The 72,089-nt window shown below is 47.2% G+C and overlaps 2 protein-coding genes across 2 annotated transcripts; one reads left to right on the top strand and one right to left on the bottom strand.

Moving 5' to 3' along the window:
• Window positions 1–13,492: 13,492 nt before the first annotated feature.
• Window positions 13,493–37,041, bottom strand: MALSU1 (mitochondrial assembly of ribosomal large subunit 1). Its single transcript, XM_082257985.1, has 4 exons — window positions 36,737–37,041; window positions 20,927–21,105; window positions 14,115–14,196; window positions 13,493–13,776 (listed from the first exon to the last, which is right to left on the bottom strand). The coding sequence occupies exons 1-4, from the start codon at window positions 36,951–36,953 to the stop codon at window positions 13,622–13,624; spliced, it is 633 nt and encodes a 210-aa protein (XP_082114111.1). The 5' UTR covers window positions 36,954–37,041; the 3' UTR covers window positions 13,493–13,621.
• Window positions 37,042–37,151: 110 nt separating this feature from the next.
• On the top strand, window positions 37,152–43,047 carry EXOSC6 (exosome component 6). The gene is made up of 2 exons (XM_082257475.1): window positions 37,152–37,774; window positions 42,791–43,047. Exons 1-2 carry the CDS (start codon window positions 37,184–37,186, stop codon window positions 42,950–42,952), a joined length of 753 nt encoding a protein of 250 aa, XP_082113601.1. The 5' UTR covers window positions 37,152–37,183; the 3' UTR covers window positions 42,953–43,047.
• The last annotated feature ends 29,042 nt before the right edge of the window (window positions 43,048–72,089 follow it).

Raw genomic sequence — 72,089 nt, 5'->3', positions numbered from 1 at the left:
CGCAACAATGCCAACACCGGGGCCAGTGCTTTGGTAAATACCCTGGAAGTCGAGGCAAAACCAAAGGGTAACGCAGCAAATTGATAATGTTCTTCTGCTACGGCAAAGCGTAGAAAGCGCTGGTGACCAGCATTGCTAGGGATGTGTAGATATGCGTCCTTGATATCGATGGAGGCCAAAAAGTTTCCCTGGTGTAGCGACGCCACTACCGTTCAAATGGATTCCATGCGAAACCCCTGTACCACCACAAAGTGGTTCAGAGCCTTGAGATTCAGAATTGGATGCACTTTGCCCTCTTTTCTGGGCACAGTAAACAGGTTTGAATAAAACCCTTGAAAGCGTTCCTTAGGAGGAACTGGCACAATCACCCCTTGCGACAGCAGATCTTGTACCGCCTCTCATAGATCCCCTAACAGGTCTGGAGAGAGGCGCAAGTTGGACAAGAATAATCTTTCCGATGGACGAGACCGGAATTCAATCTTGTACCCTGATTGGATCAGTTCGTGAACCCATTTGTCCTGAAATCAAGGAAGTCCAAGGTTCTGGAAAGAAGCGAAGACGTCCCCCCACCCCAGAAGCGAGTGAGGGCGCCCCTTCATGCAGACAAGGATTTGTCCGCGGATCAGGACTGGCCAGTCTGATTTACCTGACCATGGCTTCTTGACATTCCCAGAAGATCTAAACTGCTTCCCTTTTTCTTGCAACCCGAAGGTACGAAAAAGCCGCTTATGAGCAGTGAAGGAAGGCCCCCCGTCTATGTGGCACCTTGCCCTTAGAGGACTGAGGAAGAAGAGTACTCTTCCCCCTTTTGATCAACTCATCCAGAGGGGATCCAAACAACCTCTCCCCCAAATAGGGAAGATCTGTCAAAGCCTTTTTGGAAGCCTGGTCCGCAGACCAGCTTTTCAACCACACCATGCATCTAATCGGAATCTCCACTGCCGACACTCTGGCCACTAGGGGAGCCGGATCACACATGAACACCAGGGCTTGAGCCATCTGGTCCATTAGTTCCATGACCACTAGGGGGAGCTGTTCGGCTTCCAAGTTACCTCTGTAACTTCACCCATTCAGTAATTGTCTGTGACACCATGACACTCACAAATATTGGTTTCAATGTGGAACCCGCTAGCACGTGTGGATGGTGGGACAGAGACTCCACTCGCCTATCCACAAGGTCCGCAAAGGCTGGGGATTCTTCCACCGGAACCACAGTAGACTTATTCAGCCTGGAAACCGGGTGATCCACCTTAGGTGGCACGGTCCACCTAGTGGAAACTGCATCTGCAAAAGAATAACGGTGTTTAAAGCACTTAGGCACCACTAACATGTGCTTGATGCGCCGCCATTGTTAATTGACAATATCGTCAAAAAGTTCCAGACAAGGGAACACCTTGCCCAATTTTCGGGATTTGCGGTAGCCAAGAGACAACTGCGAACCCGACGCTGTAGATTCATCTGCCAATTTAAAAGTTTCCCACACTGAAACTATAAGTGCTTCCACTAATGCGCGTTCCCGCGCAGCAGTGGACAAGGACAGGTCCTCATCACCATCAGAATGCGACGACACTGACCCCTCAGGGTGTGGTGCGTCTGTGGCGGCCAAGTCTGCCTCAGAATCTGAGGAAACTACCGAGGGTGGCGAAGGCAGAGGGTGTTTGTGGCTAGCAATGCTTTTACATTTAAAATCCACCTTAGACACAAGGCTTTCAAAGACTGCCATAAACACAGTTATGAGCTGCGACCCAGAAGGCACAGCAGCCACTCCTAGGGGGTCTGTAGGTGAAATAGTACCCTGGGACTCCATATTACACTGATATGAAAAAAAATGCAGTATCACTTTAAAAATAGCTATATCGCGATCCCACCGCTAAAATAGCGATATACTTGAACCCAATCCTATATGAGCTGCTAGAGTGGGTGAGTAAAACCTACAGGGTACCCCAGAAAATGTTACCTGACCACTCAGGAGACTGCCAGCATGAACTTGTGAAAGTGAAAGTAAAATATGATTCTTCACAGGAAATGACAAGCCAGCCTTTTATAGATAGATTTCTCAAATTGCATGCCATTCGCCTGTCCAGCATTGTGGACTACAAGAAAATGGCCACCCCATGCATTCCTATCAGGGCCGGTACAATGGGTGGGCGGAAGGGGGAGATGCCCTGGGTGGTACCATTTACTAGAGAAGGGGGTGCGCAGGTGAAGTGCCAGAAGAGTACACTGTATGTGTGACTGTACACACCATCGGCTATATAGCTGCAACAATGTGCCGAGTGCGCTCCTGCACTCGGCACAAGCCTAGAACAGCAGAGTCCCTTCCCTGTCAGCGGAGATGCTCCCCCTGACAGGACCTTCACAGTGCTGGCTTTGCGTGAGGTCACTGAGACGCCGGTCGGAGGCAGGATGGGAGAGGAGAGGGCTGAAACCTAGAGAAGCCGAGGAGAACCCGAGTGTGTATCGCACAAGTAGGTTCAGATGCAAAAACCTTTTGGGGGGGGGGGGGGCTGAGGCTGTGGGGGGGTTAATTGTCAATGATTTGTTTATTTTCTCTGCATTGCACTCCCTCTGTTAAGAGCCCTGTATTGATTATCAGCCGATCAGCACGTCCAGGCCGTGAATCATTGGCTGAGATCTGCTGACAGTCTGCTGCTGTGTCAAATCACAGGGAAGTAGGTGGGTGGGAGCATGCGCCAGAAACTCTGAAACAGGCAGTGACGTACACCTGTAGCTACCATCCCATTTCAGTATATGTACTGCGACGGGTCGGCAAGTGGTTAATTGCCAATGATATTTGTATTATGCAGCATGAGGGGTTAATGCATTTCCACTGGTCATTACTGCCACTGATGCATTAGTGACTGACCAGTGGCAGTTAATTAACCCATATGTGCTGCATTAGTGGCCCCATAGTCAGTGTTAACGCTAACACTGGGGTCACTAATGCAGCACATAGGGGTTAATTAACAGCCACTGGTCAGTCACTAATGCATCAGTGACCAGTGGAAATACATTAACCCCTCATGCTGCATAATACAAATATCATTGGCAATTAACCACTTGCCGACCCGTCGCAGTACATATACTGCAATGGGATGGCAGCTACAGGCTTACGTCCCTGCCTTTTGCAGAGTTTCTGGCGGATGCTTCCACCCACCTACTTCCCTATGATTTGACACAGCAGGAGACCGTCAGCAGATCTAAGCCAATGATTAATGGTTGGGACCTGCTGATCGGCTGTGTCAAATCACAGCCCAGGGCTCTGTGTTGACAATAAATACAGGGCTCTTTACAGAGGGTGTTAGCTCAATTCTCGTCAGGAGGCAATCACGATGATATTACAGCCCTTCAGTTGCTAACCTCCCAATAGATAATGAATTTCCCCTCCATCCAGCTGGGAGTTATGACGACACACAGCACTCAAACTTAGTGCAGTCACAACTAATTTTATTGCACGTGAAGCTCATATTTAAGGCACATTTGTTGAGCAGGAAAGACTGCTCCCAACCGGTTTTACAATTCATCAGTCAAATTACATATCAGACAGAACAATACATGAAAGGGCCTTTGCTTTTGCCATGCATTTGTGTCAATGTGAGGTGTTCCCGTATAATAATTTGTGTCCTGTGACAGAGTCGCCCCGGCTGCATTCACTTGTCATGTGTTAATGTAAGCAAGTGTCAATTGTTTACGCAACATGTCTTGTAATCTAAATGCTAAGTATCCAACTGACAAGTGTTCGAATTAATGAATCAACAGGTGGTTTAACATGTCGTCTAAATGCAAAATACAGCTGGCTAGTCTGGCTTGTTAAATCTGTAATTGCAGGGGGCCACAGTCTATCGTAGAATGAGCCCTAACAAATGTAATATGAAATATAATTTTTGTAAGGCACGTTGATACACTCTTTCAGAGGGAATGATCGCTTTTTTTTTCTTTTCCCTGCAAAGCATAGAAAATAAACAAATCGATCTGTAGTAAAAAGCGGCACACATTACACATTGTTAGGTACACAATTAAAGCCTTGGTTGCCCCTAGATGTTAACCCCTTTTTAGCCAGTGTCATTTGTACAGTGACAGTGTATAGTATTATCACTGATCACTGTGTATTAGTATCACTGGTGATGAGGCAGCTAGTTAGTTCCCACAAAGTGTTCGTTAGTGTCACTATTACAGTCCCATTATAAGGCTGATCACCACCATTTCTAGCATATATATATATATATATATATATATATATATATATATAATATACACATACATACAGTGCCTTGCGAAAGTATTCAGCCCCCTTGAACTTTGCAACCTTTTGCCACATTTCAGGCTTCAAACATAAGGATATAAAACTGTAATTTTTTGTGAAGAATCAACAAGTGGGACACAATCATGAAGTGGAACAAAATTTATTGGATATTTCAAACTTTGTTAACAAATAAAAAACGGAAACATTGGGCGTGCAAAATTATTCAGCCCCCTTAAGTTAATACTTTGTAGAGACACCTTTTGCTGTGATTACAGCTGTAAGTCGCTTGGGGTATGCCTCTATCAGTTTTGCACATAGAGAGACTGAAATTTTTGCCCATTCCTCCTTGCAAAACAGCTTGAGCTCCGTGAGGTTGGATGGAGAGCGTTTGTGAACAGCAGTTTTCAGTTCTTTCCACAGATTCTAGATTGGATTCAGGTCTGGACTTTGACTTGGCCATTCTAACACCTGGATATGTTTATTTGTGAACCATTCCATTGTAGATTTTGCTTTATGTTTTGGATCATTGTCTTGTTGGAAGACAAATCTCCATCCCAGTCTCAGGTCTTTTGCAGATTCCATCAGGTTTTCTTCCAGAATGGTCCTGTATTTGGCTCCATCCATCTTCCCATCAATTTTAACCATCTTCCCTGTCCCTGCTGAAGAAAAGCAGGCCCAAACCATGATGCTGCCACCACCATGTTTGACAGTGGGGATGGTGTGTTCAGGGTGATTAGCTGTGTTGCTTTTACGCCAAACATAACGCATTGTTGCCAAAAAACTGAATTTTTGTAAAATCTTACCGTAAAATTCCTTTCTCTGAGTCCTACGACAGTCGCCGCCCCTTCCCAAGTCTTCACCAATGGGTATTGACCTTTGCTCCGCAGGAGTAGCTAGGCAACAAGATTTGTTAATAACAAAAGCTTTTAGCATAGACACACCCCTAGGGGCTGTCCCCTTAGTCAATACCTCCCTGCACCAGCATTCCCAACTCAGTTTGGTAGCATAGCAGTAAGAGTACACAAAAACCCCAAAAGAGGGGCGGGGGGGGCGGCGACTGTCGGAGGACTCAGAGAAAGGAATTTTACGGTAAGATTTTACAAAAATTCCGTTTTCTCTTACGTCCTCCGACAGTCGCCGCCCCTTCCCAAGTCTTCACCAATGGGACGTCCCAAAGCAGTGTAGACCTGAGGGGTGGGAGACGCAGCCGCAGAAAAGCAACGCAGTACCCACATCAGAGAAAGGAACCTTACACACAGTAAGAGAACCAACTGGGCAACAGGAAAAAACGTGCTCAACAGGAGCAACAACCCAGGAAAAAACAAGTAACCCAGAGGTAAAACACCCCAACAGCCAAAGACCCAAAAACAGGGGTCCCTAAGGCACTGCCGCACTGAGAACTTTACGGCCAAAAGAGGCATCAGCCGATGCCTGAACATCCACCTTATAGAACTTTGAGAAGGTGTGAACGGATGACCAAGTCGCCGCCTTACACACCTGGGCCACAGAAGCCTGATGCCGGAAAGCCCAAGACGTACTCAAAGACCTGGTAGAGTGCGCTTTCACAGGGAAGGGAGGGACCTTCCCCTTCAAGGCATAGGCCTGCACAATGGTTTGTCTAATCCATTTGGCGATAGTCGCAGCCAACGCCGCCATACCCTTCCGAGGTCCCTCAGGAAGGACAAAGAGGGAACCCGCCTTGCGAAAAGGCTTAGTGGGCGACAGGTAAACCCTGATAGCCCGGACAACATCCAATGAATGTAAGGCAACCTCCTTAGGATGCTTTGGCTTCGCGCAGAGCGAAGGCAAGACAATTTCCTCATTAAGGTGAAAATCCGAGATCACTTTCGGCCGAAAGGACGGGATAGGTCGCAGGACCACCTTATCCTTGTGGATCAAGTAGGGAGAGCTGCAGGACAAAGCCGCCAGCTCCGACACCCTGCGAGCCGAAGTGATCGCCACCAAAAAGGCCACCTTTTTGGACAACAGAGGCAACGAGATCTCCCTGATCTTTTCAAAGGGAGCATGTTGCAACGCGGACAGAACCAGGTTCAAGTCTCAAGTCCCACGGAGGCAAAGGCTCCCTCCGCGGAGGGGCCAAATGGCGCACCCCTTGAACAAAGGTGCGAATCAACGAGTTTGACGCCACAGGGCGCTGAAAAAGGACGGCCAGTGCAGAAATCTGGCCTTTAATCGTGGCCAACGCCAAACGCTGGTCCAGTTTGGAGGAAAGACAACACTCTGGACACCGAGTACGAGCGAGGGGAAAACCCCCTGGACTCACACCAGGCAAAGTATGCTTTCCAAGTACGGTAGTAAATCTTTCCCGACGAGGCTTTTCTAGCCTTGATCAAAGTGGGAATGACCTCAGGGGAGAGACCTCTGTCCTTCAGGACCTGGCTTTCAACAGCCAGGCCGTTAAAGCCAGCGACTGTAAAGCAGGATGGAATATCGGCCCTTGAGACAGGAGGTCTTCTCAAAGCAGCAGACGCCACGGAGCGTCGACTGCCAGATTTACGAGGTCTGCGTACCAAGACCGGCGAGGCCAGTCCGGTGCCACCAGAATCACCGTGTGCGGTTCCGAGGCTAACCTGCGAAGGAGCCTGGACAGCAGCTGAATCGGTGGAAAGGCATACATCAGACGATACTGATGCCAGGGCGCCACTAACGCGTCTGAGGCGTCTGCCTGAGGATCGCGCGTCCTTGCCACGAACCTTTCCACCTTGTTGTTTAGACGAGACGCGAACAGGTCCACATCTGGGGACCCCCACTTCGCGCACAACATCTGGAAGACATCCGGGTGAAGGGACCATTCTCCCTGGTCCAGGGTCTGGCGACTCAGATAATCCGCCTGCCAGTTCTCCACCCCCGGAATGTGAACTGCCGTTATCGCCGGGACGTGCGTCTCGGCCAAGACAGAATGTCGGCTACCTCCCGAGCCGCTCGGGCACTCCTGGTGCCCCCTTGGTGGTTGATGTAGGCCACCGCGGTGGCATTGTCCGTCTGAACCCGAACCGGACGGCCCTGAAGCCGTTCCGACCATTGCAGAAGGCAAAGCTTTATCGCTCGCAATTCCAGAATGTTGATCGGAAGGGAGGACTCCTCCTCCGGCCATGTCCCCTGGGCGGACAGATTGCCCAGGACACCACCCCAGCCCGTCAGGCTGGCATCCGTGGTGACCACCGTCCACAGCAAAGGACAAAAAGACTTGCCACCCGACACTGCCGGGGACTGGAGCCACCACAGAAGACTCTGTCTGGTGCGGTGGCTCAACGAGATCCGCAGATCCAAGGACTCCGGGCGCCCGTCCCACTTCGCCAGAATCTCCGCCTGGAGACCCCGCGTGTGGAACTGGGCAAAGGGGATCGCCTCGAAGGCTGAGACCATCAACCCCAGACATCTCATGCATGTCCGGAGGGATGAGCTGTGGTTGGCCCTGAGGGCCCCGATCTCATCCTGAAGCGTCCGGAGTTTGTCCTCCGGAAGGAAAACTTTCGCCTGTACAGAGTCCAGAATCATCCCCAGATAGGGAAGGCGAACCGAAGGACACAGAGTCGACTTCGGAAAGTTTATGGTCCAACCGAACTCTTGCAGAGTCTGCACCGTGGTGGACAGGTCGGCCATCAGGCTCTGGCTGGCAGTTGACCGTATGAGGAGATCGTCCAGATACCCCAAGACCGCAATACCCTGTGCCCGCAACAGGGCCAGGACCGGCGCCAGCACCTTGGTAAAAACCCGCGGAGCCGAAGCGAGACCGAAAGGTAACGCCACGAATTGGTAGTGTTCCTACGCAATGGCGAATCGAAGGTACCGTTGATGACCCTCGAAGATGGGGATGTGTAGGTACGCATCCTTCAGATCGATGGAGGCCATGAACTCCCCCGGACTCAGGGCAGCCACCACCGAGCGCAGGGATTCCATGCGGAACTTGCGCACCCGCACAAAGCGGTTCAGAGCTTTCAAATCCAGAATCAGACGCACCTTGCCCTCCTTTCTGGGCACAGTGAACAGATTGGAGTAGAACCCCCGAAACCTGTCCCGATGAGGCACCGGGACCACCACTCCTTGGGTCCGCAGGTCCCGCACCGCTAGGTGCAGATCCTGCAAACGCTCCGGAGACAGCTGAAGATTTGAGGGAAAAAATCTGCCCGCCGGCCGAGAGAGAAATTCGATCTTGTAACCAGATCGAACGATTTCCTGAACCCACCTGTCCTGAATGCGGATCAGCCAAGGTTGGAGGAAACCGCGCAGACGTCTCCCCACCCCAGAAACGGGTGAGGGCGTCCCTTCAGGCGGAACTAGCGTGGGTAGTGGAACCGGACTGACCGGATTTTTGCTTACCCGCCCACGGCTTCTTCTGGGAGCCCTGACCCTTGAAGGGCTTGCTCTTGGATTGTGACCGAAAGGCACGAAAGGACCCCTGGGAAGGCCTAAACGAGGGGTTCCGTTTGCCACGGAAAGACTTGTGCTTGGGATTCTGGGGTAAGAGAGTACTCTTGCCCCCAGTAACACCCTTAATCAGAGTATCCAAAGCCTCGCCGAAGAGGCGAGATCCCACGTAGGGAAAATCCGCCAACGTCTTGCGAGAAGATTGGTCCACAGACCTATTCTTCAGCCATATCAGGCGATGGTTGAGCACCGCCACGCCAGACAAACGTGCAGCCAAATTCAAGTCCGCATCACACAAGTACATGACGCCTTGATGGATTTGATCCACCATGGCCAATGTGGTGGGCGGAGCCGAAGCAGCCACCAGGGTGCGCCTGAGCACCTTCGTCCAATCCGCAACTGCCTGGGCCGACATAACCGAAGCAAAAATAGGTTTTAGCATAGAACCAGCAACCATGTAGGCATGACGGGCAAGAGACTCCAATCTCCTGTCCGTAGGGTCCCGGAAAACCGGGGTATCCTCAGAAGGAATCGCAGTAGCTTTGTTCAAAACGGCTACCGCGTGATCCACCTGAGGCGCCACACACCAACGCTCGTCAGTGGATGGCGCGAATGGATAAAGCAGTTTAAATTTATTCGGCACTGTAAAGGGCTTCTTTAAATTGCGCCACTGCTCATTAACCGTATGGTGAAATTCAGCAGGGAAGGGGAAAACCTGCGCAGATTTGCGGGTCCTTTGCGTCCCAAAGGAGGACACCCTAGTAGGAGGAGCTGGCTCATCCTCCAAGTGCAAAGTATCCTTAATGGAAGCGATCAGCTCATCCATGAGTGCAAGCTCTTCAGGCGAGCCAGGGGGAGAAGTATCAACCCCTTCCACCTCCGCCTCCCCCTCAGACCCCACGTGGTCCAGAGATGAGCGAGACCCTGAGAAGGGCACGCCAGCCCCAGCAGCCATATCGCCCTCTGAATCAGAGGAAATGGATAACCTGGCCCTTTTTGCGGATCGTTCAGCCATCAGCATCTGCACCTGAGACACCAAGGATGCCACTACAGTGGCCAGATCGGCCCCCTCGGGGGGTGCAGCAGCCCCCTGGTCCCCCACCAGGGCGGGGGGAAACTTGCTATCCTGAGAATCCATGCCCACAGTATTAAAATCAAATAGGGGTACTGTCCCTTTAACACCCGGCGAGCGCAGCCCACCGCACACTACTGCATGCACCAATCCCACAGGGATAGAGAACACTGAGCAAGGAATGACAGGACAAGAAGGAAAAAAACCTGGAGAGAGCACAAACAGGCTGCTGCCACCGATCGCTGTCCCAGAGAAAGAGGAAGTGATGCAATAACCGGCTGACTATTATAGCCTATGAAGGCTCCGCAAAAATGGCCGCTCAGGCTGAGGGATCGAGGCTACAAGAAAATGGCGCCGACATGTGCTCGAGCGAGCGCGGCCCGCCAAAATGGCGGCAATCAGCGTCAAAACACAGCGCTGTACAGGACAGGGCCATCCACAGTATATTCTTGCAAAAAGAAATGGCGGGCCGCATAGCGGTCGTCGCTCAGGCATGTCTGACTATTCAGTTCCACAGAAACTCACAGCAGAGCGGGAGGTCCCCCCCCCCCCGCTAGCAGCCCAAAAGGCATGCATCCATACAGGGATCTGACAGGGAGCCCGCACAGCACACAGACATGAGGGTACACACAGCCACAGACTGAACACCCATACAGATGGTCCCCAAACAGAAGGTGCTTACCGTACCGGATGGCGTGGGGAGCCTTCTCCAGCGACAAACCGCTATCAGGATGACAGGGAGTGCCGCAGCCAGGACGCAGTGGGCCGCAGCACAAGACCGCAGAATGGCGTCCAGTGAGGTAGCCACCTCACAGGCAGCATCCCTGCAGCGAACAGGGATGGGTCGTTCATAGCACCAGGGCGAACCGTAGCTGAACGCTCGATGGCAGGCTGGAGATCCATCTGGCTCACAGCCCTGGGATCCAGGGCGGCCAGTCCGAGACCCAGCTCCGCATGATCATCTTCATCCGAAGATCCCTAAACTAAAGCTGACAAAATAACAGCTAGTAAAGAAAAGAAAAAAACACTTGAAATAAAATCAAAAAAGGGTAGAAGGCTGAGACTGAAGCCCCAGCACAGGAAAGCCTGCTACTCCTAAGCTAGGCAAGATCAAACTGAGTTGGGAATGCTGGTGCAGGGAGGTATTGACTAAGGGGACAGCCCCTAGGGGTGTGTCTATGCTAAAAGCTTTTGTTATTAACAAATCTTGTTGCCTAGCTACTCCTGCGGAGCAAAGGTCAATACCCATTGGTGAAGACTTGGGAAGGGGCGGCGACTGTCGGAGGACGTAAGAGAAAGTTTGATTTTGGTTTCATCTGACCAGAGCATCTTCTTCCACATGTTTGGTGTGTCTCCCAGGTGGCTTGTGGCAAACTTTAAACAACACTTTTTATGGATATCTTTAAGAAATGGCTTTCTTCTTGCGACTCTTCCATAAAGGCAAGATTTGTGCAGTATACGACTGATTGTTGTCCTATGGACAGAGTCTCCCACCTCAGCTGTAGATCTCTGCAGTTCATCCAGAGTGATCATGGGCCTCTTGGCTGCATCTCTGATCAGTCTTCTCCTTGTATGAGCTGAAAGTTTAGAGGTACGGCCAGGTCTTCGTAGATTTGCAGTGGTCTGATACTCCTTCCATTTCAATATTATCGCTTGCACAGTGCTCCTTGGGATGTTTAAAGCTTGGGTAATCTTTTTGTATCCAAATCCGGCTTTAAACTTCTCCACAACAGTATCTCGGACCTGCCTGGTGTGTTCCTTGTTCTTCATGATGCTCTCTGAACTTTAACACGGACCTCTGAGACTATCACAGTGCAGGTGCATTTATACGGAGACTTGATTACACACAGGTGGATTCTATTTATCATCATTAGTAATTTAGGTCAACATTGGATGATTCAGAGATCCTCACTTAACTTTTGGAGAGAGTTTGCTGCACTGAAAGTTAAGGGGCTGAATAATTTTGCACGCCCAATTTTTCAGTTTTTTATTTGTTAACAAAGTTTGAAATATCCAATAAATTTCATTCCACTTCATGAATGTGTCCCACTTGTTGTTGATTCTTCACAAAAAATTACAGTTTTATATCTTTATGTCTGAAGCCTGAAATGTGGCAAAAGGTCGCAAAGTTCAAGGGGGCCGAATACTTTCGCAAAGCACTGTGTATATAAATTCCATTATATATCTCATCGTTTGTAGGCATTTTAGCTTTCACACAAACACATTAATATACACTTATTTTTTTACTAAAGACAGATTACATTTTGGTCTAAATTTAGGAGGATTTTTTTTTTTTTCTTTATTGGTCGTTTAATAGCAGAAAGTAAAAAATATTTTTTTTTTCCATTTTTTTTTATTTTTATTTGCATATTGAAAGCCAACACCATACAGTGGTGTGCAAATACCACCAAAAGAAAGCTTTTTTTTGTGTGAAGAAATTACAAAAATGTTGTTTGGGTACAGCGTTGCATGACCGTGCAATTACCAGTTAAAATAACACAGTTCAAAAATGGCTGCCCATGCAATTCAATGGGAGAATCAAAAAGCATGAATCTACAGCAAAATGGCGGCCCCAGCGGCACGCCATGCAGTCTCACAGGCCCCCCCAAAGGGGTCCCAGGCGAGAGGCATCAGAGGGGCCCCAGGAAGGGACCCCACCAGGACAAGGCCACCCCTGGAGAAAAAAGCCCCCGCAAGGTAGGACCTACTATGGGTAGGGGAAAAGTGGAGGGGTAGGCCTAATATCCCAGAGGCCAGGGGAACAGAGGGAGCCCTGAAGGTCCAACTATTCCAGGGAGGGGGCCCACGTCTGCCCCAAGACCACCAGAGGATTGGGGGGGACAGTATTACTCACCATACCACAGTACCAGGTGGGCGCCACTACGCACGGGGTGGGGGGTGCTGCCAACCAGGGAGTACGCTGCGACTCAGGGTATTCCAGGTTGATCGCGTCCCAGCGAGACTTGTCCACTCGCAGGCTTGTCCCCATCCATCGGGGCTCTGTCGTGGCGAAGCCTAGTTCTGGACAATATCCTGCTCACGCTCCTTGGTCAGGCTGGGAGACCATAAGGATCTAGATTATCCAGTCCGAAACCACAGCCGCCTGTTGCTTGTAGTTCTCCAGGAACTCTAACTAGTGAAAAAAAAAAATCACAAAATAGCTATTATTAGGAAAAATTGTTAAGACCGAAGTCCCAGCAGGGAACTAGGTCCTTTTCCTAAACTAGGCAGAAACAAGCTGGCTGCTGGAGTAGAGTGTGTGGGGTTATGCCTGCAGGGACAGCCCCATAGACATGGTAAAGCTTTTTCCTGCCTAGTGCCTATCCCTGGTTGGAGGAGCATAACCCAATGGTCTAAGAAGATATGGAGCTTCGCCTGTCGATGAACAATAGAGAAAGTACATGAGCTTCTTTTTTGGCAGATTACAAGCGTTTTTGTTAGATGTCAATGCCTACCTCCAAACACCTGAAAAAAGGCCTGAAAATGATACGCTCAGGTGTGAATGGAGCCTTAGGGTGCTGGCAGCTGTTTATTGAATCAAAAACTAAAAAATGTAATATTGCTCTGTAAATGGCAGAATAGCTGCACACATTGAGTTGACCCTGAACAAGTATGTAAAGGACATGAGAACCTTTCCAGCTGCCCTATTCTGCATATTCCTCCTCTAAAAGTAATAAAGCCAGATGTTCCACATGACAGTCAGACTTTCAGGAAGAGGTCAGAATTACCTGACCTCAAATTTCTCTCAGTAAAGGTTTCTGCTCATGTTTGATGACCACCGTTCATGGTGGCTTTGCCATGACAATAAGCTGGTTCCCACAAGCCATCTGCACCTGAGTTTTAAAGGAACAGTACAAGCACATTATGATAAACTGAATTCATTCGGATATTTCCAGGAAATGATTGCACTGAACACCTCAGTCTTTTTTCTGAAGTCCAAATGTGAAATCTGAAGGTAAAGTCTCTGGTGTTATCTGCGATAACTGATCATCATGTGATCGCAAAGTCCACAATTTCTCCAATTCGTAGGTCGCTCTAGTTTCCGGCAGCATAAAGTGAACCACAATTTCACCTGAGAAAGAAAAAAAGTACAGAGTCACATGACTTGGGACAAAGATTTGGGCACAGAGGCTTACTGACTATGAGTAAACCGCCATAACCTCCCAGCAATCATTTCATTGTTCTGAATGACGTACACAAACAAAGCGTAAATCGAATTAGTCGGTAAGGGTTACAATGCTTGTTGTACTGCTCTTATTTGTGTGAGTATAAAAAAGATCTTAACACTCACTTTACTTCTAATCATGATTACATTCTGCAGTAATGTATTTACAATGTTCATACTTGCTTAGCTGTGGGAAACTGAACAATCCAGGAGATATTTACACAATGAAATTAAAGAACACTTACCAAAGTCTATACACATCCAGTCATCTGTGTCCTTTCCCTCTAGACAAACATGTGACTCAACATCTCTCTTCAAATACTTGTACTGAAAAAAAAAAAAAAACACATAGAATTGTTTCTGACAAAACTCTTCCATACAGTTCTCCCTTTGTTACTTGTATACAAATCAGTGGTAAATCCTGTCCCTTCTACTTCCCAAGATCCAGACCTCTGCTAGACCTCCGTCTAACCAAATGAATGAAAATGGAAGAACTGTCCTTGTAACCCATAGCAACAAAATCATTTAAAGAGGAGGTTTACTTTAAAAAAAAAAAAAATTAAAAGTTGGCACCAAAAAAATTCTGTAGCTGCTGTTTTTTAAAAGTGTTTGTTACCCCAACATTTCATATTCCTGATATGTGCCTTCTGTACCATGTACTTGTATGGAAAAGTATCCTGTGCTCTTTGTATGGCTTCCTTTGTGTGAAATCCCTGGTGTTCCCACCAGTGCCTCTGCTTTCCTATTAAAAGATGACCACGCTAAGCAGGAGAACACACCGTGGTCAGTTCTCTAGCTATGCCGGGAACTCAGCCCACTCTCCTCCAATGATCAGACTTGTCTTGACCCGCCCTCCCCTGCACAGCCATTTACTGGGAAGATCAGTGTGCTGCATCTTCTCGTCCGCAGCTCTTATGCAGCTGAGAACAGAGGGATTGTTATCGCTTATAAAAAAAGGGGGGGGGGGGAAGTATTTAAAATGCTTTTTTATATCTATACACAAGTGTTTTGCCTTTCATTTAAATTTTAAACTCAATGGGTTGCTTTACAAGGTGATCGATTACAATCACTTTAAATGACTTTTACCTATCCAGCGCTATCTTCACTAGCCTTCAGGTTCCCTGGACAAGAACCGTATCAGTGGTCAGCTAGCTGCCCACTGTGCATGCGCGAGCGGCACTTTGTGAATGGTTCAGCAGTCCTCTGGAACCTGTAGCGTGTCCAAGGTGACTGCGGGGAGGGGGGGAGAGGAGAACTGCTGCTCAGATAACTTAGGCATCCTGCTTGAAGTTGAAGTGGGTACCTGTCAAAACCCCCCCACCCCCAAAAAATAAAATAAATACATTATATATATATATATATATATATATATATATATATATATATATATATATATATATATATATATATATATATATATATAAATAAATAAATAAATAAATAAAAACATGCCAAATGTGGCAGGGGAGGGGGACTTAAAGCAGAACTTTCCCTTTTGGATGGGGTTCTGCTTTAAGGAAAGAGAACATCAGGCTGGTTGTTATGGGAAAATAGTCTTCCCTAGATATAAATGATGGATTGCACTTTATTTTATACTTTGTAACTTACATGTGTGGGTGATACCAAGTTTTCACATTTTAGGATGTTTTTTTAGCGCTGCACTTTTATAATTTATTTTCTTACAATGTTCTGTCAATTGTAGTGTGAGCAGCTTTACTCTTTACACCAATTTAGCGTGGTAGTTTTCACTATATAAATGAATACAAGGTGTTTTCTGATTGGACAGGGTGGAGATTATGATGTTGCAGAGACTGTTTGAAAATGAGCACAAGTGACAATTATGAGTGATAATTGCATGCATCTGCTACCGTGTAATAGGTCTGAAAGATGCACACTGCCACACAGGTAGCAATTGTCCGTAGGACATTTTAAGAAGAGTGCAATGTTGGCCCTGTTCATCTAAAATGGTAGATTCCTGACCATCATACTGACCTACTGGCTTTACCACGTGAGGCACTGACCAGGAACAAGCATGCAGATGAGAACAGCCCACATATTCATCTGCTGTAAGTTTTACTTTAAACACTCGCACTTGGTGAATCATATGTAATGGATCTTGAGCTTTAAAGCTAATTATTCAAGTTCCTGGTAGCACTATGTGTACACAACTATGACTTGTGAGTGGCTACCCAGGGCATTATACAGATTTTAAGGGTCCATTCACAACATTATGCTGCTGTAATGCACATATTATCTGGTGTCATCCCAATGCATAGTAGCGCACCTTCCCAGTGCATTTGCATTGCATTGCAGTGGTGCTTTGCTGAAAATGCTGCATGCACGACTTTCTGTCCACTGTGGTATCGTGGACATCACAGCAGACTGGCCCCTCATATGCACATAGCATGAAAAGGTATTAAAGCTACTGTCCATTTCATGGGCATAATGCTGTAGTGATTTACAGAAAAGTGACTAGTTCTCTAGTGGCATCTCAGAGATACGACATAGCTTATCTCTTAGGCTAGGTTCACACCTATGCGGTTGCGGTTTGTGGGGTTTTGCTGGCGTGTTTTGTGGTGCGTTTTGCCTTTTAGAATGTGGGATTTTGATGCATTTTTGCATGCAGTTTTAATGCGTTTTGCAAGTTTTTCTTTTTCTCTTTAACAAACTGTGAATAGCCAGTTGTTCAGGAGCGGGTGGCCACCACATCCTTAACAACTGATGAGTCATCAACTGTCAGCGGGGTTCTCGGCTGACAGCTGAATAGAAAATGGAAAATTATGAAATAAAACAAAAAGGCGTGGGTTTCCCCCACCCAATGCATACCAGGCCCTTATTCGAGCATGCAGCCCTGCATGTCAGGAAAGAAAGGGATGGAGCTAGAGAGGGGGGTGCTTTGTGGCAGGGGGACTCTGCCCGCCCCCCCCCGCAAAGCACCTTGTCTTCATGTTGATGGGGACAAGGGCCTCTTCCCCACAACCCTGGCTGGCAATTGTGGGGGTCTGTGGGCAGTGGAGCATATCAGAATCTGGAAGCTCACTTTAACAAGGGGGCACCCATGTGAATCTAATGGGAAACTTCCGGGGTGCATTTTCCGTTGCGCCCACGGGGTTTTCACCGCTCGCCCGATTTGCATTGACCTAACTAGTGATTGGATACGTCACCATGAACACGCATGTAGTTCCCAAACTTTAGATGTTATTTATATGACACAATTTTGGAAATAATTTGCATTATCAGTAATCATATAGATTTTTATTTCATACAGAATTATCCATTCTAATTACAAGCAGGCTCCAGACGAAGCCTCTATATGAGGCGAAACATGTTGAGCAATTTGAGCAATCGAACTACTACTCTTTGTCACCATTACCTAAGTATATAAACATGTATATATAGTCGCATTTTGTGACTAATAGCATTCAACTATGCATGACTATATCGAGTAGAACTGCTGTATGTTACTTACTTGACTGTTTAGCCAATTTTGGTTTCAGTCAATTTTATTAGATTTTCACTTTTTGTTTTGTGATCATTTGTTTTCCCTCTCCAGTATTATGTGTGTGTTATGGAATTTGAATAAAATTGTTTTTTAAGTAATCTATGTGCCTGGAAAATCCTTCCTTCCCAATCTTCCAAAAAATTTTCCACCCATGTGAATGAGTATGGGGTACATAGTACCCCTATTCATTCACAAAAAAAAGTGTAGTGTAAAAAAAATACTGTAGGCAGTTTTTGACAAGTCTTTTATTTAAAAAACAGTGTCCCCCCGGGCATGCTGGGCCAACAACGACACAAGGGGGGCGGGGTCACCCGCTGACATCAGCAGGCGACCTTGCCCCTTAGTTATTTAAGAACTGTGAGGCGGCCGAGCTGGCAGATGGCGGGAGCGGGCGGTTTTCTTTTTTGGGTCAGCGGTGGTGGCAGGTATTGTGATTGATGATGGATTTACTTTGGGGGGACATTTTGTTTTTTTTTATAAAGGAATTGTAAAAAACTGCCTGTCATTTTTTTACCCTACACCTTTTCTTTTTTTGAGTAAGTGGGGGTAGTAGGCACCCCAATACTCATTCACATAGGGGGCCGGTATCAGGACCAGATTTCGATAAGCCCTCCACCTACAGACCCCTACAGCCCCTGGTCAGTTTTTGGGTATGATTCGCCATTTTTTACATTTTAGTGTTCTTTCTTTGCCAGCAATCCTTTTTTTATATTTTTTTTACATTCAGCTGAGGACTCATTGGTTGTTTTGGAAGAAGCAGCTTCCTTAACAACCAAACCAAAAAAAAAAAACGCGAAACGTATATAAAAACGCATCAAGAATGCAACACTTGCATTTTTGGTGAAGGTCCATTGAAGTCTATTACACGCAAAATGCAGTCTGCTGCAGAAAAAAAGTCTGTAACCCTTTCCAAAAATGCAGCGGCTGAAAAATGCATAGATGTGAACATGCACCATGTGAAACCATGTTAAATGGACTGTAGTGCGTTTCTGCAAAACACACTAAAAAACGCATAGGTGTGAACCTAGCCTAAGGCCTCAAGCCCCTTAGAATGTATTCATCTTAGGTGGTAAAGGTTAGTATAAAATGGAACAAATTCTAAAGGATATTAAAAAGCTTTGGGCAACTTTTTAGATACCCTTAAGGCTTCTCTAATCTCGTGGGTTATAGACTCAATGCTCACTTGCAATTTTTTAAGCATTTGTGTGTGGTTTTCAACATAACTACCCTTTGGTTGGGACGTTAAAAGATTGCCCTGCATTGCCGCTCCTAAATGCCGCACTGTGCCCACCAATTGCATTGTTGTGGTTGTACAATGCAGTTTCAGGTGTGGAAAAAACACCCTGTTTGCCACCAGTGGAAATAAACCCTAAAGTGTTACTAAAGCCATAACAGTAAAATAAGTCTGTATATGCATAATAGCATGCTTGTTATATTCACTATGGAAACTAAGGGGCATTGTGCATGCACAGATCCTCCCCATCCTGCACTGTCCCCCTGGAGAAGTCCAGATAAGACACAGCGAGTGGAATCAGGCTGCACCAGTGTTGCCAACTGCCCGTATTTTTACAGGCAGTCCGTAAAAACAGGGAACTTTTCTCCTGCACGTAAATGCCCGAAGCAGAAAAGTGCCCGTAAAAATGGCTGTGACCGGCTCAGCTCGGAACTGCGCATGAGAGAACATTTCCTGTTTGATCTAAGCTAGTCAGGTCACATGGTGCTGACATCATACATTTGGGCGTTTATACAGATCCTAAATGACAGCCCAGTCCCTCCTCCTCCATGCCCAGTAACTAAAAAATAACTCAGTGGGTGGGATGTCACTTGTTGATCGATGAATGCTCCACTTCCCATAAAAGCATGTTGACACAGGCTATAATGGGTTTCAAGAGGCAGCGATTCCCATAAATGAGATAACACTCCTGTACATGCTACTGCAGTGTTCTATATTACACATGCAGTAATCAGCTATGATTTTCATCCTACCTGGCACCCCACTGCCACCTTGCTAACACCCTACCTCCTGTCATCCTCATCACACCTGGCATCCCATTGCCAACTTGCTAACACCCTACCTCCTGTCATCCTCATCACACCTGGCACCCCTCTGCCGCCTTGTTAAACACCCTACCTCCTGTCATCCTCAACCTCATCACACCTGGCACCCCACTGCCGCCTTGCTAACATCCTACCCCCTGTCATCCTCATCACACCTGGCATCCCACTGCCACCTTGCTAACACCCTACCTCCTCCTCATCACACCTGGCACCCCACTGCCGCATTGTTAAACACCCTACCTCCTGTCATCCTCATCACACCTGGCACCCCACTGCCGCCTTGTTAACATCCTACCCCCTGTCATCCTCATCCCCACCTAGAACCCACTGCCAGCTTCCAAACATCTGCAATGACAAAGCATCTTATGTCAAGGTTGAGAGGACAAGAGGGTCTCTTCCCTACAAATGTGTAGTGACAGGTAAAGTGGTCTGTGGACGGGGGCATTTTGAAATGTGGAACACTAGGTTAACAATAAAGATGCCACCCCAGGTAAATAATTAAAGTGTGACTAAACCCACAACAGTAAAATCAGTCTGTATATGCAGTAAAGCATGCTTGTTATATCCCTTAGTGTGGAACCTAAGGGGTTAATCCTCGGCATTGTGTAAAAAGACTGTTTGATCCTGTCTTCTCTGATCATCTCCTTCAACAGTTTCTAAAAACTAACCTGATATTTACAGAGACTATGAAGTCAGGCTGCACATGCTCAGTTTGGTGTGTATTGCTAGAGAGTTTTTTTTTTTTTATCTTGGGAAAGTGCATGTGATCAGCACAGGGCCAATCAGCACTGCTTAGACAGAGAGTCAGGGGTCTTGAAGCCTGATAGGACAATCATGAGAGAAATGAAAACTCCTCCTACAAGCTTTACTAGGAACTGATAGAAGTCACATGACTATATAGTATACTGCTGATGAAAAAGGAATTTATCAGTTTATATTTACTAAAACAATTGCATTCCACGTTCTGTGTGCTGTGGGAGACCAAATATAGTGAATGCAGGTTCTGGGTTTAGTAACACTTTAACATACTCTTCAGCCTGCTAGTGCCGGCTGCTAGTGCAGCTTTAAGCAAGCTTTTATCAAACCTCAGCACTGTCTGAAACTTGCTTAAAGCCAGCTGAAAACTAAGGCTCAATTTAACAATAACATTTTTCAGCAGCGAGAACTGGATAGAAAAATAATATTGTTTTGGCAAGTAATACATGTGTTTTTGTTTGTGAACTAAACTTCTTGATTAAATTGTCAACTCTTCCATTAATATCTGTATTCAAAGTTCCCAAACAGGAGCTGAAGGTATGTTGGGATGTTTTTATGGCTTTGAGAAAATGAACTTGTTTTCAGGAATCACCCCCATTACAAAAGTGGAGAATTGGTGTACAATGAGAAGCATTTTCAAAACATGCAAGCATTGATCGCCCCCTAGAGGAACCCAGGAAACATTACAGCAACACACTCTGTGTTAGATGTTAGGCAGACGAGTGGCTATGTACAGCTTACCACTTTCAGAGTATACTCTGCCAAGGCTTGGAGATGTCTTGTTGAGGTTCCTCCAACAATAACAAAATATTCAACATATTTCATCTCTGGAGGAAGTTTGATGACACACAGGTCTTTGCCATTTTCCTGCCGCAGTATATTCACCAGTACTTTGATGTTAAACTCTGGCAGATCCTCAGCTGAAATGACAAATATCAAAATTCAGACATGTATATGAATTACTGTATATTCAACCTGCAATGGATATGGATTTTGACAAAAGCGACTACTACTATATGTATTTAGTAAAATACGGTAAAGGAGGAGAGCATATTTAAAAGAAGAAACACTACCACAAGAGGACACAGTTTTAAATTAGAGGGGCAAAGGTTTAAAAGTAATATGAGGAAGTATTACTTTACTGAGAGAGTAGTGGATGCATGGAATAACCTTCCTGCAGAAGTGGTAGCTGCAAATACAGTGAAAGAGTTTAAGCATGCATGGGATAGGCATAAGGCTATCCTTCATATAAGATAGGGCCAGGGACTATTCATAGGATTCAGATATATTGGGCAGACTAGATGGGCCAAATGGTTCTTATCTGCGGACACATTCTATGTTTCTATATTAGAAGATTCAAATGCACTAACAAATAAAAGCTAAATTCCAGCTTCCAGCTCACACTTTATAACTTTATAATCAGTTACAGCAAACATTTTTTCCCCTTTTGGGATAAAGGTTTTACAATAAATAAAAGCTGATTGTTGTATGCACCCCTGTCAGTGGTAAATGGTTTGTCTCATCCATGTAATCAGATACATTCTGCTGGAGAGCTTGTGTTTTTGAAAACAACAGAGATCACCAGATGAAAATAGAAGAAAGCCTAAAAAATAAAACTAATGCAGCCATCACATCCAAGAGTTGGTAAACTGCAACATAATAAATATTTGCTTTTGGGTTTAATACCGCTGTCAGCTTGTATAAGGAGCAATGTGAACAACAAGCTTTTATGAAGCTTTCAGCAGGCTTTGGCAAAGCTTTTAGCAAGCTTGGAGCAGCTTTCTGAAAGCCTTTTAAAGCGGTAGTAAGGTCCGCTTTGTGAGTTTTTCCTACAGGTAAGCCTATAATAACGCTTACCTGCAGGTGAAAAAACGGAATTTTTGTAAAATCTTACCGTAAAATTCCTTTCTCTGAGTCCTCCGACAGTCGCCGCCACTTCATAATCTTCACTAATGGGGTAATTGACCTTTGCTCCGCAGGAGTAGCTAGGCAACAAGATTTGTTAATATCAAAGCTTTTAGCATATCACACCCCTAGGGGGTGGTCCCCTCAGTCAATACCTCCCTGCTTCCAGCACTCTCAACTCAGTTTGGTAGCATAGCAGTAGAGTACATAAACAAACCCCAAAAGAGGGGCGGGGGCGGCGACTGTCGGAGGACTCAGAGAAAGGAATTTTACGGTAAGATTTTACAAAAATTCCGTTTTCTCTTACGTCCTCCGACAGTCGCCGCCACTTCATAATCTTCACTAATGGGGACGTCCCAAAGCAGTGTAGACATGAGGGGTGGGAAAAAACGCAGCCGCGCATAAAGCAACGCAGTACCCACATCAGAGAAAGGAACCTTACCAAAGTAAGAGAACCAACCTGGCAACAGGAAAACGTGCTCAACAGGAGCAACAACCCAGGAAGAACAAGTAACCCAGGGGTAAAAACACCACAACAGCCAAGGGCCCAAACAAGGGACCCTAAGGCACTGCCGCACTAAGAACTTTACGGCCAAAGGAAGCATCTGCCGATGCCTGAACATCAACTTTGTAAAATTTTGAGAAGGTGTGAACGGACGACCAAGTCGCCGCCTTACACACCTGGGCCACAGAAGCCTGATGACGATAAGCCCAAGACGTACTCAGAGATCTGGTAGAGTGCGCCTTCACAGGGAAAGGAGGAACCTTCCCCCTCAAAGCATAGGCTTGCACAATCGTCTGTCTGATCCATTTGGCGATGGTAGCAGCCGACGCCGCCATGCCCTTCCGAGGTCCCTCTGGAAGGACGAATAGGGAATCCGACTTGCGAAAGGACTTAAGTCGATGACAGGTAAACCCTGATCGCCCGAACAACATCCAAGGCATGCAAAGCCACCTCCTTCGGATGCTTAGGCTTCGCGCAAAGCGAAGGCAAGACAATGTCCTCATTCAGGTGAAACTCCGAGATCCTTTTCGGAAGAAAAGATGGGTTAGGTCGCAAGACCACCTTATCCAAGTGAATCATCAAGTAGGGAGAGCTGCAGGACAAAGCCGCCAGCTCCGACACCCTGCGAGCCGAAAGCAACCTTTTTGAACAACAGAGACAACGAGATCTCCCTGACCTTTTCAAAGGGAGCCTGTTGTAACACGGACAGAACCAAGTTCAAGTCCCATGGAGGCAAAGATTCCCTCCTAGGAGGGGCCAAATGTCGCACCCCCTGAACAAAGATGCTAACCAATGAATTAGACGCCACGGGCAGTTGAAAAAGAAGGGCCAGCGCAGAAATCTGACCCTTAATTGTGGCCAGCGCCAAACGCTGGTCCACTCCAGTTTGGAGGAAAGCCAACACTCTCGACACCGAGTATGAGCGAGGGGAATACCCCCTGGACTCACACCAGGCAAAGTACGCTTTCCAAGTACGGTAGTAAATTTTTCCCGAAGAGGCTTTTCTAGCCTTGATCAAAGTGGGAATGACCTCAGGGGAGAGACCCCTATCCTTCAGGACCTGGCTTTCAACAGCCAGGCCGTTAAAGCCAGCGACTGTAAAGCAGGATGGAATATCGGCCCTTGAGACAGAAGGTCTTCCCGAAGCGGCAGGCGCCACGGAGCGTCGACTGCCAGATTTGCGAGGTCTGCGTACCAAGTCCGGCGAGGCCAGTCCGGTGCCACCAGAATCACCGCGTGCGATTCCGAGGCCAATCTGCGAAGCAGCCTGGACAGCAGCTGAATTGGGGGAAAGGCATACATCAGACGATACGGATGCCAGGGCGCCACTAACGCGTCTGAGGCGTCTGCCTGAGGATCGCGCGTCCTTGCCACGAACCTTTCCACCTTGTTGTTCAGACGAGACGCGAACAGGTCCACATCCGGAAGACCCCCACTTCGCGCACAACATCTGGAAGACATCCGGGTGAAGGGACCATTCTCTCTGGTCCAGGGTCTGGCGACTCAGATAGTCCGCCTGCCAGTTCTCCACCCCCGGAATGTGCACAGCCGTTATCGCCGGGACGTGTGTCTCGGCCCACGACAGAATGCGTTTACTTCCCGAGCAGCACGGGCACTCCTGGTGCCCCCTTGATGGTTGATGTAGGCCACCGCTGTGGCATTGTTCGTCTGAACCCGAACCGGACGGCCCTGAAGCCGTTCCGACCAATGCAGAAGGCAAAGTTTTATCGCTCGCAATTCCAGAATGTTGATCAGAAGGGAGGATTCCTCCTCCGACCAAGTTCCCTGGGCGGACAGAACGCCCAGAACACCACCCCAGCGCGACAGGCTGGCATCTGTGGTGATCACCGTCCACGACAAAGGACGAAAGGACTTGCCCCCGACACCGCCGGGGACTGGAGCCACCACAAAAGACCCCTTTGGGTGTGGCGGCTCAACGAAAGCTGCCGATCCAGAGATTGCGGACGCCCGTCCCACCTGGCCAGGATCTCCGCCTGAAGACCCCGCGTATGAAACTGGGCGAAGGGAATCGCCTCGAAAGCCGAGACCAGTAGCGGCCGCCGCACAGCATGTTTAAGCCCAGTCTGCCCCATACTCTCACATAGCAGAGCGGGAGAGCCCCCCCCCCCCCCTCCCGCAGCCCACAGAAAGGCAGCTATTCCACACAGGAATCTGACAGGGAGCTCAGCACATACACAGACATGCAGGGTCACACAGTCACAGACTGACACCCAAAACAGACAGGTCCCCACATAGAATTGCACTTACCAGTCCGGATGGCGTGGGGAGCCTTCTCCAGCGACCAAACCGCTGCACTGAGGACAGGGAGTGTCGCAGCCAGTACGCAGTGGAACTGCGGTGCGAAACCGCAAATGGCGTCCGGTGAGGTAGCCGCCTCACAGGCAGCATCCCTGCAGCGAACAGGGATGGGTCGTTCAATATGCCAGGGAAACCTGTGCTGAACGCTCGATGGCAGGCTGGGAAGCCCCTGGCCCTGAACCCTGGGATCCAGGGTGGCCAGTCCGAAACCCAGCTCCGCATGATCATCTTCATCCGAAGAAACTAAACTAATGCTGAGAAAAAGAACAGCTAAGTAAAAGAAAAAGAAAAATACTCAAAATAAAATCAAAAAGGATAGAAGGCTGAGACTGAAAGCCCCAGCACAGGATCAGCCAGCTACTCCTAAGCTAGGCATTAGAAACTGAGTTGAGAATGCTGGAAGCAGGGAGGTATTGACTGAGGGGACCACCCCCTAGGTGTGTGATATGCTAAAAGCTTTGATATTAAAAAATCTTGTTGCCTAGCTACTCCTGCGGAGCAAAGGTCAATTACCCCATTAGTGAAGATTATGAAGTGGCGGCGACTGTCGGAGGACGTAAGAGAAATAAAGATTTCCTAGCCGGGCACCATTTAGGAGATATTCACATTGGATGCACCGGCGCATGCACTCTGAAGGTCTGGTATACCAATGCTGGACCTTCAGAGCATCATGCCAAGACTCCTGCGTGGTACTGAGGTCATTGCGGCTCCGGACACTCACACAGCCAGAGTCCACGAACCTGGCAGGAAGACGGGAGGAAAATGGAAGCCCTGTCCGCAGTGACAGCACTCCACTGGAGGGCTTCCTTCTAAGGTAAGTATTTTATAATGTGCTGGTATGCAATATTTTTTACTGCAGTGGTTTACAACCGCTTTAGGTCGCCCTTCAGATCCTTCTTGGAAATATTATACATGGTTTTTAATGGGAGTGTTTATCATCACTTTAAACACGCTGCTAGCAAGATTCAGCAGGCTTTCAACAAGCTTCAAGTAGTGAACCTGCTAGCAGCTTGTTTAACCACTTAAGCCCCGGAAGATTTTACCCCCTTCCTGACCAGGGCCTATTTTGCGATTCGGCACTGCGTGATTTAACGGACAATTGCGCGGTCGTGCGACACTGTACCCAAACAAATTTGACGTCCTTTTTTTCCCACAAACAGAGCTTTCTTTTGGTGGTATTTGATCACCTGTGCGATTTTTGATCATGCGCTATAAACAAAAAAAGAGCGTCAATTTTGCAAAAAGAACAATATTTTTCAAATTTTTTTATATGAAATTCCAAAAAAAAAAAAAAAATGTAAAAATCTAAATCTTTTAACATTTTAGGCCAATTTGTTTTATGCTACCTATGTTTGGTAAAAAAAAAAAAAAAAAAGCGTATTTTGATTGGTTTGCGCAAAAGTTATTGCGTTTACTAACTAAGGGAAAGATTTTTGTCATTTTTGTTGTTTTTTTTTTTTTAACGAGTAATGGCGGCGATCTGCGATTTTTTTGCGGGACTGCGACATTGCGGCGGACAGATAGGACCCTTGACTGACATTTTTGACACTTTTGGGGGTACCAGTGACATTACTGCAGTAATCAGTGCTATATATATGCACTGTTACTGCAAAAATGACACTGGCAGTGAAGGAGTTAACTCTATTGGAGAGGGAGGGGTTAAGTGTGTCCCTAGGGGCGTGTTTCTTACTGTGATTGGCTGTGGCTACTAGTGTAAGAACAGAGATCAACGGTCCTACATAGAGAACCGTGTGATCTTCATTCTTACACAGGGAAGAATGACAAGCGACTTTGTTTACATTAGCCGCCTGCCTTTCTCCTGATGTAACGGACAATCGCGAGTGCCCGGCGGACATCGGGTCCGCCAGGCACACGCGCGGGGGGGTCCATGACCGCGCGGGAGTGTGCCTCCGGCGGCGCGCGCTCGCTCCCTAGAGCCTCACAGGCTAGCGACATAGTACTACGTCGCTTTGCCTGTGAGGGGCTGACCGCCGCAGTAAATAGTCGTGCGGTGGTTGGCAAGCGGTTTAAGAGGCAATCAGCACTCCTATTAGGATTTGTGGTAAATATTTACAAACTGGAGCAGAATAGTAATTTAAAAGCTTCAACAAAGCTTGCTGTTCACACTGCTGTTAAACAAGTTGAAGTCCAGGTGAAACAGGTTTTAGGCCTCACTGTGAACCTAAACCGACTTAAGGGTCTCCACTCCAGCATCTATGTCCCCCATTCAGTGAATTCCACTGAGGGTGGAGGTCAGGCATGGAGTCACGTCTTAGGCCTCATTTACACTTGTGATTGAGGGTGGTAAAACCTTGCAGCTGAGCCATGTTTTTACCACCCCTTGACCGCTCCCCCTATTGCTGCTGAGGCAACAGCCAGGGATGTACACATGCCACAGCTGTGGCAGGAATTAAAGCCCCTGTTGCACTCAGCAGGCGGTACTGCCTGCTGACCATGACCTATTCAAATAGATAGGGGCGTGTTGCAATGCACATGGTTGTGGAACAATTGTCCAATAATTAGGGGGTTGAACCAGGCAGTACAACACCTCCTCACCGCCTGTCTATTGCTGTCTGAAGAGCGATACGAACGCAGATTGCACTTCAGACAGCAAAGTAAGTCTAAAGAAGCCCTTACTGAAAAATAAGCTTTTTCATAAAAACGAAATGGGCAAACAGATCTCTCTGCAGAGGAAATATTTACCTTTCTATTCACAAAAAAACCCTCTGCTGAAGATCCACACTTCTAGCACTGTCAATCTCTTAAGTCCCTTATGGAGCTCTCTGGGTTCTCCGGTTGACTTCAACATGACAAAGTGGTGACATGGAGGTCAGCTGGTGGAACTAGAAAGTGTTACGGGGATCAACTCTCCAGAAATTTTCAGTTTCCTAGAGGACTTCAATAGAGGACTTCTTGTAAACAAAGAAGCATTCTTTGGTGTGGGCAATGGTAAGGGTAAGTATTATCGGTCTTCTATCACAGGTATACATGTTTGCCATTTTTATTTTTAAAGAAAATGTCATTTTGATAGGCGGGCCAAAAAAGTAAGGTGTTAGATGTGCTCCAGCATCCAAGTCAATGAGCAAGGACTAAGTGTGGTCATGCAAAGCCCAATGCAATGCACCCAATCTGAGAGCAATCTATGATTACTGCAATCCCCCAACCAAGCAGCTGGTGGTGTCCTATAGGATGAAAATGGCTGAGTCAGGAAATGGTCCTCCAATGTCTATACTAAATCTAGAGCTTCCCTTTACTGTCATATCTGTCAAAAAGGATGACAGGCACTGACAAATTCTTACAATGACTATCACTGAATGACTCCCCTCATGTTAAAGTGTATGTCTAATAAAGCAGCCACCCCCCCCCCCCCCCATATGAAAATGAGACCATTAATGTAGCTATCAAAACCGCAGAAGACCCAGGAGTACTGGTACATGTCCATATGTTTGTTGGTGGTGCAGGTGATCACTGGCTATGTGAACAGCGCCGAGTAGCTGTGACTGCCGACAGCCTGTCATTGTAGTGTTCCCCAGCAGCCGCTGCTATCTGCACAAAGCTGTCAATCCCAGCAGCAGTATCAGTAGATTCCGGTCACTGAGACTCCCAGTGTGGCACAACACCGGTGTGAGTGGTGCCTAACGGAACACGTTAGAAGCGGATTGGTTACCATTCAGAGCTGCTGCATGTTTAGTAAATACAAACAACAAATAATATACACATACACCGATCAGCCATACCATTATGGTCACTGACAGGTAAAGTGAACAACATTAATTATCTCCTAATATCTGAAAGTGGGTGGGATATATTAGGCAGTAAGGGAACATGTTGTCCCTGAAGTTGATCTGTTAATAGCATAAACAAATGGGCATGAGTATGGATATGAGCGACTTTGACAAGGGCCAAATTGTAATGGCCAGATGACTGGATCAGAGCAACTCCAGCTCTTGTGGGATATTCCCAGTCTACAGTAATTAGGATCTACAAAAAGAGATCCAAGGAAGGGAAAAGGGGTGAACAAGCAAAGGGTCATAGGCAGCCAAGGCTGACTTATGCACATGGGGAGCGAAGACTGGCCCCTGAAGTGCCATCCTATAGAAGAGCTACTGTAACTCAAATTGCTGAAAAAGTGAATGCTGGTTCTGAGAACACACAGAGCATGGCAGTGTGTTGTGTGTAAAGCCCCGTACACACGTACCGATTGTCGGCCGTAAATATTCGGCCGCCGACCGATCGGCCGATTGTAGGCTTGTTAGTATGATGCTTCCGACAGCGCATTTTCGGCCGAACAGAATCTGTCGTGCAGACTTAAAAATATTTGTTGGCCGTCACCAGAACGGCCAATTGTTCGCCAGTCAGTACAGATTTCGGCCGACAGACAGCAGATTAGCAAGACTGGGCATGCTCAGAAAAGAAAAGAGACAAGGAAAGTTAACCATCACATGACATCACTTCTGCAGTTGGCTGTTGTTGGCCGACAAAATTCGTGTGCAGTCTTCAACAGACACGACAGCCCTGGACAAAAGACGGCCGATCGTTCGGCCGACGATCAGTACGTGTGTACGGGGCTTTAAGCTGTGTAGCTGCAGATGGATCAGGCTGCCCATGCTGACCCATGCCTACAGCCAAAAACACCTAGTACAATAGGCCCATGAACATCAGAGCTGGGCCATGGAACGATGGAAGAAAGTGGCCTGGTCAGAGGAATAAAAGAATGGTTTGAAGAACACAAGTTCAAAGCGTTGACTTGGGCTCTAAATTCTCCAGATTTCAATCCAATTGAGCATCGTTGGGATGTGCTGGGAAAAATAATTCTGATCCATGGAGGCCCCACCCTGCGACTTAAAGGACTTAAAGGATCTGCTAGTGATGGCTTGGTGCCCGATACCACAGCATACCTTCAGGCCCCATTCACACCTCAGCGTTTTGTAGCTTAAAGCTCCAAAATGCTGGAAGAGAAAAAATCTATTATTCTCTGTGGAATTGGTTCACATCTCCACTCCAAGTCGCCTGTAGATCAAAAAAATTCTGAAGCTTTTTTGTAGCTCAAATTGGGCAGATTGTGCATTTTTATTCACATAGAAATGTGTTTTTGTGCAATTTTCTGCTCATATGAAAAAATGTAAGAAAAAAATAGTAATAATATATAAATAAATAAATGTAAAATAAAGAAAATTGTCATAAATAATAAAATATATTTAGAATATGTAATAAAAACAATTAACCCCTAACCTTAAAAAAATATATTTAATAAAGGATTAATAATAAAACCCAAATATGAACATAAAAAAATAAATAATAGTTTTTTATTACTATTATTAATAATAATTATTTTATGGGAAGGATAGGGTGTTTTTTATTAATTTTTTTTTTTTTTTTTTTTTAGGAGTTAGCAGTTAAGGTTAGGGGTTAATTATTTATTACATAGTATTCAATTATTGCATTTATTATTGATTATTTTTATTTGTGTATTTATTTATTAATTTATTATTAGTAGTAATATTAACACCAGAGCTGCACGATTCTGAAACTGTGCTTGAAAGACTTCTACGGAAATAGTGTAACATAAAAGATTGCAACGATCACCATTTTATTCTCTAGGGTCTCTGCTTAAAAATATATATAATGTTTGGGGGTTCTAAGTAATTTTCTAGCAAAAAGTACGACTTGTAAGCAACAAGTTTCAGAAAAGGGCTAAAGCCCCGTACACACGTACCGATTGTCGGCCGTTACTATGATGCTTCCGACAGCGCATTTTCGGCCGAATAGAATATGTCGAGCAGGCATTAGAATTTTTGTTGGCCAACACCAGAACGGCCGATTGTTCGCCAGTCAATACAGATTTCAGCCGACAGACAGCAGATTTGCAAGACTGGGCATGCTCAGAAAAGAAAAAAGACAAGGAAAGTTAACCATCACATGACATCACTTCTGCAGTCGGCTGTTGTTGGCCGACAAAATTCGTGTGCAGTCTTTTGCAGTTTTCAACAGACACGACAGCCCTGGACAAAAGACGGCCGATCGTTCGGCCGACGATCAGTACGTGTGTACGGGGCTTTAGTCCCGGTTCACATTAGTGACATTGCATGTGATTCGGAGCGCACTGCGCTGAAAATCACATGCGATGTCAGTGCGTTGCCTCGAGGAAGGTCAGTGGTAGTCGTATATTATATATATCGGAGAAGGTCAGTGGTAGTCGTATATTATATACCGGGGAAGGTCAGTGGTAGTCGTATATTATATATCGGGGAAGGTCAGTGGTAGTCGTATATTATATATCGGGAAAGGTCAGTGGTAGTCGTATATTATATATCGGGGAAGGTCAGTGGTAGTCGTATATTATATATCGGGGAAGGTCAGTGGTAGTCGTATATTATATATCGGGGAAGGTCAGTGGTAGTCGTATATTATATATCGGGGAAGGTCAGTGGTAGTCGTATATTATATATCGGGGAAGGTCAGTGGTAGTCGTATATTATATATCGGGGAAGGTCAGTTGTAGTCGTATATTATATATCGGGGAAGGTCAGTGGTAGTCGTATATTATATATCGGGGAAGGTCAGTGGTAGTCTTCTATTATATATCGGAGAAGGTCAGTGGTAGTCGTATATTATATATCGGAGAAGGTCAGTGGTAGTCGTATATTATATATCGGAGAAGGCCAGTGGTAGTCGTATATAATATACCAGGGAAGGTCAGTGGTGGTCGTATATTATATATTGGGAAGGTCAGTTGTAGTCGTATATTATATGCGTTTTACATGTTGATCCTCGGACACGATTTAAAGGGAAATTCTTTATTAGAACACGAGCAGTAATAAGAAGCTGTGAGGCCTGTGAATGTAATGTGTAATTGGGTGTATGGGCCGGACACAGGGGACACGCTGAGGCCTGTGAATGGAATGTGTAATTGGGTGTATGGGCCGGACACAGGGGACATGCGGAGGCCTGTGAATGTAATGTGTAATTGGATGTATGGGCCATACACAGGGGACACGCTGAGGCCTGTGAATGTAATGTGTAATTGGGTGTATAGGCCAGACACAGGGGACATGCTGAGGCCTGTGAATGTAATGTGTAATTGGGTGTATGGGCCGGACACAGGGGACAAGCTGAGGCCTGTGAATGTAATGTGTAATTGGGTGTATGGGCCGGACACAGGGGATACGCTGAGGCCTGTGAATGTAATGTGTAATTGGGTGTATGGGCCGTACACAGGGGACACGCTGAGGCCTGTGAATGTAATGTGTAATTGGGTGTATGGGCCGGACACAGGGGACACGCTGAGACCCTGTGAATGTAATGTGTAAATGGGTGTATGGGCCGGACACAGGGGACACGCTGAGGCCTGTGAATGGAATGTGTAATTGGGTGTATGGGCCGTACACAGGGGACACGCTGAGGCCTGTGAATATAATGTGTAATTGGGTGTATGGGCCGTACACAGGGGACACGCTGAGGCCTGTGAATGGAATGTGTAATTGGGTGTATGGGCCGTACACAGGGGACACGCTGAGGCCTGTGAATATAATGTGTAATTGGGTGTATGGGCCGGACACAGGGGACACGCTGAGGCCTGTGAATATAATGTGTAATTGGGTGTATGTGCCGGACACAGGGGACACGCTGAGGCCTGTGAATGTAATGTGTAATTGGGTGTATGGGCCGGACACAGGGGACACGCTGAGGCCTGTGAATGTAATGTGTAATTGGGTGATTGGGCCGTACACAGGGGACACGCTGAGGCCTGTGAATGGAATATGTAATTGGGTGTATGGGCAGTACACAGGGGACACGCTGAGGCCTGTGAATGTAATGTGTAATTGGGTGTATGGGCCGGACACAGGGGACACGCTGAGACTCTGTGAATGGAATGTGTAATTGGGTGTATGGGCCGGACACAGGAGACACGCTGAGGCCTGTGAATGTAATGTGTAATTGGGTGTATGTGCCGGACACAGGGGACACGCTGAGGCCTGTGAATGTAATGTATAATTGGGTGTATGGGCCGTACACAGGGGACATGCTGAGGCCTGTGAATGTAATGTGTAGTGCAATTGGGTGTATGGGCCGTACACAGGGGACACGCTGAGGCCTGTGAATGTAATTTGTAATTGGGTGTATGGGCCGTACACAGGGGACACGCTGAGGCCTGTGAATGGAATGTGTAATTGGGTGTATGGGCCGGACACAGGGGACAAGCTGAGACCCTGTGAATGTAATGTGTAAATGGGTGTATGGGCCGGACACAGGGGACACGCTGAGGCCTGTGAATGGAATGTGTAATTGGGTGTATGGGCCGTACACAGGGGACACGCTGAGGCCTGTGAATGGAATGTGTAATTGGGTGTGTGGGCCGTACACAGGGGACACGCTGAGGCCTGTGAATGGAATGTGTAATTGGGTGTATGGGCCGGACACAGGGGACACGCTGAGACCCTGTGAATGGAATGTGTAATTGGGTGTATGGGCTGGACACAGGAGACACCCTGAGGCCTGTGAATGTAATGTGTAATTGGGTGTATGTGCCGGACACAGGGGACACGCTGAGGCCTGTGAATGTAATGTGTAATTGGGTGTATGGGCCGTACACAGGGGACACGCTGAGGCCTGTGAATGTAATGTGTAGTGTAATTGGGTGTATGGGCCGGACACAGGGGACACGCTGAGGCCTGTGAATGTAATGTGTAATTGGGTGTATGGGCCGGACACAGGGGACAAGCTGAGGCCTGTGAATGTAATGTGTAATTGGGTGTATGGGCCGGACACAGGGGACACACTGAGGCCTGTGAATTGTGTAATTGGGTGTATGAGCCGTACACAGGGGACACGCTGAGGCCTGTGAATGTAATGTGTAATTGGGGGTATAGGCCGGACACAGGGGACACGCTGAGGCCTGTGAATGTAATGTGTAATTGGGTGTATGGGCCGGACACAGGGGACACGCTGAGGCCTGTGAATGTAATGTGTAATTGGGTGTATGGGCCGGACACAGGGGACACGCTGAGGCCTGTGAATGTAATGTAGGGATGCACCGAATATTCGGCGGCCGAACATTATTCGGCCGAAAATAGAGAAAATGGCACTTTCGGTGTTCGGCCGAATAAATCAAAAGGCCGAATAATTTTGAGCCGAACAATGTCTCACCTTCCTCATTGCGGCTCACGGTCCTCTATTATGATCTGGAATGTGAATGGAATGTGTAATTGGGTGTATGGGCCGTACACAGGGGACACGCTGAGGCCTGTGAATGTAATGTGTAATTGGGTGTATGGGCCGGACACAGGGGACACGCTGAGGCCTGTGAATGGAATGTGTAATTGGGTGTGTGGGCCGTACACAGGGGACACGCTGAGGCCTGTGAATGTAATGTGTAATTGGGTGTATGGGCCGGACACAGGAGACACCCTGAGGCCTGTGAATGTAATGTGTAATTGGGTGTATGTGCCGGACACAGGGGACACGCTGAGGCCTGTGAATGTAATGTGTAATTGGGTGTATGGGCCGTACACAGGGGACACGCTGAGGCCTGTGAATGTAATGTGTAGTGTAATTGGGTGTATGGGCCGTACACAGGGGACACGCTGAGGCCTGTGAATGTAATGTGTAATTGGGTGTATGGGCCGGACACAAGGGACAAGCTGAGGCCTGTGAATGTAATGTGTAATTGGGTGTATGGGCCGGACACAGGGGACACACTGAGGCCTGTGAATTGTGTAATTGGGTGTATGAGCCGTACACAGGGGACACGCTGAGGCCTGTGAATGTAATGTGTAATTGGGGGTATGGGCCGGACACAGGGGACACGCTGAGGCCTGTGAATGTAATGTGTAATTGGGTGTATGGGCCGGACACAGGGGACACGCTGAGGCCTGTGAATGGAATGTGTAATTGGGTGTATGGGCCGGACACAGGGGACACGCTGAGGCCTGTGAATGTAATGTGTAATTGGGTGTATGGGCCAGACACAGGGGACACGCTGAGGCCTGTGAATGTAATGTGTAATTGGGTGTATGGGCCGGACACAGGGGACACGCTGAGGCCTGTGAATGTAATGTGTAATTGGGTGTATGGGCCGGACACAGGGGACACGCTGAGGCCTGTGAATGTAATGTGTAATTGGGTGTATGGGCCGGACACAGGGGACACGCTGAGGCCTGTGAATGTAATGTAGGGATGCACCGAATATTCGGCGGCCGAACATTATTCGGCCGAAAATAGAGAAAATGGCACTTTGGGTGTTCGGCCGAATAAATCAAAAGGCCGAATAATTTTGAGCCGAACAATGTCTCACCTTCCTCATTGCGGCTCACGGTCCTCTATTATGATCTATGTAAAAAATGTCCTCTGCAGTAAGTAACCCTCTGATAATGTATGCAATGATCCTCTGTAGCTTCCGCCCTGACCGCTCACCTTCCTCATTGCGGCTCGCGGCTCCCTTCTCACACGCCGCCGGTGTCCTGTCCGGCCGCGAGTAGGGGGTGTGACGTCACGCGCGCGTCCCGCCCCCTGCTCCTGACTGGCGGCTCCTTCACACTAGGTCCACGCCCCGCCCCCCTGTTCGCAGCTTTTGGCTCTGGCTGCAGTTGAGGTATGTGATGTGAAGCTGAGCACATTTGGGGGAGAAGAATACGGTAGCTGGCAGCTGCACAAGCATTAGTGTGCAGACTGCCATATGTTGTTGCCACTTGCCATGCTAATTATATTAGAGTGCCCTATAAAGTGCCCCTTGACATAAAATGTGGCCATCAGCGTGCCCCTTATTTTATGCTAAGGGACATGCTGATGAGCATATTTTATGTTAAGGGGCACTCTGATGGGCATATTTCATTTTAAGGGGCACGCTAATGGGCATATTTTATGTTAAGAGCAATGCTGATTTAAATGTTTTGTTTTGCCCATCAGAGTGCCCCCTAACATAAAATGTGCCCATCAGCGTGCCCCCTGACATAAAATGTGCCCATCAGCGTGCCCCTTATTTTATGCTAAGGGACATGCTGATGAGCATATTTTATGTTAAGGGGCACTCTGATGAGCATATTTTATGTTAAGGGGCACTCCGATGAGCATATTTTATGTTAAGGGGCACGCTAATGGGCATATTTTATGTTAAAAAATTCGAAACACCGCGTTCGGTATTCGGCCAAGCATTTCATTATTATTCGGCTTCGGCCAAGAATTTCATTTCGGTGCATCCCTAATGTAATGTGTAATTGGGTGTATGTGCCGGACACAGGGGACACGCTGAGGCCTGTGAATATAATGTGTAATTGGGTGTATGGGCCGGACACAGGGGACAAGCTGAGGCCTGTGAATATAATGTGTAATTGGGTGTATGGGCCGGACACAGGGGACACGCTGAGGCCTGTGAATGTAATGTGTAATTGGGTGTATGGGCCGTACACAGGGGACACGCTGAGGCCTGTGAATGTAATGTGTAATTGGGTGTATGGGCCGTACACAGGGGACACGCTGAGGCCTGTGAATGTAATGTGTAATTGGGTGTATGGGCCGGACACAGGGGACACGCTGAGACCCTGTGAATGTAATGTGTAATTGGGTGTATGGGCCGTACACAGGGGACACGCTGAGGCCTGTGAATGTAATGTGTAATTGGGTGTATGGGCCGGACACAGGGGACACGCTGAGGCCTGTGAATGTAATGTGTAATTGGGTGTATGAGCCGGACACAGGGGACACGCTGAGGCCTGTGAATTGTGTAATTGGGTGTATGGGCCGGACACAGGGGACACGCTGAGGCTTGTGAATTGTGCAATTGGGTGTATGGGCCGTACACAGGGGACACGCTGAGGCCGGTATACCTCGGTTCTTCTCCTCCCAGTCACTGGGAGCTCCGGCTGTCTCTGTACTCGGTGTTTGGTGATCCCAGGGAGCCGTGCTGTACGGGCAGATCCTCGGAAAGACACACGCTCTCCTCCGGGAAACAGCTGAGGCCCGGTATCCGGTGTGTAATGGCCCAGCAGCTGATGACAGGCCGGGCACACAGCGCAGCGCCCCCAGAACCCTCCGAGCCCACATGCCGCCTGTCTTCCGGCTTTCGTAACCTTGACGGAAACAAAGGATGTCGCTCGCTGATTGGTTACTAGGACGCCAAAGGGAACGCAGGAATTGGCTGAGCTGTGACTAGGTATATGGAGCGTGGTCCGTAGCGGTGCATGCGCCGGAAGGAGAAATCAGGACTGCGCCGGAAGTGATCTATAACTACTCTTTGGTGACTTCCGGTGGGCTTGCTGCGTGTGTGTGTGGCGATGCCTGGGGATACACGGCGGGTGCGGGGCCCGGAGGACGGCTCTCAGAGTCCGGCACTGTACGCTGTGAAGGAGGAAGGAAAGGCACTCCGGGTGGGTCGGGGCCCGGCGGAGCAGCGTGGGGTCTATGTGAGGGCCGGCTTCCTGAGTCAGGCGGCGGGCTCGGCCTATATGGAGGTGGCGGATGGCAGTAAGGTGGTGAGCGGGGTGTGGTGGGGGGCCGGGGAAGGCCGGCTGAACTGTGACCTGCGCTGGGCCCGCTTCTCCTCCCCCTTAGCAGGCACACAGCGAAGGGGCGGCGGGGCGCTTCTACTACAGCAGAGTCTGGAGGCCGCAGTAAGGATGGAGCGCTACCCCCGGGCCGAGCTAATGGTGTCCGTGCTGGTACTGGAGGAGAGGGGTGCCGCGCTACCTCTGGCTGTCACCTGCGCTGCTCTGGCCCTGGCTGATGCCGGCATAGAGATGTACGACCTTGTGGTCGGGGCTGCTGCCTGCCGGACAGACAACGGGGACATTCTGCTGGACCCCACCGAGGGCGAAGAGGAATCCGCCGCCAACATTTGCCTCGCCATCATGCCCACCCTCAACCAGGTATGTACCAGAGCTGTATATACTAGATGAGGCATGGGGTGCCCTGTACCACCCCCCCCCCCCCCCAACCAGTTATTTACCATAGATAGGCAGTGTATACTAGAGGAGGCATGAGGTGCCCTGTGCCACCCCCCCAACCAGGTATGTACCAGAGGTAGGCAGTGTATACTAGATAAGGTGCCCTGTGCCCCCCCCCCCCCCCAACAAGGTATGTACCAGAGATAGGCAGTGTATACTAGATAAGGTGCCCTGTGCCACCCCCCCCCCCAACCAGGTATGTACCAGAGGTAGGCAGTGTATACTAGATAAGGTGCCCTGTGCCACCCCCCCCCCCCCAACCAGGTATGTACCAGAGATAGGCAGTGTATACTAGATAAGGTGCCCTGTGCCACCCCCCCCCCCCCAACCAGGTATGTACCAGAGGTAGGCAGTGTATACTAGATAAGGTGCCCTGTGCCACCCCCCCCCCCAACCAGGTATATACCAGAGATAGGCTGTGTATACTAGATAAGGTGCCCTGTGCCACCCCCCCCCCCCCAACCAGGTATGTACCAGAAATAGGCTGTGTATACTAGAGGAGGCATGGGGTGCCCTGTGCCACCCCCCAACCAGGTATGTACAAGAGATAGGCTGTGTATACTAGATAAGGTGCCCTGTGCCACCCCCCCAACCAGGTATGTACCAGAGATAGGCTGTGTATACTAGATAAGGCATGGGGTGCCCTGTGCCACCCCCCCCCAACCAGGTATGTACCAGAAATAGGCAGTGTATACTAGAGGAGGCATGAGGTGCTCTGTGCCACCCCCCCCCCAACCAGGTATGTACCAGAGATAGGCTGTGTATACTAGATAAGGTGCCCTGTGCCACCCCCCCAACCAGGTATGTACCAGAGATAGGCAGTGTATACTAGATAAGGCATGGGTGCCCTGTGCCACCCCCCCCCCAACCAGGTATGTACCAGAGATAGGATGTGTATACTAGATGAGGCATGGGGTGCCCTGTACCACCCCCCCAACCAGTTATTTACCATAGATAGGCAGTGTATACTAGAGGAGGCATGAGGTGCCCTGTGCCACCCCCCCCCAACCAGGTATGTACCAGAGATAGGCAGTGTATACTAGATAAGGTGCCCTGTGCCACCCCCCCCCCAACCAGGTATGTACCAGAGATAGGCAGTGTATACTAGAGGCATGATGTGCCCTGTGCCACCCCCCCCCCCCCCCCCAACCAGTTATTTACCATAGGTAGGCAGTGTATACTAGAGGAGGCATGAGGTGCCCTGTGCCACCCCCCCAACCAGGTATGTACCAGAGATAGGCAGTGTATACTAGATAAGGTGCCCTGTGCCACCCCCCCCCCCCCCCAACCAGGTATGTACCAGAGATAGGCAGTGTATACTAGATAAGGTGCCCTGTGCCACCCCCCCCAACCAGGTATGTACCAGAGATAGGCAGTGTATACTAGGTAAGGCATGGGTGCCCTGTGCCACCCCCCCCCCCCCCAACCAGGTATGTACCAGAGATAGGCAGTGTATACTAGATAAGGCATGGGTGCCCTGTGCCACCCCCCCCCTCAACCAGGTATGTACCAGAGATAGGCTGTGTATACTAGATGAGGCATGGGGTGCCCTGTACCACCCCCCCCCCAACCAGTTATTTACCATAGATAGGCAGTGTATACTAGAGGAGGCATGAGGTGCCCTGTGCCACCCCCCCCAACCAGGTATGTACCAGAGATAGGCAGTGTATACTAGATAAGGTGCCCTGTGCCACCCCCCCCCCCCCAACCAGTTATTTACCATTGATAGGCAGTGTATACTAGAGGAGGCATGAGGTGCCCTGTGCCACCCCCCCCCCCCCCCAACCAGGTATGTACCAGAGATAGGCAGTGTATACTAGATAAGGTGCCCTGTGCCACCCCCCCCCCCCCCCCAACCAGGTATGTACCAGAGATAGGCAGTGTATACTAGATAAGGCATGGGTGCCCTGTGCCACCCCCCCCCCCCCAACCAGGTATGTACCAGAGATAGGCTGTGTATACTAGATGAGGCATGGGGTGCCCTGTACCACCCCCCCAACCAGTTATTTACCATAGATAGGCAGTGTATACTAGAGGAGGCATGAGGTGCCCTGTGCCACCCCCCCCCCAACCAGGTATGTACCAGAGATAGGCAGTGTATACTAGATAAGGTGCCCTGTGCCACCCCCCCCCCCAACCAGGTATGTACCAGAGATAGGCAGTGTATACTAGAGGCATGATGTGCCCTGTGCCACCCCCCCCCCCCCCAACCAGTTATTTACCATAGGTAGGCAGTGTATACTAGAGGAGGCATGAGGTGCCCTGTGCCACCCCCCCAACCAGGTATGTACCAGAGATAGGCAGTGTATACTAGATAAGGTGCCCTGTGCCACCCCCCCCCCCCCAACCAGGTATGTACCAGAGATAGGCAGTGTATACTAGATAAGGTGCCCTGTGCCCCCCCCAACAAGGTATGTACCAGAGATAGGCAGTGTATACTAGATAAGGTGCCCTGTGCCCCCCCCCCCAACAAGGTATGTACCAGAGATAGGCAGTGTATACTAGGTAAGGCATGGGTGCCCTGTGCCACCCCCTCCCCAACCAGGTATGTACCAGAGATAGGCAGTGTATACTAGATAAGGTGCCCTGTGCCACCCCCCCCCCCCCAACCAGGTATGTACCAGAGGTAGGCAGTGTATACTAGATAAGGTGCCCTGTGCCACCCCCCCCCCCAACCAGGTATATACCAGAGATAGGCTGTGTATACTAGATAAGGTGCCCTGTGCCACCCCCCCCCAACCAGGTATGTACCAGAAATAGGCTGTGTATACTAGAGGAGGCATGGGGTGCCCTGTGCCACCCCCCAACCAGGTATGTACCAGAGATAGGCTGTGTATACTAGATAAGGCATGGGGTGCCCTGTGCCACCCCCCCCCCCCCCAACCAGGTATGTACCAGAAATAGGCAGTGTATACTAGAGGAGGCATGAGGTGCTCTGTGCCTCATCATCACCTCTACTAGGTGTGCACCCAAGATACCAGGATCATCAGTGCATGCCGGATTTGTTTTTCTTTTTTTTTTTTTGTATGGCAAATCTGGTGTGTGGTAATAGAATTTTTAGTTCCTCAAAGTAAAATATTGAAATTGAGGTCTATACTGCAAGAAGAAGAGAATGTCATTTTTCTTTTCTCCTGGTGTAGGTAGGCGATATATTTTAGGTATTTACACAGGGCTTTATTTTTCTCAGTGAATAGATGCAGGAACCACCCCATATGTTTAGTTGTTCTGAGTAATTTTCTAGCAAAAAAATGATTTTTACATGAAGGAGAAGAGTGCCAGAATAGGCCCAGTATGGAAGTGGTTAAGTTATCGGTACTTATGGCAATGTGGGCAGTGCCAAGTCTTGCTGGAAAATGAAATCAGCATCCCCAAAAAGCTGGTCAGCAGAGGGAAGCATGAAGTGCTGTAGAATTTCCTGGTAGAGGGCTGAGCTGATTTTGGACTTGATAAAACACAGTGGACCAACACCAGCAGATGACATGGCTCTCCATATTATCACTGACTGTGGAAAATGTTTCATTTCATTTGGAAATCAAGGTCCTAGAGTCTGGAGGAAGAGTGGAGGAGAGTCACAGAATCCAAGTTGCATGAGGTCCAGTGTGAAGTTGCCACAGTCAGTGATGATTTGGGTAGTCATGTCATCTGCTGGTGTTGGTCCACTGTGTTTTATCAAGTCCAAAGTCAGCTCAGCCCTCTACCAGGAAATTCTAGAGCACTTCATGCTTCCCTCTGCTGACCAGTTTTTTGGAGATGCTGATTTCATTTTCCAGCAGGACTTGGCACCTGCCCACGTTGCCAAATCTACCAATACCTGGTTTAATGATCATGGTATCACTGTGCTTGACTGGCCAGCAGTAAACCCCGTAGAGAATCTGTGGGGTATAGTTGCATAGTAGTTGAGGTTGAGAGAGTTCATCCAGTTCAACCTGTGTAGGTGTGTGGCCGTAATCATTTCCCATACCCCTGAATGTTTTGATCATTGATGTACATCCAAGAGTCATACTCCCCTCAGTTACTACAATTTGTGGTAGAGAGTTCCACAGTCTTGTAGCCTTTACTGTAAAGCACCCCCTGCGTAGCCTGAGGTTAAAATGCTTCTCTAATCGCATTGTATGGCCTCATGTCCTCATGCAATCCTTGCTGACTTAATAGTTTTTTTTTTTTCTATGCTGAGATCACCGTTGAGGTATTTGTAAATTGCTATTGTGTCTCTAAAGGGAGAATAAATCAAGCGCTTCTAAACGCTCTTCATAATTAAGGTCTTCCAATCCCCTAATTAGTTTAGTTGCTCTTCTCTGGACTCTCTCCAGCTCCAACACATCCTTTGTGAGGACTGGCGACCAGAACTGGACAGCATACCCCAGATGTGGTTGGACCAGTGTTTTTAAAAAGTGGTAGGAAAATTGTCAAGAGGAAGATGAGACACCAGACCCAACAATGCAGAGGAGCTGAAAGCTGCTATCAAAGCAACCTGGGCTTCCATAACACCTCAGCAGTGTCACAGGCTGATCGCCTCCATGCCACTACAATACAATACAATTACAACAAAAGAACATTTATCTTGTAAAATGCTTTCCAAAGTTTACCTTTGCAATATTTTATCCATTCTTTCTCCTTAAGTGTAGACTGTATCTAAATGCATCTACCAGGGATTGTATGTTACCAAGAAGGCATGAAGTCCTGTACGCACCACTGTAATCCTCCATGTGTAATATAGGGCGGTATGGAGTGCCCTGTGTCTTATCTCCAACCTCCGCAAGTTGTGTATGTTGTGCTCCATTTCATATAGAAGAGAATGAGTTGTGTGTTCCTTATCCCCCATTTATGATATAAATTATACTTTTGCTGTATAGTCTGTTAACTATGGGTTACCCACCACCTCTGCCAAGCAGCACAACTAATATAGCCAATAACCAATATCTGTTCTTGTTTATACAGGTGTCAGGCCTCCTCTGCACCGGGGAATGGGAAGGAGACAGCTCAGTGGAAGCCATGAAGCTTTGTATGGAGGGATGTCAGCGTCTCTACCCAGTGCTACAGCAAAGTCTCCTCAAATCTACTAAGAAAAAAGTCCCTGCACCTGTGCCTGATGCCAGCTAGCCAAGCTGGAATCAAGCCTCATCACCATCCTCAGGTGCTGGTCTCTGGCTCCTTGCATCATCGCAGCACTAGGACTGAGCTATTTCTATCTGTGTCTCAATGTGACATCACCAGGATGCAGACTGTCAGTAAATGAGCCATTAGCAACATGTCCAGGTCACCATGCAGAACCATTGGCTGGAAGAGATGCTACTAATTTGCTAGTCATGAATGACCTCAGTTCTAAATGTTCAGCTATCTGTTATTAATGAGATACTTGTACTTCTGAGTAGCTTCTAGCACCACCTGTGGTACATCTTGTCATCAGGATCCAGGTCATTCCATTTGTAACATACTGTTTGTGGCTGTGGTGAGCTTGGATCAATACAACCCAGTCTGTGAATGTACTGATGTAGCTCCACCTTTAAGAAGTTGGCAGGGACATGTGAGGAGGAGACTTCTGCGGTCACTCATTTTAGTGCTGACTCCATGTCCTTTCTCCCTGCTGACCTAATTTCTGTGAAATTGTTTTTCAGTAGTTGAGAGAGAAATTTTGTTTACCAGCTGACCTGGGGATCCAGAATTAAATGTTTATATTTTCCTTACATTTTCTTCCAGTGTTATTAATGATGCTGTTTGTGGTGCCCTAAAAATTTATGTGTTTTTCAACCCTTTTTCAGTGAAGTCGGCCTTTAGGATTGCGCACGATCCTGGGGCACACCAGTCTAAGGGCTTGTTCACATAAGGAGGTGCATCCGAGCACAAGTGCTTCCCCCCCCCCCCCCCCCCGTTTCCATATGTTGTGCTTTTGATTTGTCTGTCTGCTCTGTACTAGTGAAACACACAAAGGTGGCTTTTTTTTTTTTAAATCATGCTGCTGCAGTACCATACGTTTTTGTAGGTGCGAACATACACACAACTGGATGATGCGTGAGGTGCCATTAAGAATTATTGGCACCCGTGTACATCTGCAAAAGGAAGCGCATTTTTGTGCAGAGCAGGAAAATGTGATTCCACACACATTACGTTGCCGGGGGGGGGGGGGTGCTGGTGTTGAGAGGGAGAGATGGGGTGTAAGAGAGTGGGGGGGGGGGGGGTTGAAGCTGGATACACACTATACCTTTTCTTTATATTTTTTCCTTTTAGATTTACCAAAACCGTATAATATGAGGTCAACCCTAAACACTTCCAATTTGTATGCAATCAGGCAGGCCCTTGCACCTACATAGTTGACTGTAAATACAACAAAAGTTGTATAGTGTGTATCCAGCTTTAGCCTTTTTCTGACACATGTTGCTTACAAGTTAAAATCAGTATTTTTTTTGTAGAAATTTACTTAGAACCCCAAAACATGTATATTTTTTTAGCAGAGACCCTAGAGAATAATATTGTGGTCATTGCAATATTTTGTCACACTGTATTTGTGGTCTTTCAAACGCAATTTTTTGGGAAAAATGCACTTCAATTAATAAAAAATAAAAACAGTAACTTTAGCACAAATCTTTTGTATAATGTGAAAGATGTTACGCCAAGTTTGTTGGAGCATCCTAATCTTAATTTTAAGTAAAAAAAAAAAAAAAATTGTGATTCTCATTTTATACAAAATCGTGCAGCTCTATAGTCAATCCATTTCAACCGGTGATATTTTGTGTTTAAATCAAAGCCATTTCCCATACACCTGTATATTGTGTTGGCTAAGATGCCCATCCAAATGTTTTTCTGAAATTATGGACACTCACTGCTGTCACCACTAACTGGGAAAGGGAGTTCCACACTCTTACTATAACAGTAAGGAAAAACCCAACGCAGTTTGCAATTAAACCTCTTCTCATCTAACCTCCTTGCGTGGCTTTTTAAGCAACTTGAGACTAAATAGTTTTTTCCCTATGCTAGAATCGCCTCTTAGATACTTGTAAATTGTTCTATCTTCTCCAGGGAGAATAGGTTTAATGACTGTAGTCGCTCCTCATAACTGAGGTCTTCCAGTCCCCTTATTAACTTTGTTACCCTTCTCTGAGGATTGGTGACCAGTACTGGATGGCATACTTTTGCGGTATGGCTAAATCAGAATTATAGTTGCCAGTGAAACCGCTATCTGAACTTGGTTAGTTGCTTTGGAGGGCAGGGGAAACCTCAGGAGTATAATGGATGTTTCCATTAACGGTACCGGTCATGTGCCCACTGCTTACAAGGCTCCTTGTAAATAACAAAAAAGGTAAAAAAAAAATGCATACATAGGTTTTTAACCACTAGAGCATTTTGCTGTCTTACGTCTGGGCCACTTTTTGCGATTCGGCGCTGTGCGACTTTAACTGACAATTGCGCGGTCATGCAACGCCGTACCCAAACAAAATTTACATCCTTTTTTTCCCACAAACAGAGCTTTCTTTTGGTGGTATTTGTTCACCTGTGCGATTTTTACTTTTTGCGCTATAAACAAAAAAAGAGCGTTTATTTTGAAAAAATAACAATATTTTTAACATTTTTTTTTATATGAAATTCCCCCCAAAAAAGATGTAAAAAACAATTTTTGGCCAATTTGTTTTCTGCTACCCATGTTTGGTAAAAAAAAAATCGCAATAAGCGTATTTTGATTGGTTTGCGCAAAAGTTATTGCGTTTACTAACTATGGGAAAGATTTCTGTCATTTTTGGTGTTTTTTTTTTAACACGTAATGGCGGCAATTTGCGATTTTTTTGCGGGACTGCGACATTGCGGCGGACAGATCGGACCCTTGACTGACATTTTTGACACTTTTGGGGGTACCAGTGACATTACTGCAGTAATCGGTGCTATAAATATGCACTGTTACTGTAAAAATGACACTGGCAGGGAAGGGGTTAATTTTATTGGAGAGGGAGGGGTTAATGTATGCCTAGTGCTTACTGACGTGTGTGGGGGGAGGTGACTGAGTGAGCCAGGGACAGATCGGATGTCCAGCTATGCTGAACACTCCGATCTGTCACTCCCTGTCACTTAGGAGATCCGCCCGATCTGTTTACACAGGCGGGCGGATCTCCAAACTGGATTCCCCGACGATTGGGGCAGAGCAGCGGCGATCGCCGCTGCTCCTCCCCTGGCCCGACTCCCGCTGTGAATGAAAACAGCGCGAGCGCCGCCTACAGGGGGAGGAGTCTGACGACGTAGGTCTACGTCGTCAGACGATAACGAGCCACTTTGCCGCAGCAGTACTACGGTACTCAGCGGTAAAGTGGTTAAAGTGTCACCTATTGGGGGGGTTGCAAACACAAGACCAGTCACCCTGTACAAGAGGAAAGTGGCAATAACTGGTCTTACAACAAAGATCTTAAATAAATCATTAGATTAATTGCTTACATCTGAAAAAAATACACTAACTACAAACAATTCTGAGTCTAGGTTCACACTGAGGTGGATTTGATTTCAACCGGCATTTTTAGTATTTAAAGACTTCGGGAGCGATTTCATAGACATCTCTCGAGTTTTTGCACATATATCTATTGAAATATCGACGCCCCCACCTCCCAACCCAAGTCGCCAAAAGTAGTACAGAAATGACTTGTGATAATTGGTGCGGTGCTGCACCGATTCGGATGGTACCATTGCTGGCAATTTGCTCTGATTTGGCATGTCAAATTGAACCAATTTGAATGTGGGCTGAAAGGATGACAAACTCTTCTCAGGATCTACAACACATCTTCTAGAGACCTACAATTCTTGTTAGACCTTTGGTCTCTAGGCATATGAAAAAATTATTAATAATTCTGGAACCAACTTACACATCTCAACCTGAAGAGACTACTCCCCTTTAGAAGAAGTGTTAAGTTTCTGACATAGTTTAAAGTAAGGGTGCAAAACAAAGACCCTGAAGGATTGGAACAAAGCTTTCATGCACATGCAGCTCATGCTAACCCAAGGAAAGGTATTTGTTCCCTCCTAAAATCATTGCCTTCAAGTGCTGCTAATATTTGGGGCTGTCAGAAAAGATTGGTTCTGATGTGTGATATATATATATTTATATACACACACACACACACAATACTTCACCAGGCAAATACTGCCAGAATCAAATTTCTTCAGCTAGAAAGACCGCCCTGAGACTTCTCTCAGGCCCCTAAGAGATATGTGTCCCAGGACATAGAAAATCTAGATGTCTCCCCTTAGCTTTAAAGGATTTCAACTCATTCAGCTATTAGAAGGTAGGTTTATTTCAAACAACCTTATACTTACTTGCTCTGTGCAGTGGTTTTGCAGAGGAGCCTCGACCCTCTTTTCTGGTCCCCCCCCCCCCCCCCAGCTCCTGGCCCTTCCTTCCTGCAGTGCACCCCCCAATCGCAAGCAGCTTGCTACAGGGGGCACCCGAGCAGGTCTATTTAGAGAGTGGCTCGGCCACACGCCCACCTCGTTGGCTGTGATCCAGGAGAGCCAAGGCTCCCATGCACAGTGCTGGAGCTAGAATCAGCTCAGGCAAGTATTTAGGAGGGAGAGAAGCGCCAAGCAGACTCTTGGTGTAGTACAGTTTAATATACAATGAATAAAAAGTGCCACACACAAAAGGTGTAAACAGCACAAGCGTTAGCCCCGAATAGGCTCAGAGTAAGAGCGTCCTGCCTGCAGGGGGCTGTCACAAGTTTGTTTTTTTTAAACCCTCAAGCTATTATTACACTTCCTTTGTGTGGAATCACTGGTGTCTCTGCCAGTCCCTCTGCTTTCCTATTAAAAAACGGACCACCCCAGGGTTATTTCTTCTGTACTGGAAACTCCACCTGCTCCGCTGCAAGTATACTTGTTCTGACACACCCCATGACTGGGCAAGATCATTATAGTGCTGCTTCCCCTCCTCCAGCTCCTATGCAGCTGCAAGTATGTGTGCATGTACAAATAGGCTACGATGCAGGGGAGTTTAGAGGCAGGAAATAAGCCAGTGCGTCCAGGAGCAGCAGCAGGAGTTTGGACAGAAAAAGAACCGTCTGTTAGACTTACCGGTAACAGTGTTTCTATGAACCTTCCAGGACTGCAACACATGACAGATGAGAAGCTCCACCCTACAGGAAACACAATCAGTTCACAGCTGTTAAAAGGCCCCACCCTTCCCCTTGTCCCTCAGTTGTAAAAAAGTAGTTCTCCAACCAATTTACAAGGGATGAATAATCACTTAGGTACTTATCACCTATTGTTTACATTCTTTCTTCACCCTTTTAACAGGGCGGGAAATCGGCCTGCCGTCCTGGAAGGTTTGTAGAAAAACCGTTACCAGTAAGTCTAACGGACGGTTTTCTCCTCTTACCTTCCAGAACGACAACACATGAGAGGATAATAAAGTAACCACAGGCCTACCTTAGGGTGGGACCACTGCCTGCAAGGTCTTCCTGCCAAATGCCAGGCTTGCAGCGCATATTACCTCCACTCCATTAGGAGTGATGCAGATATCTTGGAACAAGAGGCTGATGAGCAGGTTTGTACCTCCAAAGTCTGCCTTCTCTGCTTCGGATGCAGGACCTATGTGGAGTAGAACTTCAAGATGAAATCAGCAAAACCTGTGAAATCAGTAGGTTAGCAAGATCTATCATGTCTGTACCCCTTCTTAGGGCCACTGATAGGACTAATCCAAGACTTGTTCTGTTAAAGAGGAAGTAAACCCTCCTCAGGAAGTTGTACCTATAGGTAAGCCTATGATAAGGCTTACCTATAGGTACTGTAAATATCTCCTAAACATGTACGGTTTAGGAGATATTTACCTTTAATGCAGCCAGTGACGTCACTGGCGCATGCGCTCTGAAGGAACGGCTGATCGTGCCGTTCCTTCAGAGCCCGTGCCGTGACCGTCGGCTCCCGCGCGCGTGTGCGGGAGTGACGTCACCGCGGCTCCGGCCAATCAGATGGCCGGATGCCAGCGATCCCGGAAGACGGGCGACTGAACATGTCGCTCGTCATACAGGTAAGAGAGCGGCACGGCGGGGGCTCGTTCTAAGGTAAGTATTTCATAATGAGCTAGTATGCGATGCATACTAGCTCATTATGTCTTTCTCTTGCAGGTTGTAAAAAAATCGGATCTGGCTTAAAGACTTCTCTGTTCAGGAGCATGATTTAAGAGGAGGCTTCCTGACAGACACCCCTTGCAGGTCCCCTTTAAATTACTATTTATCTTTCATAGTAAAGGGAAGCCCGCTTAAGGGAAATAGATTAAGGTAAGGTTATTACCTGGGCTCAGAAGCTGGACTGGTATGTACCCAAAGTACACCAAACCTATGACTTCCCTCACAACTGAATGTTGGCATGTCAGTTGTGAAAGATGCTTTATATACCAGAAAACTCCTTATACACCTGCCCGTAAATGCAATAAAATTAAGTGGAAAGGAGTTTGTTAAAAGAATGTTTTTAATCATATCATAGAGATCAGGTGTCCTACCTGATGTCTAAAACCATAATCGACTTCAATATTATTGGCTGCCTTTTGGTACTAATGAGGGATACATTACGGAGATCCCTACTTCAGAGTAAGTCCATAGCAGTAGCAGAACACTCACATTGGTTTACTGCAACCAGTTATGCTAAGAGAGTGATACATATAGAATTGTAAATCTATTGAGTTGGGTATACGGGTCAGATAAGTTCTGATACCGCATCTTTAGGCCACAATACCTCTAAACCACTCTTTATAGATCTGTCCGCAATTAAGCAGAAAGGAGCTAGGTACGAGTATGTTTTTGACCATATTGTAGAGATCAGCTGTCCTACCTGATGTCATGGAACCATAAACCACTCCCTATAGATCTCTCCGCAATTAAGCAGAAAGGAGCTAGGTACAAGAATGTTTTTAACCATATTGTATAGATCAGGTGTCCCACGTGATGTCTGGAATCATAAACCATTCCCTATAGATCTGTCCGCAATTCCAATAAAATTAAGCGGAAAGGAGCTAGGTAAAAGAATGTTTTTAACCATATCATAGCAATCCGGTGTCCTACCTGATGCATAATCCAATGCCTATAGATCTGGCCGCAAATAAAATTAAGCGGAAAGGAGCTAAGCAACTTCGATACCATTGGGTGCCTTTTTGGTACTGATGAGGGATATATCCAGAATTGTAAACCTATTGAGTTGGGTATATGGGTCAGATAAGTTCTGATACTGCCTCTTTAGGCTACAATATCCCTATGTACAAAGTTCTTAAAGGGAAGAGGATGATATTTTATAACCTTCAACTGTCCTACAACCTTAACAGGTTTTAAGCAGAGGGAATGCCTCTGTTATTCCCGAATGTGAGGGACTGCGTATTCTGACATCTGACGTTTCTGCAGCCAGAACTCCTGGCCCTTCCATGTCCCTGGGAAAACAAGGTCTGCAATAAAAGTGGTACGTACAATTAATAGCACAAATATAGAAGATCACAGATTGTGCGTTACTGATGCACAGCACCAGAAAATAGATGCAGAGGACATCAGCATAGACAACAATGTTGTGTATTTCTGAAGTGCAGCTAGATAGACCAACTCAGAAAAGACACACCATAAACTTCATAGTTGTGTATTTTAAAAGTGCAATAAGCTAGGGCTAAATATTATAAATAGGAAGACACAAACCAAGACCTGTTGAGTATTCAGATGCGAAGCCAAATGTAAAGACAGAAAGACACAAAAACATCTATGTTGTGTATATTTCTGAAGTGTAGCAAGATCAGCAATAAAATCAATATAAAGACAGAAGGGACAAAAACCCCCTGGCTCTGTATTGCTGATGCCTGACAAGGTACCTTCATATAAATGTTAATAACAAAACTTTAAAGTTGCGCACTTTTATTAGTACCAGTGTAGTCATAACAGAAATTACACTGGGAATCTTTGTGCATTTCTGACTTAGCAGCCCGGGTACAGCCATGTAACCAACAGAAATGTTACTAACAACAATGTAGTGCATTTCCAATGTACAGAAGAATAAGGTATAATAGAAAGACACTCCCATATTTTGATGTGGTGTATTTCTAGTAAGCAAAAGAGTCATATAGCCAAAATAAAAAGAAAGGGCACAAAATAAACTTCAATATTTTGTATTTCTGATGCTCAACAAGGCACAGTCAACCCAGAAAAGACAGACAACTTAGTGTTGCGTATTTCTGATGAGCAGTAAAATAACCAGAAAAGAGACAAATAAACTTCCACATTGTGTATTTCTGAGATGCAGCCAGACCAGACATAAAGTCAGAGTCAAGCTGAATTCAACTAAAAAAATAGCCAGCAGAGGGCAATCTTTATATAGGCATAGCTTGGACTCTAGATGCTAAACCTTCCTCCACCAGAGGAGAACCAGGGTAGTTCCAAATAATGGAAGTGTAAGGTGGGTGCATACACCACAGTAGTGATGGGAAGTTCGACTCTTTGAAGTGAATCGGTTCATTTCGAGTCACTCACTGAAATGAACCGATTCATTGAATCGAATCTTCGGTTCACTTGCTGAGTCTACTGACAAGCAGTGAACCGAAGCTCTGACTCGACTCTATACAAATGAGCTGAATCAGAGGAGTGACTCATAGGTTCGGCAGCTCTCTGGGGATGTTTTCTTTCATTTAACTCCTTGGCTCCTCAGAGCTGTCTCAAGCCTACGGTATGTCAGATACAATACACTTTCAGGACTTTAGGTGACAGCTGTATACATTTAAAGCAGGTTTCTGTGCATGTGAACTGCATTCTGATGAGCAAACTTCACAGTTAACATTGCCAGATATCGGATTTGTCCGGTTTTTACAGATTATGCACAGGAATAACGATCAGATTTTATTACTGTGTGTGGGTACTTCGGCCACAGTAATAAAATTCGATTTTTATTCCTGTGCATGCGCTGTAAAAACTGGACAAATCTGATAGCTGGCAATGTTAACTGTGAAGTTTGCCCATCAGAATGCAGTTCACATGCACAGAAACCTGCTTTTGATTTATACAGCTGTATGTGCTGCTGGTGATGAACGGTTCTTCTAGTGTACTGAGTGCTAACAGAGACCGACTCGTAGGTTTAGTTTCTTTAGACTCAGTAACCGCTGCACTGAACCAATCAGGGAAATGATTGGACTCTTCTCCCTGATCGGTTCATTACAAGCTTTGTTTCTGGCCAGCTATTCAGTGTGCTGGCCTGGGAGACGCTGATTGGTTAGAGGGAGGAGCTGAGCTCCTCACTCTAGGATCATATTACCATCAGCCCAGAGAAGCTCTCAGCTCTCCTTCACTGAATACTGAACCGTTTCCTGCCGACTCATTCAGTAAGAAGAACCGAGTCATCCGGCTCACTGAAAAGAATCGATTCAAAAGAACGATTCGTTCATGAACCGGACATCACTACACCACAGTATTAGTAGCTGTTACCCAGGGGCGTACCTAGGGCATTTGGCACCCGGGGCGGATCCTACATCTGGCACCCCCCCCCCCGGCGTGCAGGCGACAACCGCACATTGACCCGGCGACCAGGCCCCTCCTCCTCTGCAAAAACGGCGCCGATTGACTTGAGGCGCCAGACAAAAATACATGTAACTGCCAGTGGTGTCACTAGGGTTGGTGTCACCTGGTGCAGTAAACCATGGTGTCGCCCCCCCCCCCCCAAAAAAAAATTTATTTTCCTGTTTTCTGAAAGCGCGCCAAAGATGCAGCATGCAAGACTTTTGGTGCGCTTTCAGAAAATGCAGAAAAAAAATCTATAGGACTGCAGTAATAACTGCGAGTAAAATGTAGGAAGACCCCCTTTACATTACACAGCCCCCGTACCCCTGGACCCCTTTACATTACACAGCCCCCCCATTGGAACCCTTTACATTACACAGCCCCCCCCCCATTGGAACCCTTTACATTACACAGCCCCCGTACCCCTGGACCCCTTTACATTACACAGCCCCCCCATTGGAACCCTTTAAATTACACAGCCCCCCCCCCATTGGAACCCTTTAAATTACACAGCCCCCCCCATTGGAACCCTTTAAATTACACAGCCCCCCCCATTGGAACCCTTTACATTACACAGCCCACACCCCCCTCATGGAAACCTTTATGTTACACAGCTCCCGCCCCCCATAGAACCTTTTCCATTATACAGCCCCCGTCCCCCAATAGAACCCCTTACATTACACAGCCCCCATCCCCCATGGAACCCTTCACATTACACAGCCCCTGCCCCCCAAAAGAACCCCTTACATTACACAGCCCCCACCCCCCATAGAACCCTTTACATTACACAGTTTCCACACCCCCCAATAGAACCCTTTACATGACATAGCCCTCGCCCCCCCCCCTCAATAGAACCCTTTAAATTATACAGCCCCCAATAGAACCCCTTAACAATACAAAGCCCCTGCCAATAGAACCCCTTTACAATACAAACCCCCCCCCCAATAGAACCCCTCTACAATGCAAACCCCCCATTAGAACCCCTTTACATAAAAACACCCCCAATAGTACCCCTTTACAATGCAGACCCCCCCAATAGAACCCCTTTACAATACAAACCCCCAAATAGTACCCCTTTAAAATACAAACCCCCCCAATAGAACCCTTTACAATACAAACCCCCCCATAGAACCCCTCTACAATGCAGACCCCCCCAATAGAATTACTTTACAATACAAGCCCCCCAATAGAACCCCTTTACAATGCAGACAACTCCCCCCCTCCAATAAAACCCCTTTACAATGCAGACCCCCCCCCCCAATAAAACCCCTCTACAATGCAGACCCCCCCAATAGAACCCCTCTACAATGCAGACACCCCCCCCCAATAAAACCCCTCTACAATGCAGACCCCCCCAATAAAACCCCTCTACAATGCAGACCCCCCCAATAAAACCCCTCTACAATGCAGACACCCCCCCCCCCAATAAAACCCCTCTACAATGCAGACACCCCCCCCCCAATAAAACCCCTTTACAATGCAGACAACCCCCCCCCCCCCCTTCCAATAAAACCCCTCTACAATGCAGACCCCCTCCCCCCCCCCGACTGTCTTTACAATACAATTGTCCCCCCCCCCCCCGCCCCCTTACCTTATGAGGAGGAGAGCAGAGAGGGAGGAACTGTTCAAAGCAGAGAATGGGAGAGAGGCTCACGAGCCCTGCATACACAGCGGTCAGCGGGAAATGCCGAAGTTTACAGTGCGGTGATTGGTTGCTAGGCGGTCCTAGCAACCAATCGCCTTCTTATTATCTTGCAGAGTTAACTTCGGCATTTCCCGCAGTGTATGCAGGGCTCGCGAGCGAAGTGAGTCTCTCTCCCATTCTCTGCTATACAGCTTCTCCTCCTCTGCGCTCCTGTATAAGCGAGCGGCGGAGGCAGTCCGGCGGCCAGCCCCGGGTGTCACCCTGGTGCTCGCTGACACCCCCCTAATGTGTGGCACCTGGGGCGGACCGCCCCCCCACCCCCCCTATTGGTACGCCACTGCTGTTACCCTACCATTGCATGAGTAGGTGTAGTTTGCCCACACACAGGTGGGAATCCAAGTCTCCCAGCATCTAAGGTCTTAACGAGCATAGACCCGGAGATCAATTAAAGATGGATACACACTATCCAACTTTTGTGGTTAGATTTCCTTCTGATTTACCTTTTCTATGTAGTGCAAGGGCCTGCCAGATTGCATACACATTGAAAGTGTTTAGGTTTGACCTCATATTATATGGTTTTGGTAAGTCTACAGGAAAAAGTCTTCAGAAAATCTTATAGTGTGTATGGCCCATAAGTCAGCCTCAGGAAGAGGTGGACACAATTTTAGCTTGGAGGCAATCAGACACCTGAAGGGCTTAACAAGCAAACCTTAAATACAGGTTAATATATGTAGCTCTTGTATAGAGGTTTTTGCACCCAAAAAAACATCAGAGTTGCAGAAAACAATGATTCTACTTCATCAAGGGGTGGGCAGTAGCCCAAACCACCAAGGGTCCTAATTAACTCTTACACACCAACTGATCTAACAGCAGTGTAAGGAGGAAACAATAGGTTGAAGCTTGTTAAGATGTTACACATAGCATATTTAAACATAGCAAGCAACTCCATAAGAAAAAGTTCCAAGGGTACCCCTAAGGGCCCTTTCACACGGGCGTTCCGCATGTCCGTATATCATCCTATTTTTTTGCGGATGATATACGGACATAATGTATGTAAATGGCATTGCGGATGTCAGCGGATGACCATCCGCTGACATCCGATTTTCATCCTTTCAGTTCTGTTCTGTTTTTTGGAACGGAACAGAACCCTATTTTTCTTCCGTTTAAAAAACGGAAAGGATGCAAAATCGGATGTCAGCGGTGTCATCTGCTGACATCCGCAATCCCCATAGACAAACATTATGTCCGTATATCATCCGCAAACGGATGGGATGACATGCAGAAATACGGAGCGGATGACACAAGTGTCATCTGCTCTGTGAAAAAAAAAAAAAAAGTGCCGGAGCGGATCGCAATGCGGTCTGCTCCGTGTGAAAGAGCCCTTAGTGTGTCTCTTCACCATATGTGGAGAGAATTTAGGATGCAGGCTTTTAAGAGCAAGAAGACTCTAAATGAACCATCTTGGAGATATGTGCATAGCAGTTGGCCTAACATATTCAGTTTATCTGGTATGCATTGCTGACCAGGGAAAAATCTGTGGTATTACTCATGTAATCTCCAGGTTCCTGAAAACCACCTTACATTTCAATCGATTTTCCCTTTAGAAATGTCTAACTTGTTCAGTGGCAGAAATAGCCTGTAAGAGACTCTGGGGGTAATTCACTGTACCTCAGGCATTGATTTTGTTCTATTTTAACTCCATGGCGAATAGGCGAAGGCGCCAATGCAATTCACTATACCTCCGTCAGAAACGTTATGAGCAATGTGAAATTCACTAAGATCAAATAACGTCAGGGCGAGAGTTAAAAACAGTCCAGCTAAAAGCAGGACTGTTTTGTTCAAAATCACAATTTATGCCAGGAAAAAAATAAAAAATGCTTGGGAAAGATGTGTTATATGATATTGAGATAAACTGCTTTTAAACTGTGTGAAAAAGTTAAGTAAGTATAAAAAAAGATTTCAAGAAAAGTGTAAAACTCAAAAATATCTCCCGGAGTCTATTGGTGCCAAATAGCCCATGTGCGCATGCTACATACCAAAATTTAGGAAAAAAATAAAGTTTTTGAAAACGTTAGCCGGCGGTATAGTGAATAGCGCTCGCGCGAATGCCTCATAGCGCGGTAAAACGGTGTTAATCAGGCGATAATGAGAGAAATGCACATATCTATGTACAGTGCCTTGTGAAAGTATTCGGCCCCCTTGAACTTTTCGACCTTTTGCCACATTTCAGGCTTCAAACATAAAGATATAAAACTGTAATTTTTTTTGAAGAATCAACAACAAGTGGGACACAATCATGAAGTGGAACGAAATTTATTGGATATTTCAAACTTTGTTAACAAATAAAAAACTGAAAAATTGGGCGTGCAAAATTATTCAGCCCCTTTACTTTCAGTGCAGCAAACTCTCTCCAGAAGTTCAGTGAGGATCTCTGAATGATTCAATGTTGACCTAAATGACTAATGATGATAAATAGAATCCACCTGTGTGTAATCAAGTCTCCGTATAAATGCACCTGCACTGCGATAGTCTCAGAGGTCAGTTTAAAGCGCAGAGAGCATCATGAAGAACAAGGAACACACCAGGCAGGTCCGAGATACTGTTGTGGAGAATTTTAAAGCTGGATTTGGATACAAAAAGATTTCCCAAGCTTTAAACATCTCAAGGAGCACTGTGCAAGCTATAATATTGAAATGGAAGGAGTATCAGACCACTGCAAATCTACGAAGACCTGGCCGTCCCTCTAAACTTTCAGCTCATACAAGGAGAAGACTGATCAGAGATGCAGCCAAGAGGCCCATGATCACTCTGGATGAACTGCAGAGATCTACAGCTGAGGTGGGAGACTGTGTCTATAAGACAACAATCAGTCGTATACTGCACAAATCTGGCCTTTATGGAAGAGTGGCAAGAAGAAAGCCATTTCTTAAAGATATCCATAAAAAGTGTCGTTTAAAGTTTGCCACAAGCCACCTGGGAGACACACCAAACATGTGGAAGAAAGTGCTCTGGTCAGATGAAACCAAAATCAAACTTTTTGGCAACAATCCAAAACGTTATGTTTGGCGTAAAAGCAACACAGCTCATCACCTTGAACACACCATTCCCACCAGTGCTGGGACAAGGTCATCCAGCGCCCAGGGCGAACGTGCAAAACTGCGCCCCCCCCCCCCCCTGGGTTGTGCATGACCAATCATTTTACCCATGCCTAATAACCACACTTGATAATTACACCTATGTATAGAGTGCTAAGGTCAGGACTGGATAATATACATACAAACACTCAATATATACATTAAACCACCAACTAATGTACCTGTCTAACCCAAATGTCTTCCCTGAATTTTTTTCATAATAAACGTTTAAATCCCAACTTCAGGAAAAAAACAAAAAATCAACCCTTACAATGGGGCCTGAAAAGTCCCAGTATATTCCTAAGACTAGCATGTAAAAAAAAAAAAAAAAAATGTTTTGATATTCTCATTGTGTGTATGGGACTTTTTTATTCTAGGAGCAGAGGATTAGGGTAAAACCACTTAGTCCCAGTTCACACTGGTATGATGCGGGAAACCCTGCTATTCAGTGCCGGTTCCCGCATTGCACCAGAATCGCACAGTGGTTCACACTGAGATCTGCAAATCTCTGGGGGGTGTCAATGTAAAGGTAATGATGACACTTTCAGATTGGTTCGCAGATCGCAGTTCAAATTGTGAAATGGTGCAGGAATTGGATCCCATAGGTGTGAACACCCATGCAATCCGATTCCAGTGCGAACCAAAAAAAGGGCCCTGCTCCATTCTTGTGCAAATGGGATGCGATTTCAGCCAAAAAGTTTGTATGGCTGAAATCACATTGCACAGACATCGCATGTGATCTGCACCACAATGTGGTGCAAATCACATGCGATGTCTGGCATTGCAATAGTGTGATTCGGCACTTAAACTGGCACACATGCATAGGTTTTTTTTTTATTTTGGTATAGCCAGTGGGCTGAATTGAAAAAAAACACTTACAGATTCATCCATCCACACAAGAGGTGGATGAAGAAATCCCCTCCACGAGACGTATTCTGACGCTGGGGACTCTTCTCTGTCAGAATACACTGATCAGCATTGCAGCTGATTGGCTGCAAGCTGCTGATCGAACAAGGTTTTCCAGCAGGCTCCCATTCTACAGAAGCTCCCATTCTGACAGGCGGCCAACAGGCAAGGCCATACATAGATCAAAATTCAGCTGGTCCCTGCTGAACCGAACAAATTTTGTTTCATGTGTACCCAGCTTTACCTTGCTCCAGTAGGCTCTCTCCAGTGCTGTGACTGGTCCTCGGGAGCTCCTGGGTAAACTGTGACTGACTGGGTCACACTCCAGCCTCATCATACCATACAGGGTTAATGTTCCTGTATGGTATGTGATGAGACTTTGGGTGGTAGAGGAGAGCACTGTAGCTGGCTGGAGAAAGTATACATGAGGCGATATCCTCCAGCACTGCAAGGGTGGACTGTTTCACTTTGCTGGAGTTGGGCTGCAACATATCACTTGTTTATGATCAATCTTTGAATAGGTTAGGAATATACTGGGACTTTTCAGGCTCTACATACTGTAGATGTATTCCACATACACACTATATCTTATTAAAAGGCAGGATTAATATATAGTGTGTATGTGTGGAATACATTTACAATATGTGGAGCCTGAAAAGTCCCATTATATTCCTAACCTATTCAAAACATTTTACTTTCTCTTTAGCAAACCTGCACTGCAAGGGTCAGTACAGGTTTACAGCACAGCATTGCACAGTGTAAAACAGGACAGGACACATCACTCACAGGAGGAGGAAATTCAGTCTGCTATCTGTCTCTTATCTTCAGTCTGCAGAGGAGGAGAGGAGAGGAGAGCTCCGATGTCTGCTGGGCAGAAAGCAGTGATCGAGGCTGCAGTGTAGTGTGCTCTGCTTGCTCCGCCCACCTGTACAGGAGCTCTCACGGTCCCGATCCAACCAGCCAGCCTGTACGAAACCTGTGCCCAGGAGAGTGTTTCTCTCCTTTCCATCAAGGGGCGGGAAGCCTGCAGAAGGCATGGGCGCATTGTTGACTCTGATTTTGGACATGTTTTAGCAACACTGGAGCTTAGAATAAAGGTGATTCTTCAGTGTTTTGGCGCCCCCTCCCTCACTCCTCCCACACTCCGCCCAGGGCAGCCGCCCCTCCCGCCCACCCCTTGTACCGGCCCTGATTCCCACTATCAAACATGGTGGTGGCAGCATAATGGTTTGGGCCTGCTTTTCTTCAGCAGGGACAGGGAAGATGGTTAAAATTGATGGGAAGAGGGATGGAGCCAAATACAGGACCATTCTGGAAGAAAACCTGATGGAGTCTACAAAAGACCTGAGCCTGGGATGGAGATTTGTCTTCCAACAAGACAATGATCCAAAACATAAAGCAAAATCTACAATGGAATGGTTCACAAATAAACATACCCAGGTGTTAGAATGGCCAAGTCAAAGTCCAGACCTGAATTCAATCGAGAATCTGTGGAAAGAACTGAAAACTGCTGTTCACAAACGCTCTCCATCCAACCTCACTGAGCTCGAGCTGTTTTGCAAGGAGGAATGGGCAAAAATTTCAGTCTCTCGATGTCCAAAACTGATAGAGACATACCCCAAGCGACTTACAGCTGTAATCGCAGCAAAAGGTGGAGCTACAAAGTATTAACTTAAGGGGCTGAATAATTTTGCACGCCCAATTTTTTCAGTTTTTTATTTGTTAAAAAAGTTTGAAACATCCAATAAATTTCGTTCCACTTCATGATTGTGTCCCACTTGTTGTTGATTCTTCACAAAAAATTACAGTTTTATATCTTTATGTTTGAAGCCTGAAATGTAGCAAAAGGTCAAAAAGTTCAAGGGGGCGAATACTTTCGCAAGGCACTGTATGTCTATATATATATATATATATATATATATATATGTGTATAAATATATATATACACATACACACAAACACACACACATATATGCAAAACCAAATAATTATATATATAGATTTATTTTATTGTTTTGCCTATATATATATATATACATATACATATGCAAAAAACATTATATTATTGTTACTTCCTATATCTAACCAACCCAAAAATATATTAATTTCACACATATACAATGTTTTATTTTTGGGGGGGGGGGGGGGAGCCATATTATTGTTGCTTGTCATATAGAACAACAGAGACAGTTGTAGGTAGTTCAGGGATTCAAACCCCCAAATACACTGTTGCACGGCAGATTTGCTAACTATTTATCCACCTGGTGCTCATGACATTTTGAAGGCATTTGTGATGGGGGTAGACTTGGGTAGACTTCTTTCTTAAAAAAACCAATAATACAGTAAACCCCCCTCCATTGCGGGGGTTACGTTCCGGACCCAGCCGCGAAAAGTGAAATTCCGCGAAAAATAGAAAAACCCTATTAAAATGCATTGTAGGCATGTTTATTTTACTGTCACTGTACGTGTAGAAGCATTTTAAGGTCTTTAAACACACTTTTAAAACAATAGAAACTCATTTAAACACATAAAAGATACTTAGAGACAGAGCAAGAGCTATGGAAAACACAAAAATCTTTCATTTTTAATGATTTATATAGTAAAATAACATTACAAAAAAAAACGCTAATTACCGGGACCGCAAAAACTGAACCGCGATGGAGCGGGGGATTACTGTATTTAAAAAGCAATATATAGTTGTTCAAGAAAGAGTTCTGGGTTCATCTGCCCATGCTCAAACAGTTTGCAAATTTTCACATTTTTCTGTGTTTTGATATAGGAATATATTTGTTGGTGGGTGGGGAGACATATTAGTGTTGTTTCCTATATAGAACCACATTAAACTCTGAAAAACCGCAAACTGTTTTAGCGTAACTGAACCCAGAACTCTTTCTTGAAAAACTATATTTCTCTTACGTCCTCCGACAGTTGCCGCCTCCTCTAAGTCATCACTGTTGGGTATTGACTTCTGCTCCGCAGGAGTAGCTAGGCATATAGACTAGTTAAAAACAAAAGACATTTGCATATACACACCCATGGGGGCTGTCCCATCTGGTCAATACCCCCCTGCAGTGACCACTCCCAACTCAGTTTTAATCTGCCTAGCGTCAGGAGTAGTTAGGCTTCCCTGTGCTGGGGCTACAGTCTCAGCCTATCTAATCTTTTCTTTGATTTTCTTTGAAAATGTCAGTTTTTTCTTACTTTATTAGCTGTTTATTTTGTCAGCTTTAGTTTTAGTCGACTCTTCGGAAGAAGATGGATTCATGCGGTGCTGGGATTCGGACTGACCGCCCTGGGTCTCCAGGGCAGAGGGTCAGATGGACCCCCAGCCCGCCATCGAGCGTTCAGCTATGGTTCGCCCTGGCGTTATGAACGACCCATCCCTGTTCGCAGCAGGGATGCAGCTGTGAGGTGGCTACCTCACTGGACGCATCTGCGATGCTGCAGTGCAGTGTCCCTGGCTACGGCATTCCCTGTCAGATGAGGACAGCGGCTTTCCGTTCTGAGAGGCTCCCCACGCCATCTGGTACAGGTAAGTACTTCTGTGTGGGGCCTCTGAATGGGGTGGCAGTCTGTGTTGCTGTGTGTTTCCCCATGTCTGTGCCTGTGTGACTCCCTGATGCGATCCCTGCGGGGATCGCTTGTACATGCGCTGCGGCGCTGTGTGTTTTTGGGGGTCCCCTTCCCTGTATCACTTAAGTGCTTGGGGGTGCAGACTGTGTTTTGTGGCGACCGCAGCGGGGCAAAAACCGCGCGGTCCGCCATTTTAACTATGGGCAAGCATGTTTGGCTTCTCTATGGGCAATGCTACATGCTGTTTTGGCGCCATCCGCCGCCATTCTGCGGTAGCCGAATGATCGTTTTCGGCCGCATGTTCGGCGGCCATTTTGGTGGAGCCTGCCATGTATTCCTATGGGGCAGCCATTTTCCCTGGGTCAGGCAGCCTATAAGTTCAGCCTACTTCAGCAGCACTTCCTCTTCCTCTGCAACAGGCATCGGTGGCAACACTCTGCGGAGCTCTGCAGGTTATCGCTCTCAATATTTTCCTGTATTGTCGCTTCTAGCTCAGTTTTTTCTTCTCCTTTTGGGGGTCTTTTATCACTGTGGCTGTAGCGGTGGGCTGCGCACTCCGCAGCGATCTTAAAGGGGCAGTACAAATTTTTTGCACTGTTCTTTTTTCTCACATTGGGCAATGGATTCTCAGGATAGCAAATTCCCCCCAGCTCTAGTGGGGGTCCCCAGTTCGCCTGTGGCCCTTCTTAGACCTGATTTGTCCGCTGTAGTATCTACTACTGTGGCAACTTTGGTGTCAAATATGGAAATGCTGATGGATGAACGTCATAGAAAGAGGCCCAGATTTTCGATCTCCTCTGATTCAGATGGTGATATGGCTGCTGCTGCTGCGAGCGTGCCCTTTTCAGGGTCCCGCTCATCCTTGGACCCGCTGGGGTCTGAGGAGGAGGCAGAGGTGGAGGGGGTTGATACCTCCCCCCCGGGGTCGCCTGAAGAGCGGGCGACCATGGATGAATTAATTGTTTGGTTAAGGAAACACTGCATTTGGAGGATGAGCCCAGTCCTCCGGGCGTTGTGTCCTCATTTGGGACGCACAGGACCCGCAAGTCGGCGCAGGTTTTTCCCTGTCCCGCTGAGTTTCATTACACCATTCGTGGTGCCTAGTCGGTTCAAATTGCTTTATCCCTTTGCACCGGCTACGGAATCGCGATGGTGTGTGCCCCCACAGGTGGATCACACTGTGGCCGTGTTAAACAAGGCTACCTTGATTCCTACGGAGGATTCCCCGGTTTTCCGGGATCCAACGGACCGGCGGTTGGAGTCTCTGGCCCGCCATTCCTATGCGGTGGCGGGCTCGTTGCTCAAACCTGTTTTCGCGTCCATGTTGGTGGCTCAGGCAGTTGCTGATTGGACTAAGGTGCTTAGGAGCAACCTCGTGTCTGATGATGTTCCGCCTACCCGGCTGGAGATGGTGGATCAAATCCACCAAGGAATCATGTATCTGTGTGATGCGGCCTTGAATGAGGCCCCCTTAGTAGCGCGCCTGTCTAGTGTCACGGTACTTAACCGGCGACTGATATGGCTGAAGAGCTGGTCGGCTGACCAGTCCTCGCGGAAAACAGTTGCTGATTTTCCCTATGCTGGTTCTCGCCTTTTTGGCGAGGCGTTGTATACCCTGGTGAAAGGCGTCACGGGGGGCAAGAGCACCATGCTTCCCCAGAACCCGAAGAAAAAGTCCTTTCGGGGCAAGCGGGGTTCTGCGCCCAGATCCAATCAGGGGTCCTTTCGTGCCTTTCGGAACCAATCCAAGGGCAAGCCCTTCAAGACCCAGGGCGGCCAGAAGAAGCCCTGGGCGGGTAAGCAGAAGTCTGGCAATGCCGGCTCGGCAGGTCCAATCCGCCTCTGCCTGAAAGGGCGCCCTCACCCGTTTCAGGGGTGGGGGGACGTTTGCGCAGTTTCCTCCAACCTTGGCTGCTCCGGATCTCGGACAGGTGGGTTCAGGAAATCATTAGATCGGGGTACGATCAAATTCCTTTCCCGGCTGGCGGACAGATTCTTTCCCTCAAATCTTCATTTGCCTCCGGGGCGTTTGCAGGACCTGCACCGAGCAGTTCAGGATCTTCTTGCTCAAGGGGTTATTGTCCCGGTGCCTCATCGGGACAGGTTTCGGGGGTTTTACTCCAATCTGTTCACTGTGCCCAGAAAGGAGGGCAAAGTGCGTCCTATTCTGGACCTGAAAGCGCTGAACCGCTTTGTGCGCATTGGGAAATTCCGTATGGAGTCTCTCCGCTCGGTGGTGGCCTCCCTGAGTCCAGGGGAATACCTGGCTTCGATAGATCTCAAGGATGCGTACCTGCACATCCCCATTTTCGAGGGTCATCAGCGGTACCTTCGGTTTGCTATCGCAGAGGACCACTACCAGTTTGTGGCGTTACCTTGCGTCTCGCTTCGGCACCAAGGGTTTTTACCAAAGTGTTGGCGCCGGTTCTTGGCCTGCTGAGGGCTCGGGGCATTGCGGTCTTGGGATACCTGGACGATCTACTTTTGAGATCGCGTGTCAGCCAGGACCTAGTGCGCGATCTGTCCACCACGGTGCAGACACTCCAGGAATTCGGATGGACCATCAACGTTCAGAAATCGACGTTGTCTCCATCGGTTCGTCTTCCCTATCTGGGAATGATTCTGGACTCTGCTCAGGCAAAGGTGTTCTTGCCGGAGGAAAAGCTCCGGACCTTGCAGGACGAGCTCAGGTCCCTCAGGGACAATCCGTCCTCGTCACTCAGGGCCTGTATGCGGGGCCTGGGGGTGATGGTGTTGGCCTTTGAGGCGATACCCTTTGCTCAGTTTCACACGCGGGTTCTCCAGGCGGAGATCCTGGCCAGGTGGGACAGACTGCCTCAGTCTCTGGATCTGAGTGTCTCATTGACTCGTCAGACCAGATTGGCTCTTCTGTGGTGGCTCCAGTCCCCGTCGGTGGCGGAAGGCAAGTCCTTCCGTCCGTTGGTATGGACGGTGATTTCCACGGATGCCAGCCTGTTGGGCTTAGGTGGGGTCCTGGGCAACTTGTCTGCCCAGGGCACTTGGTCGGAGGAGGAATCCTCCCTCCCGATAAATGTGCTGGAATTGTGGTCGGACCGTCTTCGGGGTCGTCCTGTCCGGGTACAGATGGACAATGCTACCGCGGTGGCTTACATCAACCACCAAGGGGGCACCAGGAGTGCTCGGGCGGCCCGGGAGGGGACCGAAATTCTGTCTTGGGCCGAGACTCATGTCCCGGCGATCTCAGCAGTTTACATTCCGGGTGTGGAGAATTGGCAGGCCGACTATCTGAGCCGCCAGATCCTGGACCAGGGGGAATGGTCCCTGCACCCGGAGGTCTTCCAAATGCTGTGTGCGAGGTGGGGATCCCCGGACGTGGATCTGTTCGCATCTCGGTTAAACCGAAAGGTGGAAAGGTTCGTGGCAAGAATGCGCGATCCGCTGGCGGACGCCTCAGATGCGTTAGTGGCCCCTTGGCATCAGTATCGTCTGATGTATGCCTTTCCTCCGCTTCAGTTGCTGTCCAGGTTCCTCCACAGGTTGACCTTGGAACCGCACCTGGTGATTCTGGTGGCGCCGGACTGGCCACGCCGGTCCTGGTACGCCGACGTTGTTCACCTGGCAGTGGCGCCTCCGTGGCGGCTGCCAATGCGGGAAGATCTCCTGTCTCAGGGACCGATCTTCCATCCTGCTTTACAGTCGCTGGCTTTAACGGCCTGGCTGTTGAGACCCAGGTCTCTCCCCTGAGGTTATCCCTACTCTAATCAAGGCTAAGAAAACCTCCTCTGGTAAAATCTATTACCGTACCTGGAAAGCTTATTTCGCCTGGTGGGAGTCCAGGGGGTTCTCCCCTCGTTCTTACTCGGTGTTGAGAGTGTTGGCTTTCCTCCAGTCTGGAGTGGACCAGCCCCTGGTGCTGGCCACGATCAAGGGCCAGGTGTCTGCACTGGCTATCCTTTTCCAACGCCCTGTGGCGTCTCATTCCTTGATTCGCACCTTCATTCAAGGTGTGCGTCATTTGGCTCCTTCCAGGAAGGAGCCTTTACCTCCATGGGACTTGAACTTGGTTCTGTCCGTGTTACAGCGTGCTCCCTTTGAAAACATCAGCGAGATATCGTTGCCTCTGCTGTCAAAAAAGGTTGCTTTTTTAGTGGCGATCACTTCGGCTTGCAGAGTGTCGGAGCTGGCGGCGTTGTCTTGCCGCTCTCCTTACTTTATAATTCACAAGGATAAGGTGGTTTTGCGACCACCCCCGTCCTTTCTTCCTAAGGTGATCTCTGAGTTCCACCTTGAGGACATTGTCCTGCCTTCGCTTTGTACGAAGCCTAAGCATCCTAAGGAGATTGCCTTGCATTCCTTGGATGTTGTCAGGGCGATCAGGGTTTACCTGTCGTCTACGGAATCCTTTCGGAAGACGGATTCCCTCTTTGTCCTTCCTGAGGGATCTCGGAAGGGCATGGCTGCGTCTGCAGCAACCATTGCCAAATGGATCAGACAGACCATTGAACGGGCTTATGCTTTGAAGGAACGGGTTCCACCCTTCCCTGTTAAGGCGCACTCTACCAGATCTTTGAGTGCGTCCTGGGCCTATTGGCATCGGGCCTCGGTGGCCCAGGTGTGCAAGGCTGCGACTTGGTCGTCGGTGCACACCTTTTCCAAATTCTACAAAGTAGATGTTCTGGCATCAGCTGATGCTTCCTTTGGCCGCAAGGTTCTCAGTGCGGCAGTGCCATGAAGGACACTTGTTTTTTTAATGGGTCCCTGGCTGTTGGTATTTGCTTTCCTGGGCTGTTGCTCCTGTTGAGCATTGTTTTTTTATGTTGCCCAGAAGGTTCTCTTACGGTGCATGTAAGATTCCTTTCTCTGATGTGGGTACTGCGTTGCATTTTCTACGGTTGCGTCTCCCACCCCTCATGTCTATACTGCTTTGGGACATCCCAACAGTGATGACTTAGAGGAGGCGGCGACTGTCGGAGGACGTAAGAGAAAACGGAATTTTTGTAAAATCTTACCTATAAAATTCCTTTCTCTGAGTCCTCCAACAGTCGCCGCCCCGCCCCTCTTTTGGGGTTCTTAATACCTACTGCTATGCTACCAAACTGAGTTGGGAGTGGTCACTGCAGGGGGGTATTGACCAGATGGGACAGCCCCCATGGGTGTGTATATGCGAATGCCTTTTGTTTTTAACTAAGTCTATAGGCCTAGCTACTCCTGTGGAGGGGAAGTCAATACCCAACAGTGATGACTTAGAGGAGGCGGCGACTGTCGGAGGACTCAGAGAAAGGAATTTTATAGGTAAGATTTTACAAAAATTCAGTTATATATATATACTGTATATGTGCGTGTATATATATATATATATATATAGATATATATATATATATACACATATATATAGAAAGAAAACAAAACTATAAAAATATATACACATATATATATATATATATATATATATATATATATACACACACACACACACACACACACATATATATATATATATATATATATATATATATATATATATATTTTTTTTTTTAAGAAAGAAGTCTACCCAAATCACAGATAGTTAGCAAATCTGCCGTGCAACAGTGTATTTGGGTGTTGCAATCCCTGAACTACCTACAACTGTCTCTGTTGTTCTATATGACAAGCAACAGTATGGCTCCCCCCCAAAAATAACAAATTGTAAATGTGTGAAAATAATATATTTGTTGGTTGAGTGGGGAGACATATTAGTGTTGCTTTCTATATAGAATCACATTAAACTCTGAAAAATAGCTAAGTGTTGGAGCTGCAAAATCTGAGAACTTGGAAATTGATTGAGCATATGCAGTGGAACCCCAGAACTCAGAATTCAACAACCCCCCCCCAAAAAAAAAAAAAAAATATATATACATAACTCTATCCACATAAGAAATGCTTTCAATAATCTCAAGAGCACAAAGTGGCTTTTTCATTTTGACAAACACTTTCATTCATTAGTGAACTGGTGCTTTTGCATTAGGAACCAACAGACACAATTGATTACTTTGCTGGGCATTTCCTTTACTGGGTGGGTGTATTTTAACCAATGTTATATAAAGGCATGGTCTAGAGCAGATCATTTGCCCTCCGAAAGGGCCACATGTCTTTCTGTCAGAATTGGCTTTTGGTTTTGGGGGTGGGGGGTTTGCTGGCATGCCTAAGGACCCATATTGCAGTAAGCGTATTTTGTTGGATGAATATTTTTCATGCTCTAAAGGTTTTATATAGTTTTTGCAAAGTGTGTTTTTCTGCACTCTATACATGTTTTTTTCTTTTCATGCCTCTTTGTAGCTGTATCTTCTAGTGATTTGATGGTAGTTTAAATGGAAAGGTAGGTTAATGCAAGTATGTTTTATGCTTAATACTAAGGTGTCTACAACTTATTTTGCTTGACTGTTGGATATTGTAAGATCTATATCTATTCATCATATGTTGTATCTTTGCACTGTAATTTGAGTAAAGAATACTTGATTTGGGGGTTTGGGGGGGGTTCACCTGCCTGCTTGAGTGATTACTGATGTTTTATACATGTTCAATAAAGCCTATTCATTTGTACACAGCTCCTGGTTTTTGTTTTTATCTTCATCATATTTGTCTGGATGTAATTCAGATATGTTTTGTGTCTTTTGAATGTAATCCATTTCTTGTAATTTTGGCGTGTGTGCAATGCCAGTACAGTATTAACATGTGTATGGCTCCCTCCCTATATTCCAGTCAAGTGTGTATGGGTGTGTGTGTGTGTGTGTGTGGTTAACTCTTAGGAAGTGGTTAACTATTGAAACATGGGACTAAATTTTCCAAGGGTAATCATGCTCAGCTCAATGGTTTAGTGGTTAGTGCTCCTATCTATAAACACTGAGAGCATGAGTTCAAATCCCAAGTATGCCATCACCTCCTTAAATTTTAGACGGCTGTAAATAAATACTGAAACTTGGGAAATGCATAATTGCACCCAACACATATGCATGTCTGTTTCTTGAATATACGTGGCCATTGACATGCAATTTTAGGTGATGTAGCCAATGTATTACTATGTGGCAAAAAAATAATCACACACAGCAGCCTTCTGGCTCTTAGTAGCTGAAGAGCCTGTTCTTTTGCGCCGCTATGGGGGTCCGGCGTCTCCTCTGCGCCTTACATCCTCCCAGGTCACGCTGTACGTGCTCGGCATCTTCCCTGTTCAAACGGGAAGTTCTGGTCCGACTTGCCTGTGCCACAAGAGGCGACCTGTGAGAAGCCTAAAAGGCATGCAGGTAGAGTGTGGCCCTCACTGGCCTTCCTGAACCTGCCTTACAGGAATATCATCCAACTCTCTAGGTCTTCTGGTAAGAGAAAAAAACAAATACTAAGGAACAAGGGGAAGGGTGGGGCCTTTTAACAGCTTTGAACTGATTGTGTTTCCTGTAGGGGGGAGCCTTTCATCTCTTATGTGTTGCTGTCCTGGAAGGTGAGAGGAGAAAAAAAAAATTTAAAGGGTGTCTAAATGCTAGGCACTTCAGCATTAATTCATTTTAAGGGCTTGAACACCCAAGCACTTGACACCTTTAAACTCCTAAATCAGCCATCATTAAATGGCGGCCCAGGTCCAAGAAGGGACCGCACGATGCTACCGCCCGGACCGTCAGGCCGCAACTATAAACAGTCATTGGTTTGCTGGGACCATGGGTTTCCCAGCAACCAGTGATGTCCCCTGCTTCTTTCTATGGCTCCCGACTCACTCCCAGCCGGGCCACAAGTTGGGGCGACGTCTTGTGCGCACCCCGCCCCCCTGCTCATAACTGCGGCTCCCGAATCTCACTCTCAGCCGGTCCACGAGTTGGGGCGTGACATCACTTGTGCGCCCCGCCCCCCATGCTGTTTGCGGCTCCTGGCTCTTGCATTTTCCGCCCCCAAAGGTATTTAGGGCACATTTTTAAAGGGGTTGCTTATTTTATAAAGTGCAGACTGATGGGCATATTTTATTAAGGGGGCACACTGATGGGCACATTTTGTTGTGCCCATTAGAGTGCCCCATAAAATAAAATATGCCCATTAAAGTGCCCCCTAACATAAAATGTGCCCATCAGCTTGCCCCTTATTTTATGTTCAGGGTCACGCGGATGGGCAAATTTTATGCTAAGGGACACGCTGATGGGCACATTTTATGGTAAGGGGCACTGTAATGGGCTTATTTTATGTTAAGAGCAATGCTGATGGACACGTTTTGTTTTGCCCATCAGCGTGCCCCTTAACATAAAATGTGCCCATCAGAGTGCCCCCTAACATAAAATGTGCCCATCAGAGTGCCCCCTAACATACAATGTGCCCATCAGAGTGCCCCTAACATAAAATGTGCCCATCAGCGTGCCCCTTATTTTATGTTAAGGGTCACGCTGATGGGCAAATTGTATGCTAAGGGACACGCTGATGGGCCTATTTTATGCTAAGGGACACGCTGATGGGCAAATTTTATGCTAAGGGTCACGCTGATGGTAAAATGTTATGCTAAGGGTCATGCTGATGGGCATATTTTATGTTAAGGGTCACTCTGTTGGGCAAATTTTATGCTAAAGTTCATGCTGACGGGCACATTTTATGTTAAGAGGCACACTAATTGGCATATTTTATGTTAAGAGCAAAGCTGATGGACACAATTTGTTTTGCACATCAGCAGCATGCCCCTTAACATAAAATGTGCCCATCAGAGTGCCCCCTAGCATAAAATGTGCCCATCAGCGTGCCCCTTATTTTATGTTAAGGGTCACGCTGATGGGCACATTTTATGTTAAGGGCACTCTAATGGGCATAGTTTATGTTAAGAGCAACGCTGATGGACACGTTTTGTTTTGCCCATCTTTCTGAGTCATAGCACAGACTTGAGATTCGGTCCTCGGCCCAAAGAAAATTTTAGCGACCGGACCTCCTTGAATTTTAATTCATTACCCCTGTCCTAAATGCTTGTAAAAGCATACCATGTTTTTTAGCAAAACTGCTGCTGAAAGGAGGAATGTATCTAAGATTAAAACATCCTGTGTGCATGAGGCTAAAAAAGTGTATTATGAGAATAAATATATAATCTATATATAGATGCGCACAAGTGTTTTGCCTCTCATTTCTGTTTCAAAAAAAGTCAGAAAAAAAAAAAAACACACAAAACAACAAACTAGAAATCGACCGATTATCTGCAACGCCGATAAATCGGGGGCCGATATGCACTTTCCCCGATATATCGGAATCGGCCTTTGGAGTTACCAATATTGATGATATTTTCGTGACGTCATCGCGTATATTGTGTGCACATGTTCTGCCTTCTAACACCGCCTCCCACACCTGCGTGGCCCATACGTGATGCCATTTCACCGCGCACTGCACACGTTCTCTGCCTTAAGACTGCCTCCCACGCCTCAGACAGCCTCGTGCACAGCCAGCTGCAGTCCGGTCCGGTCACGGTGCTAGCCATCCATCCACCCACAGGCCCTGACCTCAGCCACCCACCACAGGGTGCCAGCCACCAGCCATCCGACCTACAACAACAAAGCAGGCCAGGGTGAGTGAGTGACACCCAGCCAGCCACCCACACAACAGGTTGACCCAAAGCCAGCCACCCCACCACAGTGTTCCAGCAAGCCAGCCACCCATAACAGGGTGATACCAAGCCAGCCACCCACGACAGTGTTCCTGCAAGCCAGCCAGCCACCACAGTGTTCCTGCAAGCCAGCCACCCATAACAGGGTGACACCAAGCCAGCCAGCCACCACAGTGTTCCTGCAAGCCAGCCACCCATAACAGGGTGACACCAACCCAGCCACCCACCACAGTGTTCCTGCAAGCCAGCCACCCATAACAGGGTGACACCAAGCCAGCCAGCAAACACAGTGTTCCTGCAAGCCAGCCACCCATAACAGGGTGACACAAACCCAGCCACCCACCACAGTGTTCCTGCAAGCCAGCCACCAGAACAGGGTGAAACCAAGCAAAGCCAGCCACCACAGTGTTCCTGCAAGCCAGCCACCCAGAACAGGGTGACACCAAGCCTGCCACCCACCACAGTGTTCCTGCAAGCCAGCCACCCAGAACAGGGTGACACCAAGCCAGCCAGCCACCACAGTGTTCCTGCAAGCCAGCCACCCATAACAGGGTGACACCAACCCAGCCACCCAGAACAGGGTGACACCAAGTCAGCCAGCCAGCCAGCCACCTCAGTGTTCCTGCAAGCCAGCCACCCATAACAGGGTGACACCAATTGAGCCACGAAACCACCAAGCCAGCTGTTATACCTGAAGGGTTTCACATGTACTGTTACTTTAAGGCTGGCTCCACCCAGGAGTGATGACAAGGGTCAAGGGGCAGAGTGGCCATCTTAGAGACATGTAAGGGATGCATTGAAATTGCTGTCCTGTAATGCATGTTGGAGTGTACAGTGCGTCCTGAATAAACATCCGTTGTTCCAGATCAGAATCCTGTGTCTCTCACAACACGGAGAATATAACACCAGCCACCCAGAACAGGGT

Source organism: Pelophylax lessonae, assembly GCF_965119305.1.
Source record: "Pelophylax lessonae genome assembly, chromosome: 5".
Lineage (NCBI taxonomy): Eukaryota > Metazoa > Chordata > Amphibia > Anura > Ranidae > Pelophylax > Pelophylax lessonae.
This window is presented reverse-complemented; position numbering and strand designations above follow the sequence as displayed.

Bases quoted from the DNA above. Each gene is read 5' to 3' on its own strand.
- MALSU1 (XM_082257985.1), bottom strand. From the start codon at position 36,953: ATGTGGGCTCGGAGGGTTCTGGGGGCGCTGCGCTGTGTGCCCGGCCTG. The intron at 14,197-20,926 runs GTAAGCTGTACA...TTTTTTTTTCAG, and splicing joins CAGAGTATACTCTGAAAGTG to TACAAGTATTTGAAGAGAGA. The intron at 13,777-14,114 runs GTAAGTGTTCTT...TTTCTTTCTCAG, and splicing joins CTGGATGTGTATAGACTTTG to GTGAAATTGTGGTTCACTTT.
- EXOSC6 (XM_082257475.1), top strand. From the start codon at position 37,184: ATGCCTGGGGATACACGGCGGGTGCGGGGCCCGGAGGACGGCTCTCAG. The intron at 37,775-42,790 runs GTATGTACCAGA...TTGTTTATACAG, and splicing joins TCATGCCCACCCTCAACCAG to GTGTCAGGCCTCCTCTGCAC.